This window comes from Macaca mulatta, chromosome 1 (genome assembly GCF_049350105.2).
Source record: "Macaca mulatta isolate MMU2019108-1 chromosome 1, T2T-MMU8v2.0, whole genome shotgun sequence".
NCBI classification, from domain to species: domain Eukaryota; kingdom Metazoa; phylum Chordata; class Mammalia; order Primates; family Cercopithecidae; genus Macaca; species Macaca mulatta.
The window spans coordinates 162,282,931-162,355,019 of record NC_133406.1 but is presented as its reverse complement, the minus strand read 5'-3'; the positions used below and the strand labels follow the sequence as shown (position 1 = coordinate 162,355,019).

Genomic DNA, 72,089 nt, shown 5'->3' with positions numbered 1-72,089 from the left:
TCCTAGGTGTGTCTTCTTGCTTTTTTTTTTTTTTTTTTTTTTTTTTTAACCACTCTTGCTTGTTCTCTTTCTATGCTAGATTTATATCCACCATAGCTTTTACTTACTCATTGTTTCAGTTTCCTTATAACCGTGACTTTCTTATTGCTCTTTTCATCTTTCAAAAAAAGTTTTATTTTAAATTGATATGTAATTATAGATATTTATGGGGTACAATGTGATGTTTTTATGTGTACATTGTTTAATGATCCAATCAGGGTAATTAGCCAATTAATTGGCTCACTACTTCAAACTCATCTTCTTTGTATGCATCTTTTTAGCTTAGTTCTTGGAGTCAGTCTACAGATGAGCTGCACTTGTGTTAAATTCCCTTCTCTGACTGGAGCTGCCTGGATGTGGTGGAACAGGTTCATGTGAAATAAAACAAGGCTGAATTTGTTCCGTCTACAATATGATGCTGGACAGTCTTGCTTAGAAGAACTATTGGACATGACAAGCCCTATGCAGAACAAAGCCCATTTTTATTTTATTTTGTTTTATTTTTTGTAGACAGGGCCTGGCTCTGTCATCCAGGGTGGAGTGCAGTGATGTTATCTTGGCTTACTGCAACCCTCACCTCCTGGGCTCAAGTCATCCTCCCTCCTCTACCTCCTCAGTAGCTGGGACTACAGGCGTGCACCACAGTGCCTGGCTAACTTTTGTAACTTTTGTAGAGATGGAGTTTTGCCATGTTGCCTAGGCTGATCTCAAACTCCTGAGCTCAAGTGATCTGCCTGCCTTGGCCTCCCAAAGTGTTGGGATTATAGGCGTGAACCACCATGCCCAGCCCCTATTTTTATTTTACAGAAACAAAATAATAGATGAATACTTCAGTCTACCTTTGTCACATCTTATGCCCCTCTACCATACTAGAGTGTAAGCTCCTTGAGAGCAGAGACAGTGTCTGATTTATCACTGCATTCTCATTATCTCCTGTAGTGCTTGGCACTTAGTATCTATTCTGTTACCTATGGAATGAATGAATGGATATATTATACCCTCTGCCTCCAAGTTGTCTTATCATTTATGTTTCTCCTGCCATAAACATAATTCAACATAGTCCTTTTGGTTTTTCTCAGACTTTCTTAGCTTTCTTATAATTATATGCCATTTTTGTTTTTCATGTCCTTTTACATTGTGAATTTCACTTAGAAGATGATTATTTTGGGACGGCTCCTTCACCTAAAAGAAGCTAAGGGTAAGGGCATTCAGAGAGAGATTTCTGAGAACCTTTTAGCCCTAATGCATTTATTCAGAGTGCACTGGACTATGTCTTTGCAGAACTTGTCAAATTGTTGTGGTCCTAATGTCCTTTTAAAGGGTTGTTCTTTGCTGATTTGTAGTTTCTAAGCAACATTGTTAGGATTATGGATTTGAACTCTACTTCACAACTGGTAAAAATGATGAGTGGGATAAACTCTAGTCTAAATTTGTTCTTAGTAGACACGAGTAGCCTCTGGTTCTGCACACTCAGGCTTAGCCTAAAACAGAGTTAAAATAACACTTTGACAACGAGAGCTTTGGGCATGGAGGAATGTTATCCATTGAAATGTTTCCTTGATTTTAATAATCTTGACCCAAATGAGCTCATGTTATTTTTATTTTTAAAGAGCTTAGCACACAATCTGGCACAGAATGAATGTTCAATAAATGTTAGCTATTATTATTGTTGTTATTGTTGACAAAGCATTTTTCTCTGCATCTTCTTCTTTAGGTCTTTCTTTCTTATGATTCTTTGATATCCCATTACATACAAATACATCTTACTGAAAAGATCTGTAAACAAATGGTTGACTCATGCTTTTTATTTTGTGCACTGTTATCATTTGGTCTGTTTTCCTACATGAAGGCTGGTGTCACTCACTATTGCTATGGTTTGTGTTGCAGCACTTGCCCTTTACACTATTTGTACCATCTTCATCCCAAACCAGCCCTGTCTCTTGTTTATCTTAATATGGTCAATCAGTTGCTACAGCTTCCTCACACACTCATAGCCAAAGTCTCCCTGTTAGATTAGGGGATTACAAAAAACAACAATCACCACAATAATAACAGCTAATATTTGTTGACTGCTTTCTCTAGGCTAGGCTGTGTAGCACTTAACATCTGTTATGTCATTTAATTAACACAATAAATTGATGTAGTAGAAGTCAGTTTGTAAGTTCCAGTGTTCTGCTAAGGTAATGCTACTTTCATTCCCCAAATTTCGGTCAAGTCTTGTTTAAGTGCTCTAGCCATGTCATAGCTTTGTTACTGGGTATCAGTGCATAGATAAATTAATACTAGGTCTGGGGTTGAAAGAGGGAGCCATCAACTCTCAGTGGCCAGAGGGAACATGACGTGATAATGAACAAGAAACACAAGGGAAAGTGTATTAGTTTTCGTTTTTTTTTTTTTTTTTTTTTTTGAGACGGAGTCTTGCTCTGCCGCCCAGGCTGGAGTGCAGTGGCCAGATCTCAGCTCACTGCAAGCTCCGCCTCCCGCATTTACGCCATTCTCCTGCCTCAGCCTCCTGAGTAGCTGGGACTACAGGTGCACGCCATCTCGCCCGGCTAGTTTTTTGTATTTTTTAGTAGAGACGGGGTTTCACCGTGTTAGCCAGGATGGTCTCCATCTCCTGACCTCGTGATCCGCTGTCTCGGCCTCCCAAAGTGCTGGGATTACAGGCTTGAGCCACCGCGCCCGGCCGAGTTTTCTGTTGCTGTTATAACAAATCACCACAAATTTAGCAGTTTAAAACAACATAAATGTGTTACAGTTCTGTAAGTCAGAGTCTGGTAAGGGTTTATTCTGACTAAAATAAAGATGTCAGCAGGGATGCATTAATTTCTGGAAGCTCTGGAAGGGAATCAATTTCCTTGCCTTCTCCAGCTTTCTGGGGCTGCTGGCATTCCTTGTTTTGTTTTCCCTCCTATCTTCAAAACCAGTAACATTTGAGTGGGTCATTCTCATGCTACCATCACTGTCACTCGTATACTCTTTTATCTCCCATTTCCACTTATAAAAGCTCTTGTGGTTGCATTATAGTCACCCAGGTTAACTAGGATGATCTCCCTATATCATACTCAGCTGATTAGCAACCTTAATTCCAATTACAACCTTAACTCCCCTTTACCATGTAACCTAATGGATTCACAGGTTCCAAAGATTAGGACATTTTTGAGAGGTCACTACTTTGTCTGCCATAAGAAGTTGAATCCTTAGGAACAGAGTTGGGACACTATGGAATAACCACTTCTCTCCCATCCCTGGAGATTCTCCTTATAGTGTCAACATTGGTGACGTTTGCTATTCTTTCTTTTTTTATATTTTAAATTAAAAAAAATTTTTTTTGAGACAGGGTTTTGCTTTGTCATGGCTGGAGTGCAGTGGCACAATCATAGCTCATGGTGGTCTCAAACTCCTGGGCTCAAGCAATCCTCCTACCTCAGCCTTTTAAGTAACTAGTACTACAGGAGCATGCCACCCACCACACCTGGCTAATTTTTACAAACTTTTTTTTGTAGAGATGGGGTCTGGCTATGTTGCTGGTCTGTAACACCTGGCCTCAAGTGATCCTTCCGCCTTGGCCTCCCAAAGTCTTGGGACTACAGGTGTGAGCCATTGTGCCCAGTTAACTATTCTCATATTAAATAATACAGACTTGGGAGACCTGGCAAGATGGCGGAATAGGAAGAGCTCCAGTCGGTAGCTCCCAGCGAGATCAAGGCAGAAGGCAGGTGATATCTGCTTTTCCAACTGAGATACCCAGCTCATCTCAATGGGACTTGTTAGAGAGTGGGTGCAGCCCACAGAGGGCGAGCCAAAGCAGGGTGGGGCATCACCTCACCTGGGAAGTGCAAGGGTTCAGGGAACTCCCTCCTCTAGCCAGGGGAAGCTGTGAGGGACTGTACCATGAGGAATGTTTCACCCCAGCCCAGATACTCGCTTTTCCCACGGTCTTCACAACCCACAGACCAGGAGATTCTCTTGGGTGCCCATGCCACCAGGTACCCGTGTTTCAAGCATAAAACTGGGCGTCCATTTGGGCAGGCACTGAGCTAGCTGCAAGAGATTTTTTTCGTACCCCAGTGGCACCTGGAATGCCAGCAAGACAGAACCGTTCACTGCCCTGGAAAGGGGGCTGAAGTCAGGGAGCCGAGTGGTCTAGCTCAGCAGATCCCACCCCCACAGAGCCCAGCAAGCTAAGATCCACTGGCTTGAAATTCTCGCTGACAGCATAGCAGTCTGAAGTGGACTTGGGATGCTTGAGCTTGGTGGAGGGAGGGGTGTCCACAATTACTAAGGCTTGAGTAGGCAGTTTTCCCTTCACAGTGTAAGCAAAGCAGCCGGGAAGTTCAAACTGAAAGGAGCCCACCACAGCACCACAAAGCTGCTGTAGCCAGACTGCCTCTCTAGATCCCTCCTCTCTGGGCAGGTCATCCCTGAAAGAAAGGCAGTAACTCCAGTCAGGGGCTTATAGATAAAACTCCCATCTCCCTGGGACAGAGCACCTCAGGGAAAAGGCGACTGTGGGCTCAGCTTCAGCAGACTTAAATGTTCCTGTCTGCCAGCTCTGTGCAGTGGATCTCCCAGCACAGCACTTGAGCTCTGCTAAGGGTCAGACTGCCTCCTCACGTGGGTCCCTGACCCCCCATGTCTCCTGACTGGGAGACACCTTCCAGCAGAGTCTCACAGACACATCATACAGGTGAGCTCCAACTGGCATCTGGTGGGTGCCCCTCTGGGATGAAGCTTCCAGAGGAAAAGACAGGCAGCAATCTTTGCTGTTCTGCAGCCTCTGCTGCTGATACTCAGGCAAAAAGGGTCTGGAGTGGACCTCCAGCAAACTCCAGCAGACCTGCAGCAGAGGGGCCTGACTGTTAGAAGAACTAACAAACAGGAAGGAATAGCATTAACATCAATAAAAAAAAGTCCACTCAGAAACCCCATCCGAAGGTCACCAACATCAAACACTAAAGGCAGATAAATCCATGAAGATGGGTTCAGCGCAAAAAGGCTGAAAATTTCAAAAATCGAAAGCCCCTTCTCCTCCAAAGGATCACAACTCCTCTCCAGCAAGGAAACAAAACTGGATGGAGAATGAGTTTGAAGTATTTACAGAAATAGGCTTCAGAAGGTGGGTAATAATAAACTCCTCCGAGCTAAAGAAGCATGTTCTAACCCAAAGTAAGGAAGCTAAGAACCTTGAACAATGGTTAGAAAAATTGCTAACTAGAATAATCAGCTTAGAGAAGAAAATAAATGACCTGATGGAGCTGAAAACTACAGCATGAGAACTTCACGAAGCATACACAAGTATCAATGGCTGAATCAATCAAGTGGAAGAAAGGATATCAGAGACTGAAGATCAACTTAATGAAATAAAGTGTGAAGACAAGAGTAGAGAAAAGAGAATGAAAAGGAACAAACAAAGCATTCAAGAAATATGGGACTATGTGAAAAGTCCAAAACTACGTTTGATTGGTGTACATGAAAGTGATGGGGAGAATGGAACCAAGCTGGAAAACACTCTTCAGGATATTATCCAGGAGAACCTCCCCAACCTAGAAAGATAGGCCAATGTTCAAATTCAGGAAATACAGAGAACACCATAAAGATACTCCTTGAGAAGAGCAAGCCCAAGACACATAATTGTCAGATTCACCAAGGTTGAAATGAAGGAAAAAATGTTAAGGGCAGCCAGAGAGAAAGGTTGGGTTACCCACAAAGGTAAGCCCATCAGACTAACTATGGATCTCTCTGCAGAAACCCTACAAGCTAAAAAAGAGTGGCGGCCAATATTCAACATTCTTAAAGAAAAGAATTTTCAATCCAGAATTTCATATCCAGCAAAACTAAGCTTCATAAGCGAAGGAGAAATAAAATCCTTTACAGACAAGTAAATGCTGAGAGATTTTGTCACCTCCAGGCCTGCCTTCCAAAAGCTCCTGAAGGAAGCACTAAACATGGAAAGGAACAAATGGTTCCAACCACTGCAAAAACATACCAAATGGTAAAGACCATCAACACTATGAAGAAACTAAATCAACTAATGGACAAAGTAACCAGCTAGCGTTATAATGACAGGATCAAATTTACACATAACAATATTAACCTTAAATGTAAATGGGCTAAATGCTCCAATTAAAAGACAGACTGGCAAATTGGATAAAGAGTCAAGACCTATCAGTGTGCTGTTTTCAGGAGACCCATCTCCCATGCAAAAATGCACATAGGCTCAAAGTAAAGGGATGGAGGACGATCTACCAAGCAAATGGAAAGAAAAAAAAAAAAAGCAGGGGTTGCCATCCTAGTCTCTGATAAAACAGACTTTAAACCAACAAAGATCAAAACAGACAAGGCCATTACATAATGGTAAAGGGATCAATTCAACAAGAAGAGTTAACTATCATATATATACACCCAATACAGGAGCACCCAGATTCATAAAGCAAGTTCTTAGAGACCTGCAAAGAGACTTAGACTCCCACACAATAATATTGGGAGACTTTAACAGCCCACTGTCAATATTAGACAGACCAATGAGACAGAAAATTAACAAGGATATTCAGGATTTGAACTCAGCTCTGGACCGAGAGGACTTAATATACATCTACAGAGCTCTCCACCCCAAATAAACAGAATATACATTCTTCTCAGCACCACATTGTACTTATTCTAAAATTGACTACATAATTGGAAGTAAAACACTCCTCAGCAAATGCAAAAGAATGGAAATCATAACAGTCTCTCAGACCACAGTGCAATCAAATTAGAACTCAGGATTAAGAAACTCACTCAAAACCACAAACTACATGGAAACTGAACAACTTGCTCCTGAATGACTGCTGGGTAAAAATGAAATTAAGGCAGAAATAAAGATCTTCTTTGAAACCAATGAGAACAAAGACACAACACACCAGAATCTCTGGGACACAAATAAAGCAGTGTGTAGAGGGAAATTTATAGCATTAAATGCCTAGAAGAGAAAGCAGGAAAGATCTAAAATTGACACCCAAACATCATGATTAAAAGAACAGAGAAGCAAGAGCAAACAAATTCAAAAGCTAGCAGAAGGCAAGAAATAACTAAGATCAGAGCAGAACTGAAGGAGACAGAGATTCAAAAAATGCTTCAAAAAAATCAATTAATCCAGGAGCTGGTTTTTTAAAAAGACCAACAAAATAGATAGACCACTAGCCAGACTAATAAAGAAGAAGAGAGAGAAGAATCAAATAGATGCAATAAAATGTGACAAAGGGGATATCACCACTGATCCCACAGAAATACAAACTACCATCAGAGAATACTATAAACACCTCCACGCAAATAAACTAGTAAATCTAGAAGAAATGAATGAATTCGTGGACACATACACCCTCCCAAGTCTAAACCAGGAAGAAGTTGAATCCTTGAATAGACCAATAACAAGTTCTGAAATGGAGGCAGTAATTAATAGCCTACCAACCAAAAAAAGTCCAGGACAAGATGGATTCACAGCCAAATTCTACCAGAGGTACAAAGAGGAGCTGGTACCATTCCTTCTGAAACTATTCTAAGCAATAGAAAAAGAGGAACTCCTCCTTAACTCATTTTATGAGGCCAGAATCATCCCAATATCAAAACTTGGCAGAGACACAACAAAAAAAGAAAATTTCAGGCCAATGTCCCTGATGAATGTTGATGCGAAAATCTTCAATAAAATACTGGCAAACCAAATCCAGCAGCACATCAAAAAGCTTATCCACCATGATCAAGTTGGCTTCATCCCTGGGACGCAAGGCTGGTTCAACATATGCAAATCAATAAACATAACCCATCACATAAACAGAACTAATGACAAAAACCACATTATTATCTCAATAGATGCAGAAAAAAGCCTTTGATAAAATTCAACAGCCCTTCATGCTAAAAACTCTCAATAAACTAGGTATTGATGAAATGTATCTCAAAATAGTAAGAGCTATTTATGACAAACCCACAGCCAATACCATACTGAATGGGCAAAAACTTGAAGAATTCTCTTTGAAAACTGGCACAGGACAAGGATGCCATCTCTTATCACTCCTATTCAACATAGTATGGGAAGTTCTGGCCAGAGCAATCAGTCAAGAGAAATAAATAAAGGGTACTCAAATAGGAAGAGAGGAAGTCAAATTGTCTCTCTTTGTAGATGACATGATTGTATATTTAGAAAACTTAGCCCCAAATCTCCTTAAGCTGATAAGGAACTTCAGCAAAGTCTCAGGATACAAAATCAATGCGCAAAAATCACAAACATTCCTATATACCAATAATAGACAGAGAGCCAAACCATGAGTGAACTCCCATTCACAATTGCTACAAAGAGAATAGAGTACCTAGGAATACAACATACAAGAGATATGCAGGACCTCTTCAAGACCTACAAACCACATTGCTCAAGGAAATAAGAGAGGAGACAAACAAATGGAAAAACATCCCATTCTTATGGATAGGAAGAATCAATATTGTGAATATGGCCATGCTACCCAAAGTAATTTATAGATTCAATGCTATCCCCATCAAGCTTCCATTGAGTTTCCTCACAGAATTAGAAAAAACTACTTTAAAGTTCATATGGAACCCAAAAACAGCCAGCATAGCCAAGACACTCCTAAGCAAAAAGAACATGCGGCATCATGCTACCTGACTTCAAACTATACTACAAGGCTACAGTAACCAAAACAGCATGGTACTGGTACCAAAACAGCATGGTACTGGTACCAAAACAGATATATAGACCAATGGAAGAGAACAGAGGCCTCATAAATAACACCACACATCTACAACCATCTGATCTTTAACAAACCTGACAAAAACAAGCAATGGGGAAAGGATTCCCTATTTAATAATCGCTGTTGGGAAAACTGGCTAGCCATATGCAGAAAACTGAAACTGGACCCCTTCCTTACACCTTATACAAAAATTAACTCAAGATGGACTGAAGACCTAAACATAAGACCTAAAACCATAAAAACCCTAGAAGAAAATCTAGGCAATTCCATTCAGGACATAGCATGGGGAAAGACTTCATGACTAAAACATCAAAGCAATGGCAACAAAAGCCAAAATTGACAAATTGGATCAATTAAACTAAAGAGCTTCTGCACAGCAAAAGAAAGTATCATCAGAGTGAACAGGCAACCTATAGAATGGGAGAAAATTTTTGCAATCTATCCATCTGTCAAAGGTCTAATATCCAGAATCTACAAAGAACTTAAATAAATTTACAAAAAAAAAAAACCAACTCCATCAAAAAGTGGGCAAAAGTTATGAACAAACACTTCTCAAAAGAAGACATTTATGCAACCAATAAACATATGAAAAAAAAGCTCATCATCACTGGTCATTAGAGGAATGTGAATCAAAACCACAATATGATACCATCTAATGTCTGTTAGAATGGCGATCATCAAAAAGTCAGGAAGCGACAGATGCTGGAGTGGACGTGGAGAAATAGGAACACTTTTACACTGTTGGTGGGAGTGTAAATTAGTTCAACCATTGTGGAAGACAGTGTGGTCATTCCTCAAGGATCTAGAACCAGAAATACCATTTTACCCAGCAATTCCATTACTGGGTATATACCGAAAGGATTATAAATCATTCTACTATAAAGACACATGTACACGTGTGTTTATTGCAGCACGTTCACAATAGCAAAGACTTGGAACCAATGCAAATGTGGCACATATACACCATGGAATATTATGGAACCATAGAAAAAGATGAGTTTCTGTCCTTTGCAGGGACATGGATGAAGCTGGAAACTATCATTCTTAGCAAACTAACACAGGAACAGAAAACCAAACACTGCATGTTCTCACTCATGAGTGGGAGTTGAACAATGAGAACCCATGGACACAGGGAGGGGTACATCACATACTGGGTCTTGTCAGGGTGTCGGGGGCTAGGGGAGGGATAGCATTAGGAGAACTACCTAATGTAGATGACGGGTTGATGGGTGCAGCAAAACACCATGGCACATGTATACCTATGTAACAAACCTGCACATTCTGCACATGCACCCCAGAACTTAAAGTATAATAAAAAAGTACATATAGTTAGCAACTTATCTAAATAATTAAAAATATTAAAAAACAGAATATAGACTTTATTGAGTGTCTATATGCAACATGCCACAGCAGCCATAGCATATGTTTTACTTACATTACCTCTTTTAGCCTCCATCACAATCTTGCAATGTGGCTACTATGACCCTTTTACATATGAAGGTATATAAGCTTTGAGAGGTTAAGGAGTGGCTTCAAGTTCGCTCAGCTATTGTATATTAATTTTCTTTGTTGCATAATGTGTTCCTACAAACGTAGCAGCTGAAAATAACACCCATTTGTTAGCTAAGAGTTCTGTAAATTAGAGGCTTAGTCATGGTAAGGGTGGTTTTTCTGTTCACATTCTTGAAAGTCTGAAATCTAGATGTTGCCCAGGCTGCCATTTCTTTTCTGGAGTCTCTGGAAAAGAATCTGGTCCCAGTATCAGTCTTGTTGGACGAATTAAATTCTTCGTGGTTGTAGCTTGCTGTCAGCTGGGGCAACTTTCAAGTCCTATCTTCTGTATTCCTTGCCACATGGCTTCCTCCATCTTCAAAGCCATTAAGAGAGACTCTCCCTTGTGTTGAATCCCTCTCATGCTTCGAATCTCTTGCCAGGGAAAGCTTCACCTTTTTAACATTTACCTGATTAGGTTGGGCCCACTGAGGATAATTTCTCTTTTTAAAGGTCAAATGTGGTATATAATATACACCAATTAAAGAGAGGCTATCCTATCATATCCCCAAGTCCCTCCTACATTCAAGGGGACAGGACTATACAAGGATGTGAGTCACTAGAGGATCATGTTAGAATTCCACCTACCACAAAGAGGTAAAGTCAGTCTTAAATTCATATATATTGGATTCCAAGGCCCATGCTGTTTCACTAGGATAGCCTGCATGCAAAAACAAACACCTTTATTTTTTCTCAAAATAATAGTGATATAGTCACAAACATGACTATATCATGTTGCTATTTTAAAACCTCTGAGAGATATCTTCTTTTCTTATTAATGTTTATTTAACATTGAATTCCTGGAGGCATTAGTATTAAAATAATAAATAAAACAAAGATGCATACTAGTTACCATTTTAAAATTTAACATGTTTTGGAAGTTATGGTGAATTTAATAAGGCCTGAAACAGAAATTAGGCATGTGTATACTGAATTGGATAATATTATTATATTCAGAGGATATTATTGTGCACCCAGAAATTCCAAGAGAAACAAGGTCGTAAATAATTGGGATTAGAGAGTGAATGTTTAGTATAGTAGCTAGACATATCTATCAATAGGTAAAAAATCCAACAGGAAAAAGCATCCCAACTGTCATAATTTTAGAAGACATAAAACCATCTTGGTGAATAAATAGAACTTGCCTGAAATATATTAAAAACTCTTCTAAGAAAAATAAAAGACAAATAATTAAGAGATATACATTGTTTCTTGACTGGAGTACCAAAAACTTTGAAGATATAAATGACTTCAAATTGAGAATTTATATATTTATTATAATTTAAATCAAATGTCACAACTGAAATTTTTAAGGAACCTTAAAAAAACTAATTTGTGGCAAGATGGCTGACTAGATGCAGCTAGGAGGAACATCTGCCACCAAGGACCAGGACACAGGGAAGACTGGTGCAGTCCAAGCAGATCTTCAGAAGGGTGGCATTGAGAGTGGATGGAGGCAGGACGCAGACACTGGGCTAAAGGGAGACGAAGGTGTAACCCTGCATGGGGTTACTGTAAACCGGGACTCATTCCTGGCCCTGAGTGACTCCTGGGGTAGGGGTGAGGGGGCGGACCAAACGCGATCCACTCTCCCCATGGACCTCTGGAATCCAGGCAGCAGGTGAGCCCCATGACTCACATGGAACACGTGAGCTGGCAAGGAGAGCTGCTTAGAGAGGTGATAGGGGCAGGGCTCCAGCCTGTGTGGAGTCCAGAGGGTTTGGTGTGGGAACATCTGCAGGGTAGTATGGCCAGTGATGCTCATCCCCCAAGGCTTGCTTTGCTCACCTACAAGACTTTAGCCTTAGGGGAACTGTTGGGACTGAACAGAACAGGAGGATCTTGCCTATGAGACAGGGCCAGTCTGACCTGAGTGTGTTTCTGTCTCCTGGCCTCTCCTGGGGCCTGGCTGTGCCTGCTTGCAGTGCATCCTGGGGTGCCTCTCAGGGGCCACCTCATAGCTCCTGTGCTGGTAGACCATGTCCGACTGTCAGAGATCGCCAGCAGAGTGGACTTTCCTCACATGCACCAGCCTGCTTGTACCCTCCCACAACTGCAACTTTCCCTGTGCCATAGCCACCCCGTCATAGCTTTACCAGTGCATGTGTGCATGGGTGGACCTCACCTCCCTTTCTCTGCTGGCGCATGGGTGTGCATGCACCCCACTGTGTCATCGCTGCTGGTATGAATGCACCCACCCGCCTCCACCACTATGCTGCAGGATTGCCATTGCCCTGCCCCATGATGACTCTGCTGCAGGTGCTTACGTGCACACAGACCGCAGCAGTCCCCGCCCTTCAACCCCCACCTGTGCCAACACTGCTACAGCTGCTAATGTCCACACAGAGGTCAGCAGCCCCAAGCCCATCAGTGCCCTGCCCCAGCTGACAAGCATGCACCTTGTTTCATTGCTGTTGCTGCTAGCATGAGACGCTACCATCCAAAAAAGTGCTTTGGAGTGTTGTGACCAGCAGTCCAGGAACACCTCAGCCTCTCCAGCGAAACAGGTTCCCTCCCAGCCTTGAGGGGGCAGAGAACAATGCCAGGGGCCTGATACCAGCTCCCCAAGGTTAGAGCATGCAGCCCAGGAGTGCTGAGCTATGCCCTCAAATATCTACTAGAAATGAAGAAGATAAAAGCAAAAAACCCACAAACCCATCCAAACGATGGCAACTTCAAAGATGGAAGAAACAGCAGCCCACACAGATGATAAAGAACCGGTGCAAGAACTCTGGCAACTCAAAAAGCCAGAGTGTCTTCTTACTCCAAACAACCACATGAGTTCCCCAACAATGGTTCATAACCAGGCTGAAATGGCTGAAATGGCAGAAATAGAATTGAGAATACAGACAGGAATGAAGATCATCAAAATGCAGGAGAAAGTCCAAACCCAATCCAAGAATCCTTAAGAGACACAATAAAATGATACAGGAGATGAAAGATGAAATGGCCGTTTTAAGAGAGAACCAAACTGAGCAGATAGAATTGAAAAACTCACTTCAAGAATTTCAGAATGCAATTGCAACTATTAATAAAATTGACCAAGCTGAGGAAAGAATCTCAGAGCTTAAAGACCTGCTCTCTGAAATAACTCAGACAAGAAAAAAAAAAGTTCATTTTTTTCATTTTTACTTGTTCATTTTTATTTGTTCATTTTATTTGTTCATTTTTATTTGTTCATTCTAAATAAGACTGAAAAAATCTCTGAGAAATTTGGGATTATCCAAATCTATGACTCACTGGTATGCCTGAAAGACAGGGAGAGAAAGCAAGCAACTTGGAAAACATGTTTCAGGATATCATCCATGAAAACTTCCCCAACTTTGCTAGTGAGGCCAACATTCAAATTCAGGAAATGCAGAGGACTCTGGTGAAGTACTATACAAGAAGACCATCCCCAAGAAACATAGCCATCAGATCCTTCAATGTAGAAATGAAAGAAAAATGTTAAAGAGAAAATGTTTAAAATGTTAAGGGAACCCCATCAGGCTAATAGTGGACCCTTCAGTAGAAACCCTGCAGGCCAGAAGAGAACAGGGGCCTATATATGGCATTCTTAAAGAAAAGAATTTCCAACCCAGAATTTTATATCCAGCCAAACTAAGCTTCATAAGTGAAGGAGAAATAAAATCCTTTTCAGACAAGCAAAGGCCAATGGATTTTGTTACCACCAGACCTGCCTTGTATGAGGTTCTGAAGGGAGTGCTAAACACGGAAAGGAAAGACCATTACCGGCCATTACAAAAACACACTTAAATACATAGACCAGTGACACTATAATGCAATCACACAAACAAGTCTGCATAACAACCAGCTAACAACTTGATGACAGAAAGAAATCCAGATATATCAATATTAACTTTGAATGTAAATGGGCTAAATGCCCCAATTAAAAGGCACATAGTAGGTAAGTTTCGTAAAGATGCAAGACCCAAGATCATGGCAGTTGGGAGGCAGGACTAGATTGCAGCTCTGGACGGAGTAGTGGGAGGTGGCCCACACTGTGAATTTTAGCTCCAGATTGACTGCAAGAACAAATAGCTATTCCGAGAGGAGCCACAGACCCTCTGTAGGAAGTGGACTGATCCTGCAGGACCCAGGACAACCCCCAAAACTGTGAGTGCCCAACTGTGGATGTGGGAAAGGGAGACCCTCCTCTCCCGAACACACACCCCCACTGGAACAGTCAGCAGAGTAAACAGACAACCCACAGAGTGGGAGAAAATCTTCACAATCTATACATCAGGAAATACAGTCTTTTCATGTTTTCAAGAAGAGGTGATGAGACTCGTGAGCATCTAGCTGGCCTGCCACTGTGCTTTATTACTACTCAGCCACAACTATTAAAACCCTTTTGGAAAAAATAGGGATCTTAGAGTTTGGATCTTACCGACCTTCTTTATAGGTTAATATTCCTCCTCTTCTACCTTCTCCCAACTTACTCCTCACGTTCCAACAAAAGGAGCTATGTGCTGTTCCTGAACAGTCTTCCAAGTATGTAGGGTTTTGTACTATGCCAATTTAGCTGAACTGTAACTATGAACCTCAGAATTAACTTCTGTATGGTTCTGCATTAGAGTTGGTTCCGAGAGACATTTGTGCAGGATTTAGGAGATGGAAGCAAAGCAGCAGGCATCATGCTCAGCAGGGCAAAGCAGGGCCCAGGGCCGGCTCACCTGGAAGGTGTGGGACAACCGCTGGACCCACAGCTCCTCCAGCTCTTGCCACTCTTTCAACTTCTCTGAGCCCTGGGCCAGGAATAACTGTGTTTTGTGGTGAAGAATACCAGTTTCTTCCACACGGTACCTGCACTGTTAGTTAGAGACAGATGCTGGTTCCGCTTTGTCTTCGTATGTTCCAACTTGTTTTTAAAGGTCTTCTTTGTCTTTGTACCTTAAGGTTTGTCATCTGTCGCCCAGGCTGCAGTGCAGTGGCACGGTCTCGGCTCACTGCAAGCTCCGCCTCCTGGGTTCACGCCATTCTCCTGCCTCAGCCTCCTGAGTAGCTAAGACTGCAGACGCCGGCCACCAAGTCCGGCTAATTTTTTTGTATTTTTAATAGAGACGGGGTTTCACTGTGTTAGCCAGGATGGTCTCAATCTCCTGATCTCGCGATCCACCCGCCTCGGCCTCCCAAAGTGCTGGGATTACAGGCGTGAGCGACCGCGCGCGGCCTGTCCTTTTTATTTTTTTTTTCTTAAATCTTGCACACCTGATGACCCACAGTGACTTTAGACCAACCTCTAGACACAGAGACAACCACCTTCCATTGCTTTTTCCATCAGCTTCCATTTTCGTTTTCTCTGATCAGTGACTTTTCCCTGATCCTCCATTCTTCCCCTTCCAGACTTTTACATTCCTAGCTTCTCCAACAACTGTTAGGTTTAATTTCTACAACAAATCTCTTATTCCATACCCGTCATACAGATTCTGCTTCCCTGATGGAGCCCTATATGAGGGAATGTCTCTGAGTCTTCGCATGTACTGTCTCCTCTATCTGGAATGTCTTTTTTCTTTTCTCTGTTGTGTTGTAATTCATACTTCAAGGTTGAGCACAAATATCACCTCTTCTATTAGTGTGATACTGTTCCTCTTACGGGACACTATTACTTCGTCTTCTGAAGTTCTACAAGGCTCTGAACATACTTATGTTAGAAACTTCTGCTGTCTTATAATATCTTTATTAGTTCGATTTTATTTTTAAAATAACTCTTTAAAAAAATTCTTAAATTTCTATCCTTGAGAAAAAGCATGTTTAAATAGAGAAAATAAAGAAGTAGCATTGTACCCAGGGCTGTAGAATAGCTCTCACACAGCTCTATCAACTTCCTGAGGTTTGCCTATTTTGTTGTTGCAGATGTCCCTGGAATCCTTGAATTTGGAGTTGTCCAGGAGTGGCATTCCTGACCTTTGATCCCCAGCCTTCCAACAGTGGTGTACATCTCTGTTTCTCTATGTTAAACATTTTCTTATCAAAAAATTGAGTTTGATGGAGGACTGACTTGGTAACGGATAGGGGGACATTGTGTATTTCGGTTCATTTAGCAGATATTTTTGAGCTCTACTAACTGCTAGATACTGTGCTAGATCTTGCATAAACCGTGATGAACAAAATAGCAAGGTACTTACTAGCCTCATGGGGCTAGTGTGGAAGTGAGTTAAGCAAACAAATTCATATGGGATATATCTTTGTAAAGAGTGGCCAATGCTTCGAAGGCAAAGGAAAGGGTCCAGCAGGAGAGCATAGCAAGGGAGATGGGCCTGGCATTAGTGGTCAGGGAAGGCCTCTCTAAGGAAATAACACTCTTAGGTTGGGACTGGATGGATGAGGAGACAGCTGAGCAGGGGATGTGCTGGGGGGACTGAGGCAGATGCAGTGAAGGGTTTGACCTGAGAAAAAACGGGCACATTTGAGGAACCAAAATAAGGTCACTGCAGCTGGAATGTTGGAATGAGTGGCCTTTTTTTTTTTTTTTTTTTTTTTTTTTAGTGGCTTGCAATAAATCAAGGTAGTCAGGTGGTTGGGGAGGGAAGTTGGGGAGAAGAAGCAAGTCATAGGTAGCTTGAAGCTAGATTAAGAAGCACAGATTTATATATTAAAAATCCGACTCTTTCTCAAACATAATTTTCCCCCTCATGTAAATTTTGTTTGTATTACTATCTGTCATTTGATCAAGGAAAATAGTTAAATACTTTCTGTAGGTAAGTATTCAAAGATTATCTGAAGTCAAAATGCTTTCTCTGATTAATCTTGTTCAGCTATCTGATTGTAGGAGAACATTTTGTGTTGCACAGTTATTTGCATGCTAGTCACCTTTGGACTGGGTTATTTAATATTCACAGAAACGAATGCAGGACAGCTTGTGTGCTTGAAAAAAGTAGGTGGGAAAAATGTTACAATTTTATAATTAACTCTTGGTTGTGTAGCATTCTCAAATGAACTATAGAAATGATCCCTGAAAGCATAGTCTTTGTGTAGGATTCTCTTTGATTCAATAGTGTTATATGTATTTTAAAAATACACCAGAGATTTTTATTTATGAAGGCCTGTCTGATGTTCCTAATTATTTTGAATTTATGATTCATTAAAAACTTGCACCATCATTCAACCAGAACTTGCACCATCATTCAACCAGAATATTTTGCGTTGCTATGGCTGTCTTAACTGTCATCAAATTCCTTTGGTCAAAGGATTTTTTTCCCCTCATTTTCCAAGGCTTACTTTTTTCTTAGTCTTGCTATCTAGTGTTTTGAAGATATGTTTTTCATTCTTTCAAGTGTATTCTTTAGGTATATGTGGTAGAGCCTAATTTGAGGACCATGTAGTATGGTGAATGGTATAGTGGAAACAGCATTGGCATTGGAGTTAGGCAGACCTGGGTATGAATTTCAACTCCTCTATTTACTTAGCTATATCATATTTGTTTAGTTATATATATTTTGAATCTTAATTTTTTCATCTATAAAATGGAGACAATAATCTCTTTCTCCTAGGGTTGGCAGGATCAAGAGAGACGATGTACGTAAACACAGCACAGTGCCTACCACTTGGCAGGTGCTGGACTGTGTGTGTAGTCTTTGGCAGATCAGATAGCATTTCTTAGAATTATATTTCAAATAGAAGAAATAGATCTGCACTGATTCTTCTGTGTTCTTTTACCTTTTCCTTTATGTCCAAGGACATGTACTTATTTCTCACTTGGGAAAGAGGAAAGGGTTACTGTGTGGAATACAAGACCGGCTGTGGCCAGGAGGCACAGCAGAATGTCACACTACCTTATTTCAGAAGACTTTATGGCTGGCGTGGGCTGCTACGGGAAGCCAAGGCCAGTGTTTAAGCAAAAGTGTTCCCCAATCTTAGGAGAAGAAAGTGTGGTTAGAAGCCGGCTTAAAAAGCAAAATCCAGGGCTATAGCCAAGAAGCCAGGTTATTCATTAAAAAAACATTGATTGGGAAACTTCCATGTGTCAGGCACTATGCTAAGCACTGGGTTTACTAAGTGGGGCACAGGGTGCCGAAGAGTTTATCATGTAGAGAGGAATCCAGTAATTACAACACAGGGTGGTAAGTGCTATCATAGTTATGCGAAGCAGGGAAAGATTAGGTTCTGCGAATTTGAAAGCGAGAAGGCCATTTTATATTGCCAGGAGAGGGCTGAGAGAAAGGGCTCAAGAAAGCCACACCTGGGCCAAGAATAAAATGAAAAGTTGAACAATAAGAAGGTAAATTGTGGGTCACTTGGTGAAGAATGGGTTCTGAGCCACTCTGGTTTCTGATCCTTAAAGGGGGCAAGAAGTAAAGCAAGCAAGGTAATGAGATTGATTCCAATAGCACCTATGGGATGCTCTCTGGAGGGCTCGACATTACTCAAAGAACAGAGAGATGCTGTCTGGGCCATATGAAACAGAAACCTTGACCTTGCTTTCATTGACTTGAAGTAGAGATTATTTAAACAGTGCCAGTGACCTGAAATAGTTCGTATGTAAGTTCTGTTGGATGTAGCTGAAAAGCAGGAAAATATTTACTTACAGGGTAATCAATAAAAGTTGATATTGATTTTACAGGATGGGAGAAACGGCAGTGAACTACTTCTTATTCTGGAAATTACAGTGCACTGGTGTATTGGGGAACATTTTTGAATCTTGGTTAAGTATTCTAAATCCTAACTGGAATCTCTTCATTAAGGATTTTTTCTTTTTATGGTTGTGGGGGACTCAGAGATGGATTAAATTACTTTATTTCTGTTCACCTTGCCTGGCAATGTCTGGCTGCACAGATGCAGTGTGAATGTGTCCTCCAGATGTTGATGTATAAGAGAATACATACCTCCTCTGTGGGAATGGAAGATTAGTCATTAGTTCAGCGCTGGTTATTGCCATTCTATTTATCTTTTCTTTAAAATGCACTCTCAGGAGACCTATCTCTGTGATTGCCTGAGGAAAGATGCAGCTGAGAGAGTAATGGTATTTATCAGAAACTAGAGACATTTGGCATCGTTCTCTGCAGTCAAAGTTTGTCAGGTTGATTTCCTGGTAAAGATTCACTTGAGAATAAACAGGAATACTAACTTGTGTTTACATTATGAATTTCAGAATAACTGCATTCTAAAATGTTCTCAGTATCATAATTCTGGGAAAGTGAGGATTTATATAGAAAATACTTGACCTACATTTTACTACAGTCTATTCCTATAATTCCTATGATTCTCCATTCTTACCTTTTATAGACACAACTATTTAAGTCAGCAAAAATCTGGAAATTATTTGAGAGGTGAAGCACAGGTAGTCACTAGTTGAATTATTAAAATCTATAAATGTAATTTAAAAACCATTAGGGGGCCTAAAAGTCACGATTTCAGCACATCGCTCCTTTCTGATTATTGCATACAGAACTCTGTTATCTGGCTTGTTTTAAGCCACCAAGTTTTGGGGTAATTTGTCATGCAACAATAAATAACTGAAACAGTGGATCAAATAGCACCTGGTTTATGATGGGTAGCTGGGGTCTCGTTCAAGCATTTTATTTCAACTATGCCCAGTAGCAAGCCGGGAGCTATTTCTTAAAAGGTAAAACTGAAGTTATCAGCAGAGGAGAACCCCAGGGGTGTTTGCTGAGATTCCTTTATTAGGAATTGCCAGAGACTCCCTGCCACATCTTTCTTTACCACAGGCACTTGGAGTTCCCCTGGATTTCCTGGTCATGAGGAGTGGGTAGCAGGATGAAGCACATCCAAACTTGGACCTCCTGCAGAGACTTCTCTAGTTCTGGCCCCACTCAAAACTAGCAGCCTTGGGGCTATTTGGTAAATGAGTGACAGCAGCATATCCACATGTGAGATTGGTTGTCTGTAGTACCCAAAACAATGCTGAATTGCTTTCCAGGGCTTATATTTTATTCTCCCACTGGCAGTTTATGAGAACCCCCAGTCTTTCACATCCTTACTCATGCTAGTTATTGTGCTATCTTTTAATGTATGCCAATCTCTTGGGTGTCAAATAAAATCTCATTGTGTTGTTAATGCATTTTGCTGGTTACCAATGAGGTTGAACCTCTTTTTTACATTTTTTATTGGCAGTCTTGTTTCTTGTTGGAAACATCTGTTTATGAATTTTACCCCCCTTTCTATTGGATTATTCATCTTTCTTATAGCTTTTTTGATGTCATTTATATATTTTGGGTAGAATCTGCATTTGCTTACTTTCTCTTGGCTAGAAAAAGTAAACAATGAACTACAGTGAAGAAGATTCCCTTGTCAAGGGATCTGCCATATTTTCCTGGTTGCTACTTCCCTTTTCCATCTACTTATTGCTTCATTGAGGAGATTAGTGAATTTTCCCAGGACTTTGTCACCTCACCTTTTGCCCCATGTATTGCTTGAGAACGGGTTTGGTGGACTGGTGAGGTTGGGAGGGGAGTGTAGCGGGAGGAAACATAGCTTGATTTCTGGAATCTTTCTATTTCTCTTTGTCTAGTCATTGTTTTAAATGTTGCCTTGAAGTTGTGTCCTTTCTTTTGAGTGTGCCTGGTTTTTAACAAGTATTTGGTATTCATTTTGTTAGGTTTGACCGGGCAATGGCCTGTATTCTGGTTTTATTCTTCCATTTGTCCCTGGAAGTCTCTGGGACTACTTTTGAGGCTGCCCTTGATGTTAATTTTAAATGGACGTTCTCAGGGTAACAATGTTGGAGAGAAGAAATTCCTTTTACCTTTTGCTCTGTGTTTCTATAGTATGGCCCTGACAGTGGATGCAAGACTCCACTAGAAGATGTTGGGGTGGAGATGGATTTCACATACCGTAAACTTGACTGTGTAAAAATGAAACTTCTCCTCTCTAACAAAAATTTCTAGCCTGAACTCCTTTTCTATCTGAGGCAGAAATCTTAATCCAACAACTTATCAATAGTGTCAAACACTTCTGACATTTTTTCTTACATATTTCAGGTTTAAACTTAGTTAACTTTAAGATTTTTAACACTTTTGTCTTCAATTTTCTTGCTTCTGGAGTTGATGCTAAGCTTGGCTTGGGGAGGGGTGCAAATGCCATCTCAAATAGGTGGGAGATTTCTGTATCTCCTTTAAAAGCATCTAGGTCTCTGTTGATGTCTTCTGGGAATGTGCTGTCTTGCTGAGCCTTGGGTGTCTCACCCAAGCTACCCATTTCCCATCCAGTGCTTAGCCCCATGGCCCTATCTCTGCATTCTCATTCCTAGCTGTGTTTATTAGTTTTCCATTACTGCATAAGTGACTGCAAACCTAGTGGTTTAAAGTTCCCCCAATATTATTTCACAATTTCTATGGGTTGGAATTCTGGGTACTGTTGAGCTGAGCCCTCTGCTTAATGTCTCACAAGGCTGAAATCAAGGGGTCAGCCAGGCTGTGTTCTCACTCAGAAGCTCTGGGGAAGAATCTGCTTCTACTCTCATTAGGCTATTGGCAGAGTTTATTCCCTTGTGGTTGTATGACTGGACTTTTTGTCTTCTTGCTAGCAACCAATTGGTAACATCTCTCAGCTTTAGGATGGCCTTTAGGGGCTTACCTGTGGCCCTCACAGGCTTCCTCACACACCACCTTTGGCTTGTTCCAGGCCAGCAGAATAATCTCTCTTACCTTCAATTTCAGGGCTCATCTGATTACATCACACCCCCCAAGATAATCTTCCTTTTTGATTAACTCAGTCAACTGATTAGGCACTTTAATTACATCTTCAAATTCCCTTCACCTTTGCCGTGTAAGATAAGCTAATCACACCTGTAAAATCTTGTCACATTCACAAGTTCTACCCACACTCAAAGGCTGATACCAGGGGCTGGGAATCTTGGGCCTATTTCAGAAGTCTGCCAACCCCACTGTTGAACCCTTGAAGTTATAGTTTTTCTGCTAGCTTTTATATCTCCCTTGGTTCTGGGGCATGGGAATTTCAGACATTGTGTTGTGACACTCAGGGACTTGGAGGAAACTCAGGGCTCTTTACACTCCTGTTCTGTAGTCTACCTTTCTTGTCTGTAACTGAGAGACCTGCAGGGCTGAAGGCCTTCTCACTGAGTCCATCTCATATCCTCAGGCTTACAGGGAGAACCACCTCCTTTAAATCCCACAAGTCTCTGGCTGGGGTAGGCAAAGAACAGGACTCATCTTTTGCTTAATCTCCAAACTCTTGCTACCTCCTCTATAATAAAGGTTTTATTGACTCTTCCCATTGGGGGATGGGGAGGGACAGAAGGCATGGCTAGTTAAATAGTCTTTGAAATGTATTGCTTATGCCAAGTCTTCAGGTCTGGAAGTTTAAAAGCTAAAAATTAACTTCTTTTGCCTCAATTTGCATTTCAACTATGGTCTAGCTTTTCTGGGGGCAGCAGAGGCCAGGATTAGTTTAAAGTGGGGGTGGGAGCTACAGGGTAAACAAAGGGATTGCAAGGCTATCTCATGTCTCCCCCTCCCCCGTTGTTTGTGGGTTAATACTTCATAAGCAACCTGCCACAATAGTTTCGAAAACAGTCTAGGTTTTCTAAATAATTTTGAGAACTTGATTAGTTCCATGTTTATGCCTCATCTACTATATTCTTTATCTATGAGCAGTTTTTTCCTTTCTCAGAGCGAGTGGAAACCCCAGAGAAGGGCAAACTGAAACACTTCTAGAAATTAACAAAATGTTAATTAAGTTTTCCCTTGCTGAGGGGAGAGCAAAGCTTGGCAGTGTTTCAGAGATGATAAAGGACTCGTGCTTGTACTAATACTTGAGTAATACTAACAGTATTACTCAAGTGAAATAATTGGAAGTCAATAGAAACTCCAAAGCTTAGTAAATACAGAGAACGGTGTTGGGTTGGAATCAAAATGGGTAAAAGGATATGTCCAAAAAGCAGTTGGTATTTTTCACCAGAATAGTTATGCTAGGGTAATTTTGCACTTAGCTACTAACCAGTACTTCTCTCCATCCCTAAACTCTATACCCAGGCTTGATTGTGACATAAACAACCTGCTAATCTATATCCATGATGGAAGTCATGGAAAAATCTCAAAGGAGCACACTCTAAACTCAGTTGACTTGTTCCTCAAAGCCACATAGGAACATTCTCAGGCTGTTAATTCACCAGGCAGAGCTTCCATGGCATTGCTCTTCTTCCTTTCCCATTTTTCTGCCCTCCTGACTACCTTCTTCATGTTCTTTCATCCTATTTCTAAAAGTATAGGTTTATCCCAGGAAAAGTCTATCACATTTCTACATGAATCATTTTAGAACCCCCATAGCTTTCTGATTTGTAAACTACATTTTTTTTCCCTTCTGAATTTTTCTTTGCTTTACCTGGATAGTATTACTTTACCGTTGAGGAGTAAATTTTTATCTTTGTATCCCCAACATCTGATATGAACATCTGGAAAAAAGTGGTTGCTAAAATATTTGTTTAATATGAACTCATCAATGAAAGACGTATCTACTTACTTGTCTGACTCTCTCCCCACTAAACATAACCACTTTGAATGTAAGGACCTGTTTTATTCATTTTTGGATCCCTAGTGCCTAACATAATGCTTGGCATATCATAGATTCTCAAGCAAAGTTTACTGAGAAAATGAGTAATAATCAGGAGTTTATACATGTATCTCAGTATATTATAAAATAATAATTAACTCTGATGTTATAATTTCAGAATATACTACTGCAGAAGTAGGTAAGGAAAGGTGACTGCATTGGTCTTCAAACAATTGCTGTGAAGTTAGACAGAAAAGGGATGCAATGAGGAATAATTTTAAAGAGATGAGAGTTGAGTGTTCTCTCTCTATGCAGTCTTTACAAAATCAAGCACATTTCTGATCTAAGGCAGAGAACAAATATGTCCTTTACTTTCCTTGAGATGAAATACAAACTTTAAATGCTTCCTTGAAAGTTATGAAATCCTTTCAACCAAATGGCTGCAGGGAGTTGAAATCTGAGCTGACATCTATCTGAGTCAGACAGTTGGAATAATGTTCATGAGTAGTACTACTTGAGCCATTGCTGATTTGGTAACCACTTCAGAGCATATCCTATTTATTCCCAGCATGGACCTAAATCCACTTCAGCCAAAAACGAACCAAGAAATGATGAAGAACAGAGCCTGTTTCTTTCTCAGTGGTGTACTCAGGTTTGAAAATAAGATGAGGTGATTGTTTTTTTCTGTTTCCCTCAAGTTTCTGCAAGGTCTTAACTCCTTCCTTCACCTTTTCCTGTAGTTTCCTATACATTTTAATGATCTGGATATAGCCATTTTCCTGCCATGTTGAACTTTGTAGAATTGGATTTTCTCTGATATTTCTAGATAATTAAAGTGGTAGTCAGTTTAATTCCAAATGTGCTATATTTTTATGCTTATCAATCAAGATGTCCAAATTAATAACAACATATCCAAATTTAAATGGTATCTCAATTTCTTTGGAGTAGTGTTACAGGAAGACTATATGTTTTAGAATCATATATATCTTTTTGAATTCTGTCTTGTTACTACAAGGTATGAAGTCTTGAGTACATTTCTTAATATTTCCCAATTGGAAAGGGTGGAAAATAACTATATTGTAGGAATCACTTGAGATTTAAATAAGTTAAAAGGCCTTAATAAATGATACATGGTTTTCCCCCAAGTAAACACTTCAACTAATATTGAAGTTTAATACTGATTCTCTAATCTTACTTTTAAAGGGCATGGTTAATAACCAATATTAGCAAAAGTAAATGCAGGAAAAGTTAGCAATAAGAAATTAAGATTTTGTGACATTTAAAATTAATATTTTAGTGATATAACTATTATTTGCAAATTACTTTGAGTTGTTGCAGAGAAAGTGACAATCCATGTTTAATACAATATTTTATTTTACTAATGAAGAAAGTGTATTGAACAAGGAGTTGATTGACTTGCTCAAGATCACACTGTTAAAGGCAAGCCTACATAGATTAATGGATTGCTAGTTGAGGGCTAACACAGTGTATCGGGGAGTTTCTCACTTCTGTCCTCCTCTTTCAGTTTGCATAGTCTTCATCCTACTTCAAAATCTCTCTGTTACTCTCTTGGACTACATCAAAAGTATCCTAATTGGCACCTCTGATCCAAGTTGTTCTTCTCTCCAGCTCGTCCTCCTTGGTGTGGTCAGATTAATCACACTGTTACATTTACCTGCTCAGAAACCTCTACTGGTTGCCCAGTGTCTACTAAGTCAATTCCAAACTTATTAGCCTGGCACTCAATATCTTTCACACTATAGCCTCAGGTTCATATATTTAGCTAATCAGTACTTATTGAGTGCCTACTGTGTGCCAGACTCTGGTCTAGGTGCTGGGATATAACAGATATATAGTCTCTGCCCTTACTGAGCTTATATTCTAGTTCAGCAGTTCTCAAAGTGTAATCGGGGAACCCTGAGGGTCTCTGAGACCCTGCTAGGGTGTCTGCCAAGTCAAAACGATTTGTTATGACGCAATTTGTCATTTTTCTCATTAAAAAAAAGGTACGTACATGAAGTTTCCCAGAGGCTACCTGACATGTGATATCACAAACAGACTGAATATAGAAGCAGACATAGGAAACTGGTTGCCTTCTATGAAGCCAGACATTAAGGAGCATCACAAAAATGCAAAGCAATGCCACTTGTCTAATTTTTTTTTGTTTGAAAGGTAGTTTTTTTTTCCCATGAATATATGTGTAATGGTTAATATTAGCTGTCAGTTTGACTGGGTTAAGGAATATCCAAATAGCTGGCAAAGCATTATTTCTGGGCATGTCTGTCAGGGTGTTTCTGGAAGTGATTGGCATTTGAATCAGTGAGCTGAGTAGGGAAGATCTGCCCTCACTAAATGTGTGCAGGTATCATCCAATCCACTGAGGGCTCACATAGATCAAAAGGGCAGAGGAAAGGCAAATTTACCTTCTGGAGCTGGGGCATCCATCTTCTCCTGCCTTTGACATCAGAACTCCAGGTGTCTGGGCCTTGGGAGTTTGGGACTTACACCCTCCACTCCCTTGACTATTGGGCCGTTCGACTTAGAATGAATCACACCACCAGCTTCCCTTGTTTTCTAACTTGCAGATGGCATAAGATGGGACTTGTTGGGCTCCATAATCATGTGAGCCAATTCCCATAATAAATCCCCTCATGCGTGCACACACACACACACACACACACACACACACACACACACACACACAATGGGTTCTGTTTCTCCAGAGAACTCTGACCCATACAATATGGTAAACATGTAATGGGTTTATTTTAAAAATGAATAAATATTTAAATCTTTAAAATTTCCTCAATTTAAATGTCTGATACTGTAAGTATTTATAGATATAACTCACATAAACAAAAGCTCTTTGGGGCTTTTAATAATTTTTGATAATGATCAAAAAGTTTGAGAACTTTTATTTTAGTAACTCTAGAAAAATAAACAGATAATATAAAGTCAATATAATAATATGCTGTCAGCTAGTGGCAAAGGTCATGAAATAAAATGCAGCAGATTGAAGAAATAAGTCCATTGGGTGGTCAGTAACAATCACTATCTACAACCTGTGCTCTTGTTAAACTCAATCATCTAACATTCCCAGAACACAATTCATGCTTTTCCACTTCCATGCCTTTATAATGCTGTTCGTTCTGCCTAGTTTGCCTTTCATCTCCTATTTCAATGCCTCCTCATTTCATCTATCACAATTCTATTCTTCTTTCAGGACTTGTCTCAAATATCACCTGAGGCATGATTCCTTCTCTTATGCTCTTCTAACAGAAGTGATTTGTTTCCCTTTTATTTTTTCCGTCTTCAATGATATTTTGTTCGATCTGTCTTGTGAAACTCATAATTTTCTGCTTCGTGAAAAGTATACTACTCACATCCTTCTCAAGTTTATGATATTTCTTAAAGTTGAGAACTATTTCCTATTTCCTCTGAATATGGTGTCTTTTCTGTATCAATGAACCTTAGGTTCAGCAGTAACAGAAAACCTCCAAAAATAATAGTGGTTTCATCTAAATAGAAGTGTGTTGTTTCTCATATAAAAGTTGGAAGGTAGGCAGGACAGGTTGGTCATGACTCTTGCTCTAAAAGTCCTCAGGGCTGCAGTCTCCTTCCATCTCACTGCTCCTCCATCCTAAGAGTGTGGTTGTCCTTAGCTTCAAGATGGTAGCATCTTTGTTTCAGGAAGAAGAAAGGAGGGAGAGACAAAAGAGTTAATCGTATGGACCAGCTCTCTCCAAAGGAAAGTTCGTGGAAGCTGCTGATATGACATGTCTTTGATATCCTGTTGATAGAACAGTCACATTTGCATACCTAGCTTCAGGGGTGGTTGGGAAATGCAGTCTTTATTTGTTAAACTTAATCATCTAACATTCTCAGCTGTGAACAAAGGGGAGAATAGATATTGGGGGACAACTTTCAGGCTCTGTTATACTCCCCAAAGTGTCTATCATAGGCACTTACCCAGGTAAATGCTTAAAATTAACTTACAGCAAATAAGTAATACTGAGTTTCATTCTTAACAATTATTTGTTGAATAACAAATACACTGGAAATTTTATTCATCATGTAATTGCTTGTTGTATTTATTGAGGTGTTAGAAATGATTAAGGAATTCTAAAATCTCTTTTTCAGACTTAACTACTGCAGGGTTCAATACCTGATCAATTGCTTCTAGCATATCAAAAAGAGAAGGCTTTTCTATTAGACCGCCCAGCTTGCTGTTTTCATCGTTTTCCCTTCTCCTGTTCACTCTTCTCCGTAGTGGTAAAGACATCACTCAACTCTTCCCTGTTAGAAGTGTTCCCAAACTTCCCTGTTTTATGTGATGTCTTTGTTCTTAGCTCCTCTGTAGACCCAGACAAAAATATCCCACAAAAGAAACCCTCAGTGACTTGCTCAAGTTATTAGGTTAGTTTGCATATTTGTTCCACCTAAAAGCAGTTAAAAGAACATTTGTAATTTTAAAGTACTAAAAATATTGGGGCATTGAACTTCTGCCATGTGTTGGCTTTCCAGTTCTTCTCATCGCATGAAAATCTTAGTAAATGATAGAGCCTACCTTTAAGTTTGAATCTGACTCTTTAGTTCCACAAAATGTTTCACCGGAATCTATAGAAGCAACCTCAACACCCCCCCCCCCCCACACTTCCTGTCTCGACATACTGTCTATCTCACATATTGTCTACTTCTGGTTCTCAGAGCTTTGAGGAAGTCATTCCTCCACAAAGAAAACTCTGGAATTTCTACATGATTGAATTTATATTTAAAATAGTCCACCTGGTTATACTAGGTCCATGGCCTATAAATATGGAAACTTACAGTTATAGGATATTGGCAATTACCCCAGAAATTGTCTTTGAAAAAAGTTGAAATAAAAAGGGGAATCTGTCAGAAATGGCATTTGCTCTGTTTGCTACTATTTGATTTTTTGTTTGTACATGCCTTACTCCCTGTGTATTATATACTTCTTGAGCACCACAGCTGTGTCTGATGAATGGTTTTAGTTATAGAGTGAAATAAAGTTGGAAGTAACTGAGATAAATTAAGACAGTGATGATGACACGGGGTTTGTTCTTACCATGCCATGAGATTTTCATAAAAGAAATGAACACTGTAGAGGACTACATTCATTCACTCATTCATTCATTCATTCATTCATTCATCTTGCAAATATTTACTGAGCATCAACCAAGTGTCCAGTACTGTCATAGATACTGGGAGACAGTGGTGAGAAATATTGATCTAGTCTCTGTCTTTATGGTATGTATAGCCTAGAAGATAAAGACAGACAAAAAAGTAATAACTGTAAAGTATGATAAATGCTTGTTAAGGAAGCAGAGATTGCTATGGGAGCAGTCAAGGGAACATTTATAGTCTTTATAGAGTGTTCATATACAAATACCTCATTTGAGCCTTATTAAGCCATGTGCAATGAGTAGTGCAGGGATTATTCTTCTCATTTTACAGATGAGGAATTAGACTCAGAAAGGTTAGCAAGATGCAAAGTCCCCATAGACCCAGACTTGGGCTTTTGACTCCAAACCGAATGCACTCACCAATACTCCAGACAGCAGCTGGAGTGCCAGGGAGTGTGAGGTCTGTGGCTCTGCTGCATCTGCTTCCTGTCTTTATGATGCTCTAGTCCCAAGCTTATATAATAACTCCCATTGGCTCTTGCTCTAAAAGTCCTCAGGGCTAATTAATTAATTCTTGGCATCCAATGAAGCTGCCTGGAAGCCATGAGGGTGTTCTGCCTAGCATGCCTCCAAGCTGTGGGCAGCTTATCCAGTGTTCATGCTAGGAACAGCCTCTGCAATTAGGAGAGGGGCCAAGGGATCTTTCAGGCTGATACAGAACCTACAGAAGCTCAGCCATAAAGTCTTATTAGAAGGGGCCCCCATGCTTCATTCTGCTCAGTGGTCTGTTTTCCTGTCCTGTGAAGTAGAAGTCAGATTCTCCAATAAGAAAACAACATTAAAATGTCCAGAGTTTGTTTTGCTTTATGTTTAGTATCACAAAATTGAGCAGAGGAATAAGCACTGTTGTTGGGCAGAAAAACTTCCCTTCTTGCTTTGTACACCTAACTGCGTGTTATTCCCTAATTATTCTAGGAAAATGCTTTTTCTTTCTTATACATTTTTGAACTTGTTGGAAATTTCCAAGGGACATGAGAGCTTTTTAGGGACTAGGAGGCTCTGGCAAAATAGAAGAGCTGGTGATACTTGTTTCCTTGATTTGTAGTGTAGTGGAAAGACCATGGTACTTTGGACCATGCAGTAAGAACATGGGCTGAGTCATTATCTCAACGCTTTCATTTTTTTGGCTGTATAAACTTCGGAAATATAAGGACTTCCTTGAACCTCAGTTTCTTCAAAGGATGGTTGTGAGGATTAGAGGAAAGACAGGTAATACAGCAGGCATAGCCTGGCCCATTATTGGCCCTCAATAAATGGGAAATATGATGATGATGGTTAAAAATACCCTTTCTTCTGGGGAGTCAATACAAACTGTAGTATCTCTTCAAAGCCTGACTTTTCTGGCAACGCTAGTTCCTCTAGACCTTTACCGTTATCATACATTTCTTGTTTTTTTTTTTTTCCTCCAGGCCAGGGCATTTATGATTATTTAATCTACAAATACTAATTTACAGTCTAGCTGGAGAGATAGGATATAGGTAACAGGACAAAGTATAACAAGTGTCAATGAGTGACATAGACAATTGGTGCTGTAGTATTTCAGATGAATTAAATATGACCATGGGCTGGGATTTTTGATGATTTGAGCAGACACAGTTGATAATTTACACTTGAATGGAGTAGTTGGGAAGGGCTAGAACCGGAATGAAACCTATCTAGGTAGGGATGGTGGACAGAGGGATGAAAGAATAACAGAATTTTAGATGTTAGTTCGCAAAACATGGTGTCTCAGTGGTAATGGAAATAGATCAGAGCCCTAGCAAGGAACTGGCAAAAAGGTCAAGATAAAGCATGAGGACAGTGACCAATGGCGGGGAGTTGGGAATGGTAATATTCAAAAGTTGAGGCAGTCATGCGCAGTAGGTCCTTGTTGTTTAAATTATACTTCCTTTGGCAGGAGACTTGGAGGATTAGCCCAGCCAGTGAAGGTTTTTAGGGTCCAAGTCTATGGTGGTGGTGGTGGGGAAGGGTAAGATACAGTGTAGATTTTTCCAAGACTCAGTGCACCTGTGGATCTTAAGATGGTGTTTTGCAAAGTTCCTGGACCACCTACTTCAAAATCACCTGGGAGACTTGCAATAAATACAGATTGCTAGAAATATCTGGGAATAGACTCTGAGGACATCCATTTTAAATAGGATTTTAGAGAATCTTATATATGTTAAAGTTAAAGAACACTGGATAATTCATATTACATTCCAGACTTCAGAGACATGCTAGAGAGTCCTGAAACAAAAACTCCTAGAAACAAAAAAGCCTAGAAGAAATAGGCTTTTCCTTACTCCATAAAGAATAGTCTGTAGGAAGTCTGGTTATACTGAAGAAAAATTTGGGATAGGGCTTTTGTCCTGGTAATGAGATTGCAAGATTTGTCTGAAAAGAAAATTGGGGTTTCTGAAACAGGAATCAAGGCAAAAAGAATCCCAAGAACAAGAAATGGAGCAGAGAGACGGGGAATTGGGCAAGATATGATAAAGGATTTGCAACAGAGTTGTTTATCTCTCACCCTCCTCAACTAGACTGTGGGCTCCCTAAGAGCAGGGCTCTTCACTTCCTTGTCCTTATTTCTTTTGCACCTGATATAGGGTCTGGTGCAAAGTAGGCTTTCAGATGTTTTTAAATAAGTTAACAAGTAAATGTGAGATTGGCAAGGGTGATTTGATGCTAAACTCTGGAATGTGGGCTGGAGTTACTTAGTCTGGGTGACTCGGTTCATACTGGGTCCTGGGATTTGGATCTGGAGCTGCACTTGTAGATTGGACTTAAGAGAGGGAGGAATCAGACTGCTTCAAGACATTGGCTGAGGCTACAGTTAGGATAGTTTAGGGTGACTTCTGAAAGAAGGTGTGATTTGAATCTGGCTTGAAGCAAGACAGATATTGAATAATTCAATCCAACTCAATGAATATTAGTTGGGCATCTACTCTGCACAATGGCTGGCAACCCAATGGTGAGTAAAATACAGTTCTTGCCTTGTAGGAGACCAAAAGGCAAAGAAATGACTGAAACATAATGTTATATTTGTATGGGGAGGAATGGAATGTGAAAAGGAAAACTATGGAGGAAAATTGAGAGAAGGGATAAAGTTTACCTGGGCCTTAAAAATGGGTCAAGCTTTGTTCTACAGTTAAGGCAGGGAAGGACTCTCAGTGGAGAAAACTGCCAGAATAAGAATAGTAGGCATGAAAGTGAAGGTGACCTGGGAGGTGGCCTCTGTGGTTTGGTGGATGAGAGCACAGGATGAATTATGGTTAGGGGATCTGGACCTCAAACAAAGGTTAATGGGTTAAAAAGGGGGGTTTATTGGGTGTTAATGGGTGTTAACGAGAGGGGATTTATTATACGAACATTTAAATTTGTCAAAGTGTTTGTTTTAAGCAGAAGAATCACACAATTCAGCTTACATTAGGAAGAGAATTTGGGCCAGAGGGTTAAAGAAGTCCTGCAGGAGAGGAAGGCCTGCAGGAAAGGAAGGGCAGAGGGAGGAATCCGGGCCGGGCAGCCAGGCGAGAGCCACACTTCAGCTAAACTAATTCCTGCTGAGATACTAAAGTAAATAATGGCTTAAGACACACTTCCTCTGAGTGAGCTGTTTGCCTTTGAATTGGCCCCTCCTCACCTGGAGGAGGTGTGACTTCCAGTGGATAGATTTGCCAGGCCACTGGGAAGATTTGCCAATTTTTGATTCATTCTTCCCAAGCCCATAACTGGCTCTTACTAGCTGTTCGGCCCTGAATGTGAAATGCAGTTTTGTGACCTGACTGAGAGTTCACAGGTCCTAGAGCCTGGGTTGCTTTATGATTTATTAAAAAAAAAAAAAAAAAAGTTATGGTAAGAACACTTAACATGAGATCTGTCCTTGGAACACTTTTAAAGTGTGTAATACAGGACCGTTAACCACAGGCACAATTTTGTACCGTGGATCTCTAGAGCTTCTTCATGCTGCACAGCTGAAACTTCATGCCTGCTGACTAGCAACTCCCCATTTCCCCTTCTCCCCAACCTCTGATAACCACCATTCTATTCTCTGCTTCTATGAGTTTGACTATTTTAGATACCTCATGTGAGTGGAATCATACCGTATTTATCCTTTAATAGAACTACTTTATGATTCAGCAATCCTACTTCTGAGTGTTTATCCAAAAGAGTTGAAATCAGGATCTCAGAGAGATATTTGCACGCTCATATTTCTTGCAGCACTATTCACAATAGCTAAAATGTGGAAACAAACTAACTGTGCATCAACAAATGAATGGATAAAGAAAATGTGGTATATACAGCCAGCTCTCTGTATCCACAGGTTCAAGTAATCACAGATAAAAAATGTAGTATGAAAAAATCCCCAAACAATAAAAATAATACAAATAAAAAATACAGTATAACAACTATTTACATAGCATTTACCTTGTATTAGCTATTAAAAGTAATCTAGAGGTGATTTAAAGTGTATCAGAAGATGTATATAGGTTATATGCAAATATTATGCCATTTTATATAAGGGTCTTGTACAACCTTGGATTTTGGTATCCTTGAGGTTCCTAGAACCAATCTGGGGTAGATACCAAGTGACAACTGTAAATACAATATTATTCAACCTTGAAAAAGAAGGAAATACTGCCATATATGACAACATAGATGAAGACATATGCTCTGTGATTTTAAAAAATTGACCAACGTGTGGTGGGAATGTAAATTAGTTCAACCATTGCAGGTGACAGTGTGGCGATTCCTCAAGGATCTAGAAGCAGAAATACCATTTGAACCGGTAATCCCATTACTGGGTATATACCCAAAAGAACATAAATCATTTTACTATAAAGGCACGTGCATATGTATATTTATTGCAGCACTATTTACAACCCAAATGCCCATCAATGGAACCAACCCAAATGCTCATCAATGATAGACTGGATAAAGAAAATGTGGTACATATACATCATGGAATACTATGCAGCCATAAAAAGGAATGAGATCATGTCCTTTGCAGTGACGTAGATGAAGCCGGAAGTCATCATCCTCAGCAAACTAACACAGGAAAAGAAAACTAAACACCGCATGTCCTCACTCATAAGTGGGAGTTGAACAATGAGAACACATGGACACAGGGAGGGGAACAACACACACTGGGGCCAGTTGGGGGGTCGGGGGCGAGGGGAGGGAGAGCATTAGGATAAACAGCTAATGCATGCGGGGCTTAAAATCTAAATGATGGGTTGATAGGTGCAGCAAACCACTATGGCACACATATACCTATGTAACAAACCTACACGTTCTGCATTTGTATTCCAGAACTTAAACTAAAATTAAAAAAAAAGATTAAAGAAAATTGACCAACACGAGTGTTTACTCTCTGTACCCTGAAGAGTGCCTCCTCACATCAAAACCATTCCACATGAGGATCCCCTAGAAGATTTCAAGCACACCAGTGCTGAGGGCAGAGTCAACAACTTGTCTTTTCCCCCAGTGGTGTTCAGCCTGGGAACCAGGACTTATAAGCCCAATTATTGTTACTATATGGATTCTTATTATCAAAGTTCTGGATGTCACATTTTCTCAACTGTAAGAAAAGCTGTTGCTTTAAGTGTTAGTAAATGCGTTAGAAAGTTCTGTGAATTTACAATAGCAAAGACATGGACTCCACCTAGGTGCCCAATCAACGGCGGATTGGATAAAGAAAATGTGGTCCATATACACCATGGAATACTATGCAGCCATAGAAAAGGATGAAATCATGTCTTTTGCAGCAACGTGGATGCAACTGGAGGCCATTATCCTAAGTGAGTTAACAGGAACAGAAAACCAAATACTGAGAGAGGGAGGAGGCCAAGGGCTGAAAAATTACCTATCAGGTACTATGTTCGCTATTTGGGTGACAGATTCAATTGAAACACAAATCTCAGCATTATGTAATATATCCAGATAACCTGCAGATCTAACTCCTGAGTCTAAAATAAACATATAAAATAAAATATAAAAAAGAAAGTTATGAATTAAAACAAAATTAAAATGATATTAAAACTGCTCTCTTTTTCCATTCTTTCATTCTTTTCTACCTACCCCCTTCCTTACAAATCCAACAAACATACTCTCTCTGCCAATAAACTATATTTTAGAATAACAATCGATAAATCCTATGGTTTGATTCTGTCCTGGTTGTGAAGTAATGACATACTAGAAGGAGTGTGTCAGCTCAGAAATAAAAACAATTAGGTATTATTCTTTTCAAGGGCACTAACTGGGGTAATTACTTCACTTTTCTATGCCTTAATTGCTGTAACATAAGGGGTTAGACTGGGCTCTGTCTCCACAGTTCTGTCTGAGTCTAAGCATCAGTTTCTCTAAACAATGCAGGAGTGATAGAATACTTTTTTACATGGTGGAAAAACTTGAACACTGCTTTGGAAAGTTGATTAACCTTTAAAATGGGTATTTGTTGATTGCTTTCTTGGTGTCTATTTCTTCATTTCTTTAACAGACTTGGGTTTTTGTCTCTAGGGTCTTGTTCTGCTTTGCTCAGCTACGCATCTGGCATGGACTGGATACCATGGATACCACATCTGGCTCCAGCGGTGGAACCTGCCCAGCTTAAACCAACCAGTATATCCCTTTCTGGCGAATGGTGAGAAACAGCTAGGCAAGGAACCAGATTCTGCCTGCCTTTGTGGGCCACGTGAAGGAGTTTGGGCTTTACTTAAAGCAGAGTGGGCGGCCTCTGCAGGGTTTTAAACAAGGAGCAGCTTGGTCAAATCCGCATTCCATTTGGTCTGGCTCAGGGTCATGAGGCCCCCACTCCAGTTTCATTCCTCTGTGTGTTTGCACTGTTCCCTTAGCTTCCTCTCTAACTGCTGCCTCTTTGCTTTTAAAACACCCTGAAATTGACCGGAGAAAAGAATGAAATGGGCACTGTGTGTTCCTAGTACTTGTTCCAGCACTCCCTTTGTGGCAATTTGTTTTTCCCGGTAAATACAATTCACCCTTTCTTAATTATGATTTGAGTTTTTGGTAGCTCTGACTTGTGAATTGGCACTAATATTCAGCTTTTTCAATCTTAAAAATGGGATCCAGCAGTGGAGGTGTGGGCTTTAATAACCTTGTCTGTGACTGGTTTCCCTGTGGCAAGCAGCTGCCAGTGGGGCTCATACTGTGGCCCTTCTCTGGGGTCTTGTTTTGTGCAGCCGGAGCGCAGTCTCACCCAGCACTTATCCCAGCAGCGAGGAGCTGCAGACTGACTCGCAGATATCTCTGTCCTCACTCCTTCCAAATGGTCTTCATAATGGAAATCAAATTTAGCTCCAAACAGGATCACCTGAAGCCCTTAGTCCCCTCTTGCATTTGTTGGTTGCACCCCAGAGCAAGCTCATTCCTTTGCTTTCTTTCACTCCAAAGGGTTGAACCTTCTTTCTGAGTCTGCCTGTAAACTCCTGGAGGGGCCAGAGCCTCTTCCAGTTGCTTCTTCTACAGAGAGCTCTGGGCACAGTGAGTGCTGGATAACACCAGTAGAATGACTGAAAGGGCAGAGAAATTAAAAAGTTCTGAGTCTGGGTGTTTTTTTTTTTTTTTTGCAACAGGATCTGGCTCTGTCACACAGGCTGGAGTGCAGTGGTGCAATCTCGGCTCACTGCAACCACTACCTTCCAGGCTCAAGCAATCCTCCCACCTCAGCCTCCAGACTACAGGTATATGCCACCACATCTGGCTAATTTTTGTATTTTTTGTAGAGATGGAGTTTCTCCATGTTGTCTAGGCTGGTCTCAAACTTCTGGGCTCAAGCGATTCTCCTGCTTCGGCCTCCCAAGGTGTTGGGATTACAGGTGTGAGTCACTATGCCTGACCAGTTTAGGTGTCTTATGTTTGCTAATGAGGTAGCTGGGGGCCCCTAGGTAGCCTCAGGATGGGGCTGGTCACCCAGAAAGACCAAAGCATGATTAGAGGGTTGGGACTTTCATCCCTACTCTCAACCCTCTGGTATGGTAGAGGGGCTAAAGATTGAATTGTTCACTAATACCCAATGATTTAACTAGTTGTGCCTATGTAATGAAGCCTCCATAAAAGCCCAAAGAACTGGATTTGGGGAGCTTCCTAATAGATGAACTTGTGGGGGTTCCTGGAGGGTGGTGTTTACTTGATCCATACCTTGCCCTGTGCATCTTTTAATAAATGGGTAAATAAAGTGTTTTCCTGAGTTCTGTTAGCCACTCTAGCAAATCAATTGCACCCAAGGAAAGGGTTGTGGGAACCCCGGTTTATACCCAGTCAGTCAGACATGGTGACAACGTACTACTTGCCACTGGCATCTGAAGTGAGGGGCTGTCTTGTGGTACTGAGCCTTCAACCTGTACTATCTGATGCTATCTACAGGTGGACAGTGTCAGAATTGAATTGAATTAGAGGATACTCAGCTGGTGTCTTCTATAGAACTGCTTGCTTGTCATGTGTGGAAAACTCCCACAAATCTGATGTCTGAAGTGCTGTATTGAGTGGATGATAGAGAGTAGGGAAAAGCAATTCCTCCTGCCTTATCTCTTGTAATAGATTTTTCTGCTTTATGTTGATTATTATTCAACCTGGCTCTCTTTTTCCCTCAACTTTGCTTTCCATGTCTCTACAGCACGTTTCACCATCAGACAGTATTGTATATTTTATGTTTTGCTAATTTACTTGTTTATTGTCTGCTTCCCTGCACTGGGGTATAAGCTCCACAAGGGAAGAGAGTCTGTTCTGACTCGCACAGTGAGAGTCTGATTTCCAGCACCGCACAGTGCTTGGTACAGGTGCTCTATGAATATCTATTGAGCGAATCTGTCCCACTTTTGAAGATGGTTTATTCTTTGGATTTTGCCTGCCTTTTCTTGACTCCTCTCTAGGGCTGGAGTTGTCTGGTAGAATATCTGGCTGTTTGGACTCATGTTGTTTTGCTTTGCTCTGTCGTGCTTTGAAGATCACACTATCAAGGTATCCAGGTACTTGGAAAGAAGGCAAAGTGCCATCAGGCCAGCAGCTCGCTAACAATCTTGAAGATTTTATTTAGATGAGAGCTGTTTGGTTTATTTGGAATCCATTGGGGTTACTTTTTATCCAGAAATAATGACTTACCGGGCTTACTGTGTACTCTACTGAATACCTTGCCTATCTTTGCTTGATTCATTCTGAGAATAAATCTATGAGGTTCATATTAGTACCTAAATCTTACAGGTGAGAAAACTGAGGCACAGACTGGTTAAGAAAATTGAAGGTCACACAGGGAGTTAGTGGCCATACTGGGAACTGAATCCAGGTCTTGCTGACTGCAGTGTTCATGTATTTAACCGAGAGGCTGTTTGGACTTGCTATTAGGGGCTTCAACTGTACATTTGTACCAATTCTTTGACTTGTTCTCATTGGTTCCTGAGACCAGAGATTTTCCTGCTTTGCTGACATTCTTCACCTTAGTGCTGGAGCATATTTTAAATAATAAAGGATGGCATACAGGATTTTATGTTCAATATCACTGTAATTGCTTACAATAATTTAAGTGATCAGATAGACACATAATGCATGTTAATGCAGTTAATGTTTGTTTCAAAACAATATATATTTCAAAATGATGCAGAACAGTAGTTCTCAAACATCAGAGTATATCAAGGTAGAGCTTACAAAAATTGAAAATGTTGACTCTTATGCCCAGGGATTCTTTTCTGTCTTATTTTTAAAAAAATATTTATTTAATTTTTAAAAAATTGATAAATAATATTTGTATATATTCATGGGGTATGTAGCAATGTTTTGATACATATAAAGTACAGTGATCACATCAGGGTACTTAGCATACCCATCATCTTAAACATTTATCATTTCTTTGTGTTGGGAGTGTTCAATATCCTTCCTCTAGCTATTTGAGACTATATAACATATTATTGTTAACTATTGTCATCCTAGTGGCATAGAACACTAGAATGTATTTCTTCTTTCTAGCTGAAGTTTTATATCCTTTAACAAATCTCTCTCCATTCCCCCCTTTCCCCTATCCTTCCCAGCCTCTAGTATCCTGTTTTTCTTCTTACTTCTATGATATCTTTTTCTTTGCTTCTACAGATGAGTGAGAACACGTGATGTTTAACTTTCTGTTCCTGGCTCATTTTACTTAACATAATGTCCTCCAGTTCCATCCAAGTTATTGTGAGTGACAGGATTTCATCCTTTTTTATGGCTGAATAGTATTCCATTGTGTATATATACTACATTTTCCTTATCTATTCATCTGTTGTTGGACACCTAGGTTGATTCTATATCTTAGTTATTATGAATAGTGCTGCAATAAACATGGGAGTACAAATGTCTCTGTGATATACTGATTTCCTTTCCTTTGGATAAATTCCCAGTAGAGGGGTTGCTAAATCATACAGTAGTTCTATATGTAGTTTTTTGAGGAACCTCCATACTATTTTCCTAACTAGCTGTATTAGTTTACATTTCCAACAGAGTAGAAGAGTTCCCTTTTGTCTGCATCCTTGCCAGCATTTGTTATTTTTTGACTTTTTCATAATAGCCATCCTAATTAGGGTCCCAGAGATTCTGACCCAGCTGATATAAATGTTTAACAAGACTGCTCAGGTGATTTTGCTGTCAATGGTTCTTGATCATCATTTAAGAAATACTAACAGGTAAACATCAGGAAAAACACAGGATTAAGGAAGTCTTATATGTAGTCCCAGACAGAGGCTAACAGACTTCAGAGCTCTATTTGCATGACAACTTGATAGGTGCCCTGAAAATATGGTAAAGAAAATTTGGAATTGTTGATTGATCCTCAAGATAAGGAGACTAAAATTCTCCAGTAAGGTGTTATGCAAGGCTGTGTGTGTGGGTGTGTGTGTGCATGTGTATGCTTGTGTGTGTTGATGTGAGGTATGTGTGGGGATATAAAATAGTCTCTCTTTATCTTTGGGGATCCATTTCCAAGACTCCCACCAGATGTCTAAAACTAAGGATAGTACTGAGTTCTATATATACTATGTTTCCTTGTATACATACATACCTATGATAAAGTTTAACATGTAAATTAGGTACAGCAAGAGATTAACCACAATAATTGATAATAGAACAATTATAACAACATACTATACTAAAAGTTATGTGAATGTTATCTCTCTCTTTTAAAATCTTATTTTCTGTACAGGCATATTTGGAGATATTATAGGTTTGGTTCTAGACAATTATAATAAAACAAATATCTCAGTAAAGTGAGTCACACTTTTTTTTTTCGTTTCCCAGTGCATACGAAAGTTATGTTTACATGACACTGTAGCTTATTAAGTGTCTAGAAAAATCACATATATATCTTAAAAAATAGCTTATTCTTGGCTGGGTGTAGTAGCTCATGCCTGTGATCCTAGTACTTTGGGAGGCCAAGATGGGCGGATCACCTGAGGTCAGGAGTTCAAGACCAGCCTGGCCAACATGGTGAAACCTTGGCTTTACTAAAAATATAAAAATTAGCCAGGTGTGGTGGTGCACACCTGTAATCCCAGCTACTTGGGAGGCTGAGAGAGAATCACTTGAATCTGGGAGGCAGAGGTTGCAGCGAGCCCAGATCACACCACTGCATTCCAGCCTGGAAAACAAAAGTGAGACTCCACCTCAAAAAAAAAAAAAAAAAAAAATGCTTATTCTTAAAAAGTGCTGACAGACATGAAGTGAGCACATGCTGTTGGAAAATTGGTGCCAATAGACTGCTCAACGCAGCATTGCTGCAAAACTTCAATTTGTAAAAAATGCAATATCTGTGAAGTAAAATAAAGTGAAGTTTGCCTATAGCCATCTATCTTTGGACCACAGGTAACTGAAACCATGGAAGGTGAAACTACAGATAAGAGGGTACTACTGTACAAGAAGTATAATGATACTCACGTATAGGGCGAGATCAAGTTGCCTAACTACCTTGGTGGAACAGTGACATAATCAGTGGGAAGAGACTTGTTGAGCAGGTTATTTAAGCTGCCACTCAAATATTTTCTGACTTTGCCCAGGGGATTGCTTTTCTTGAGTTATTTGGAAGATAATTCTGAAGGAAACTAAAAGAGTAAGCTACCCTTTATGGGAGATTTATTAAAAAACAGAGAGATCGCACTTAAAGGTCTGGTAGAAAGTTACAATGATGGAAAGAGAATCCTCCCTTCTATTTGAGAGAGCCACAGGATCAACTCAGGAGACTGACAGGGCAACACTGAGAGGCTAGAGAAGGCGGCGGTGAAGGCATTCATGTTGTTAGGGTGGCATCACTAGCAAGACAGGGCAGCATCAGCAGGGCTTGGGGGGAGTGGAGGGAATGACTCGGACCACTTCAGTAGGGGGAAGGCTAGGCCTTGGGTTCTCAGTGGTTTCTCTGGGTGGTGGCTTAGAGCGCTGTTAAACCAGGCTCTTAATAATAACTAACACTTAGTAGAGTACCTTACTATGTGCTGAGTCCTTATGTAAATTGTTTGTATTACTACTTGAATGAGAAATTGTTTTTCTCGTTGATCTAGCAAGTGGCAGAGGTGGGAAATGAACCCAGACAGCTAGCTTCGGAGTCAGTGTGCATAAGTGCTGGGCTGTATGTTTTCTTCTATGTACCTTAATGCCAGTTAGTGCTCCCTGTTCTAGATGTGCAGATCATGCAGGTGAGACCCTGGAGAGCTACTTTTCAAGCACATACCATTATTAATTGGTGAGGTAAAAGGCGGGGTTCATTATAAACTTCTACCTGGAAAATGATTCTCAAAGAACATCCCTTGCCCATACCAGACCCATAGAAGCTAGTTGATACATGTTTACTTGAATGAAGAATAAAAAAATCCTGCTTACAATGGTTTGAGAATATTGTCTTTGAGTACCGTACACTAAAAAACTTATTGTAATGACAACAGCCAGAGGCCATTCATCTTCATAAGCTGAACTGCTTAATGTAGGCTGAAAAAAATAGACCTTTTTTTTATTTCACAGTCAGAAAAATGACTTTTTGACAAAAATGAAAAACCCAAAACAATATTTTATTGAAAAAACAAAAAAGTCCAGACCCTGGTATTCTCCTTCTCCCCAGTTCCAGGAGGGTCTGATTTGAAAAGAAGCCCTTTACCCGCCTAACTGGGTTATTTTAATATTATATTGATAGTTTATAATGAACCACCTATACTATGCTTCTGCCCGTGAAGAACTTATGTTCCATTCAGAGGAAAAAATAAGTTTGTTTACTCACTTTTCCCTGTTCTCAGAGCTTTCTAATACTGATTCACTTCTTTTTTTTGCTCAAGAAAATAGGATGCAAGAGTAGAAGCTGATCCTCGAGGCTTGCGAAAGTGGGGTTCTTTCTGAAAGTGAAGCCAGCAGCCAAGAGCCACCCTTCAGAAGATAAAAGGAAGAGCAGCTGCAAGAGCGATGGCCACAGCAACGCATGGGTCCCGTCTGTCCACGTAGTCCTCTCCATCTGCCTGTAACTTGCCAGGTCTTCTACCCACACTGGGGAAATTCCAGCTGCCAACCCTCTTTGGGTTGCACCTCCCCTTTTTGCACACGGCTCTATTGGGAAGGCAGCTGTCATGTGTCTATTTGAAAGACAAGAAACCAGTCTAGTTGCGGAAAAGAGATTTAGATTACATCAGAATAACAATGCAAATCATTTGTGCAGTTCTTAGTACAGAAAACAGATGTAGGAACAAAAATTGGGAGGGTTAAAGAAAGTGGTTTTTTATTCTGTCATCAAAATTGTTTTTTAAAAACATGTCACAAAAAAACACATCTGTAGTAAGATAAATAATTGTGTGCTGGCTTCATAAACAGAATGAATGGTTGAATTCACACAACGTTATTTACTGTTTCAAGGCACACACACGTGGTTTCCAAGTGGTTTCTTGCCACTTTGGCCTTCAACTGGCCTTGATATTTTCCACTGAGGGTTGTCTGATTGTCTCCACCACAGCCCTGAGTCTAAGCAAAAGCCCGTGGGTTGGTTGACTGGTGTTCCTGTCGTCCTTGGGAGTGGACAGACTGGCAGATGTGGGGCTAGTGGGGAAGATTCTCATAAACAGTTTATTTGTTGTAAGAACTCCAATTGGAATGTGGCTTCCAATCATGGGAGGAGGACTGCTTTAGAACAAGTTAGAGAGAGTGTGTGTGTGTGTGTGTGTGTGTCACACACTTGGTGCTTGGTGTTGCTGTTTTGTATCATTTCACCCTTTAGTCTGAAATAGAAACTTATTTATTGAGATTTGTTGATTCATGTTGCTGATGATACATGGTAGTGTCACAAGTATGGGAAGAACTTCTAAGTGTATGGTAATTCAGCCTTTTTCTTTTTTCTTTTTTTTTTTTTTTGTTGCTCTTTCCCTCTACACCTTGATCTTGAAAAGCCCGGCAAGGATTTTACACAGAGACAAGTCTTTAAAGGCTCTCCAGGCCTCAGCGATACCATGTTGTAAATAATCCTCTTCCTGGTGCTAAGCTTTTAATGAAGCAGTGAAGAAAATAAGATGCAAATCCCAATCAGATGAGGCCTTGTTGCATAGTGTATCAGAAAACAGCTGAGAACTCAAACAGCAGCTGCTTTTTCTTTTTCAGGAAACTTTCTATAATAATACCAATAAAACCCAAGACTATTATTCTGAACAGAAACAAGAAATACAGCTGGAGCCATTTCCTATCCACCTGATGAAGGGCACTACCAGGCACTCACTCTGGCTCTGTCCACCGATGCCTGTGCCCACTTTGTGTGACGTAGCTTCCATGGAGACAAGAGCAATGGTAATGGAAGAAGAAAGTCTGGATGTACTCGTGCAGAAAGAGAAAGCTTCATGGAACAATATTAATCTTCTCGTCATCTCTGCGCCCATAAAGTTGTCAGATTGACTTTGGATTTAAAGCCTGAAAATGAGTCCCAAGGAAGTCCATTGACATGAGGCCCAAGGAAGACAGTTTTTGGAAGGGGCAAGACAGGAAGGATGGTTTGGTCACTGTGAGGAAGAGGAGGGTAGAAAAGCCTCAGGACATCAGAATCTTTAGGAAGTGGCTACTGACAATCAAGCAGAGCTTTCTCCCTGTGGGTCTCTATCCATTTAGTGGCTTTTTGTGCTAAGCAGCTCAGTGACTGCCTTCTGCTCCAGATGTGACCTTCAGTCTCTGTTGCTCCTTTCTGCTGGCAATGCTCAGTGTAATTTCAGCCACAAAGGAAAGGAGGTGAAGTGAACATCAGTGGGAGCCTAAAAAGTTAAACAACGGATGTGTTTTCCCAGTGTAGAGAAAAGCTTGCTTCTCCATCCCCAGGACTTTGTGCCCTGCTCACCTGGAAGGTAAGCAGCAAGTGGCTGGGGCACAAGGAGCCTGTGAGTGACTGAGAGCAATGATGAGCTCATCCCCTCCTTTAGGCACCTCACCTTCTGCTTCAACCATTTCAGTGGTTTCTTAGTTTGTTTCCCTGCCTACTATTGCCTCTTCTCATTCAGAGTTCATTCTGATGACAGCCACTAAATTAGTCATCCTCAGGAAGAGCCTGGGTCATGCCTCAAACTCTGCAGAGGCTCCTGAGGGCTCACTGAATGATGCTTAAGCCCCTTGCCTGCCCCTCGAGACGTGGTACAGTCAGGCTCTGCTTCCCTTTCCCCATCTGTGCTGCTTACACTCCGTTGGACCCTTCAGGTGCCTTTCTGCCATGCTCTGGAATTTGGGGGACTGGCTTCTACATGCTTCACTGGGGCTTCCTCACTCTCTGGCTTTTCATTGGGTTTGACCATTGACAGAGGGAAGTGGATGTCTGGATACTTATTCCTTCCCTCTCTTCCTGTCAGTCCTTGATTCTGGCAGTAACCAAGTCTTGTTTCTCTACCCAGGCCACGACTCCTATCAAGCCACTCCTCTTTCACAGTGTTCTGGTAACTCCACTTCTTTTGCTCCTTCAGATCCGTGGCTGGAAATGGCCGCATGCTGTTGCTCATCTCTGTTGGCTTCGGCATCCCAGGGTTGATAGTTTACCTTGCCCATTCCTCTTAAAGAATAGATTTATTCAATAATTTCCCTTTACTTTCTTGGGTGTGTCACCTCTTTCTTGCGGAAATCCTATCTCCATCCTCTCCTCTCTTGTCCAAGCAAAACAGCCACTTGCTATTCCTCAAACATAGTACTTTCTCTTCTCTGTGACTTTTCATTTGCTAGCTTTCTTCATCTAGTCCCAAGGAAACTCAGGTTTGGAGGATCCTAATCAGCGGTCCAGTAATCAGATGCTTCAATTCTCTCTGCATCTCCTGCTAAATGATTGTCTAGTCTTTGTTGAAATATTTGTAAGGCAGGAATTCATTGCCTATTAAGGCATCAGTATTTATTCATTCAGTTCATTCAGTGAACATTGTTGCTGCCTCCTACCATGTGCCAAGTGCTGTGCATGGTGTCTCTTCTCAAGAAGCTCAAAACAGTGAGGAGATGAACGTATGAATAAGCAATTTTGGGACAATGTGATATGGATTACTTTGGTGTTATTCAGAAGTGCTTTGAAAGCACAGACAGCTGAGATGGGATGGAGTGCAGTCTTGCTCTGTTGCCCAGGCTCATCTGATATGAAATGGAGTCTCACTCTGTCCCCTAGGCTGGAGTGCAGTGGCATGATCTCAGCTCACTGCAACCCCATCTCCCAGGTTCAGGAGATTCTCCTGCCTCAGCCTCCCAAGTATCTGGGATTACAGGTGCCCGCCGCCACACCTGGCTATTCCTTGATAGGTTTTTAAGCTCCATGAGGACAGAGTCCTTGTCTTGATTATCATGGAATCCCCTTTATTTAGCATTTTATGAGGTTGAAATCAAGACGTCAGCCTGGCTGAAATTTTCCCTGAAAGAAAGTTTTTTTTTTTTTTTCTGGAGGAAAAATCCAGTTCCAAGCTCATTTTTGTTATCAGCAGAATTCAGTCCTCTGCATTTGTAGTACTGAGGTCCCCATTTTTTTAGTAGTTACTGCCAGCCAGAGAAGACTCTGCCTTTAAAGGGGTCATGCAATTAGGTCAGGACCACCTGGATAATCTCCCTTTCTAAAGTCACTTCTGCCATATAACATAACCTAATCCTGGGAGGCAAATCCATCAAATTCCCAATCTGGGGGATTAGGTGGAGCATGTACACCAGAGGAAGAAGAGGGAAATCTTGGGGAAAATTCTAGAATTCTGGTAGGAAGCAACATAAATTGAAAATAGTATATATGATATGTTGAATCAAAATAGACAAGCTTAATCAATGGTTTCAGAACTCAAGACAGTAATGACCCTTAGGGTCAAGGAGGCAGAGAAACAATAGCATACATGAAAAGGAAGTATTCAGTCAATGGGTACACACTCATTGCCTTCCAGATGCTAAAGAGAACCTAGCCATGCCATGCTGGCCTTATGGTCTACAAAACTATGCATTAATAAGTGGGATTTTTGAAAAAATGTTACTTTAAGTTCTGGGATACATGTGCAGAATGTGCATGTTTGTTAGATAGGTATATATGTGCCATGGTGGTTTGCTGCACTTATCAACCTGTCATCTAGGTTTTAAGCCCCACATGCATTAGGTATTTGTCCTAATGCTCTCCCTCGCCTTTCCCCCATCCCCAACAGGCCCCGGTGTGTGATGTTCCCCTCCCTGTGTCCACGTGTTCTCATTGTTCAACTCCCATAAGTGGAATTTTTTAAAGCTGCTAAATTTGTGGTAATTTTTACTCATCGATAGAAAAGTAATACAAGACCTCAACTCCTGACCAGTCTGTGGGTAGTAATCTTATCAAAAAAGTTGCCTCATTATATAAACATTTTGCAGCTACTTTATTACAGAGGACTCATCAGGAAGTTATGTTGCTCAAAACTAGGCATTTTGTAGATGCTTTCTTAAGATTGATTTATGGCCAAGATGACCTTTAGTCTATACCAGTTTTATCAGATTTCAAGAATAAAATGATTCCATCACAGTAGTGGTTTTTTTTTTTTCCTCTAAGCTTGACTATTAGCTCAAATGATTGTCAAGAGCTCTGCATTTACCTGGAAATATAGAAATGCTGAATTCTAGGTACATGTCAGCCAGTGAGTTTGAAACCTGGCTTTGCTTATTATTATATATATGCCATGGACGAGTTACGCCCTTAAAAACCTTAAGCTTTTCATTTGTAAAATGGGTATAGTAGCACCTTCCTTGCAAACTGTCTGTAAGGCTTGAAGATGGGGTATATAAAGTGCCACTCTACTTCTTCATACCCTCTCCTTCATCTTTCCTTGATCCTTTTTCCCTTTCTCTTTTTAAGATGTGATTTTACAGAAAGGTACTAAAAATAAACAAAGGAAAGAAAATGTTAGGAAAAGCCTTTTAGGTTTTAGCGTTAATTTCTGTTGTGAGTTCACTTGTCTATAAAGTTATACTTGGTACCATGACGAACACTGAGAAGTGTTTCCTGCCCGAAGGGGACAGACATTCTGAAGGAGACGGGATGGCTTCACATAATCTATCTTTTTATTTTTGTGTTGGCTCAGTATTCTCTTTTTCTGATTACAAGGGTGTGGTTCCTTTAGGAAGTGGGATTGCTCTAGTGTATTTTATAAGACCAGTGAAGTAATCTTTCCACTGTGACCTATCCTTGGATGGGGGAATGGGAATGGGAGGAAGAAATGTGGATTTTTTTCAAGGTAGTGGCACATGAGCGACAGCCTTTGCTGCTTGTGATATACAGGATGTTTCTGTAACAGAGCATATAAACACAACATTCATGACTAAGTGTTTTGTAGAATGGAAAAATCAATGACTAGACTAGGAAGGAAACCATCATTATGGACAAATACCATGGCTGGTGTCAGTTGCACAGAAGGACCATAGACCTGATGCAGGCGCTGTTGAAGATGTCCAAGTTACTCAAAAGCCATTAAAACATCAGTTTTAATTTTTCCGATTGTTTCCCAAAACACACAGATGAAAATCCTGTGTGGTTGACTTTGGCTGCTGTTACATGAAATTTTACAAAGCTTAGGAGATCTATTTTTTTTTCCATAAAAACCAGTGGAATTCTAATGTGACACTTGGGAATTGTGTTTGAATTCTGAATGTGTGTTTATGTCTCAATTTCCCACCAACACAGATGTTTACTTCAGAAAGACAGTCACTCTAGACCTTTCCTGGACTCTCACCCAAGTTTTTCACAAGAATAGTGTATCATTATGTAAGAGAGCAGCTGCTGGTATCTTTTACACTTTTTTGGAAAGTTCTTTAATTTTTTCTTCATGAGAGTTTCCACAGGGGTGGAATCATTTTGTTTTAGTGTTAGAATATATTGTCTTTGAAGGGAAACTAGTTAACTCCTATAAGCTGAGGGAAAAGAAAGAGAATGGATGTAGAACTGGTGTAGCCGATGTTGCTAAAATAGATTGCGTCACGGTCAAATGGGAATGAACATTGAAATAATAAAATATCATTCTTATTCCACAATAGAGAGAAGAGGGTTAGCCCCTTGACAATGGAAAGGAATAAGGGAGAAAAAACAGATGAAGGAGAGTATGAAGAAGTAGAGTGGCACTTTATATACCCCATCTCCAAGCGTCACAGACAGCTTGCAAGGTAGGAGTCACTATGCCCATTTTACAAATGAAAAACTTGAGGTTTTGAAGGGGGTCACTTGTCCATGGCATACATATAATAAAAAACAAATCCAGGTTTCAAACTTACTGGTTGACAAGTACCTGGAATTCAGCATTTCTATGTTGCCAGGTTTCCAGTGTCAGATGGAAATAACCATATCTAATCAGCAATAAATAAGACATAATTATACTCCTTACCGTATAAAGTTCTCTAAACACTAAGTAAATTGAATAAACTGAGACTCTAGTAAGCAGTCTTAAAGCATTTGACTCAATATAATTCAGGATCATAGTATAGTTTACAGATATTTTTATCTTTCTAATTTCTTCATTCTCTTTGCATCAAGTTAGAATGAGAGGAAAGGCCTTTATCTAGTGCTCAAATTAAGAGTTTGTTACAGAGAAAGTTGGTAGGCATTTTTGAGAAAGACTTTTGGAAAGATTTTGGAACAGAATTGCGGTTCTGAGAAGAATGAAGACGGTGAGTGAATCCTGTACTGGCAACTGAGGTATCCAGGTTCTCTCATTGGGAATGACTAGGTGGCTGGCATGACTCACAGAGAGCCAGGAAAAGCAGGTTGCTGTGACAGCCTACCCAGGATCTGTAAGAGGCGAAGGGAGCTGCCATCCCCAGCCAAGGGAGGCAGTGAGTGATTGTGCTACCCTGCCCAGGAAATGGGCAAATTTTCCATGGATCTGTGCAACCTGAGGATCAGGAGATACCCTCATGAGCCCACGCCACCAGAAACTTGGGTTCCAAGCACAGAGCTATGCAGACGCTAGATGGCTGATCCACTGGAGACTGCCTAAGACTACTGAGTTCCTGGGAGGGTGGGACAGCCGTTATCACTGTGGCTGCCTGCTGCCTAAGATGACTGAGCTTTTTGAGGGAGGAGTGGCAGCCATCACTGCAGCTCCAGTTTGCCGTTTTCCCCTGCCGGTCCCGGGCAGACTGAACGGTTTGGACCCAGGAAGCATTCCCCACAGCACAGCACAGCAATTGTGGCAGATCATGGTCAGGCTGCCTGTTTAGTCTGAAGCTGGACCCATCTCTCCTCATTGAGTGGGGCCTCCCTGTGGGAATTTCAGTAACTCCAACCTAGGGGTTTACAGACAGAACTCTGATCTGCCTGGGATGGAGTCCCTGTGGGGAAGAGTGCACGTGGTCTCTGTGGATCAGTGAACCTAGTCTTTTCCCCTGCTGGCTCTGAGGAATCTGGGCAGTCCTGATGAGTAAGATTCCCCCCAGTGCAGTGCACCTCGTCCAACAAGGGGCAGCCAGAGTGCTTTGTTAAGAGGGTCGCTGATCCTGTGCCTGCTGGCTGGGTAAGATTTCCCAACAGGGTTTGCCAGACACCTTATACAGGAGTGTTCCTGCTGGCATCACATTGGTCTATGGGACAGAGCTCCCAGAGGAAGGAGCAGGCAGCCATCTTTGCTGTTCTGCAGCCTCCATTGGTGACATATCCAGCTGCAGGAGGGAGCCAGGAAAAATAGGGTATGGAGTGGACCCCCAGAAAACTGCAGCAGCCCTGTGGAAGAGGGGGCTGGCTGTTAAAAGAAAAACAAACAGCAACAACAACGATCGACAAAAAAGTCCCCACAAAAACCCCATCCAAAGGTCGGCAGCCTCAAAGATTGAAGGTAGATAAAATCACGAAGATGATAAAGAATCAATGAGAAAACCGGAAAACTCAAAAAGCCAAAATGCCTCTTCTCCTCCAAAAGATTGAAACACCACTTCCGCAAGGGCACAGAACTGGGCTGAGGCTGAGATGGATGAACTGACGGAAGTAAGTTTCAGAAGGTGGATAGTAATGAACTTTACTGAGCTAAAGGATCATGTTCTAACCCAATGCAAAGAAGCTAAGAACCGTGATAAAACACTATAGTAGCTGTTAATCAGAATAACTAGTTTAGAGAGGAACATAAATGAGCTGAAAAATACAACATGAAAACTTCACAATGCAACCACAAATATCAATAGCCAAATAGACCAAGAGGAAGAAAGAATTTCAGAGCTTGAAGACCATCTTGCTGAAATAAGACAGGCAGACAAGATTAGAGGAAAAAAATGAAAAAGAATGAACAAAACATCTGAGAACTATGGGATAATGTAAAAAGACTGAACCTCTAAGTGGTTGGGGTACCTGAAAGAGATGGGGAAGGTGAAACCAAGTTGGAAAACATACTTCAGGATATCATCCAGGAGAACTTCCACAACCCAGCAATACAGGCCAACATTCAAATTCAGGAAATCCAGAGAACCCCAGTAAGACACTCCCTGAGAAGATCAACCCCAAGATGCATAATCTTCAGATTCTCAAAGGTCAAAATGAAAGAAAAAGTGTTAAGGGCAGTCAGAGAGGAAGGCCAGGTCACCTACAAAGGGAAGCTCATCAGATTAACAGTGGATCTCTCAGCAGAAACCCTATACGCCAGAAGAGAGTGGGGAATTCAATATTCTTAAAGAATTTCCAACCCAGTATTTCCTATCTGGCAAAACTAAGATTCATAAGTGAAGGAGTAATAGAATCCTTTTCAGACAAGCAAATGCTGAGGGAATTCACATCACCAGGCTTGCCTTGCAAGAGCTCCTGAAGGAAGCACTAAATATGGAAAGGAAAAATCATTACCAGCCACTACAAAAACACACTGATGTATACAGACCAATGACACTATGAAGCAACTACATCAATAAGTCTGAAAAATAACCAGCTAGCATCATGATGACAGGATCAAATTCACACATAACAATATCAACCTTAAATGTAAATGGGTTAAATGCCCCAATTAAAAGACACAGAATGGCAAGCTGGATAAAGAGTCAAGACCCATTGATGTGTTATATTCAAGAGACCCATCTCATGTGCAAAGACACACATAGGCTCAAAATAAAGGGAGGGAGGAAAATTTATCAAGCAAATGGAAAACAGAAAAAGGCGGAGGTTGCAATCCAAGTTTATAACAAAGCAGGCTTGAAGCCAACAAAGATCAAAAAAAGACAAAAAAGAGCATTACACAATGGTAAAGCGTTCAATTCAACAAGAAGAGCTAACTGTCCTAAATATATGTGAACCCAATACAGGAGCACCCAGATTCACAAAACAAGTTCTTAGAGACCTCCAAAGAGACTTAGACTCCCACACAACAATAGTGGGAGACTTTAACACCCACTGTCAACATTAGACAGATCTTCAAGACAGAAAATTAATAAAGATATTCAGGACTTGAACTCAGCTCTCCATCAAGTGGACCTGATAGATAGCTACAGGACTCTACAACCCAAAACAACATAATATACATTCTTCTCAGTGCCACATGGCACTTACTCTAAAATCGATCACATAATTTGAAGTAAAACAATCCTCAGCAAATGCAAAAGAACTGAAATCATAACAGTCTCTTACAATCAAATTAGAACTCAAGATTAAGAAACTCATTTTAAACCACACAACTGTATGGAAATTGAGCAACCTGCTCCTGAATGACTTCTGGGTAAGTAATGAAATTAAGGCAGAAATCAAGTTCTTTAAAACCAATGAGAACCAAGGGACAATGTACCAGAATCTCTGGGATGCAGTTAAAGCAATGTTACGAGGGAAATCTATAGCACTAAACTCCCACATCAAAAAGCTAGAAAGATCTCAAGTTGACATTCTAACATGACAACTGAAAGAACTAGAGAACCAAGAGCAAACAAACCCTAAAGCTAGCAGAAGACAAGAAATAACCAAGATAAGAGTGGAACTGAAGGAGACAGAGACATGAAAAACCCTTCAAAAAAAATCAACAAATACATGTTTTTGAAAAAATTAATAAAATACACCACTAACTAGATTAATAAAGAAGAAAAGAGAGAAGAATCAAATAGACACAATAAAAATGATAATGGGATATCACTACTGACTGCACAGAAATACAAACAACCATCAGAGGGTACTATGAACACATGTATGCACATAAACTAGAGAATCTAGAAGAAATGAATAAATTCCTGGACACATACACTCTCTAAGACTGAACCAGGAAGAAGTTGAATCCCTGAATAGGCCAAAAACAAGTTCTAAAATTGAGGCAGTAAAAAATAACTTATCAACCAAAAAAAAAAAAAAAAAAAAAAAGCCTAAAAAGCCTCAAACCAGATGGATTTACAGCTGAATTCTACCAGAGGTACAAAGAAGAGCTGGGACCATTTCCTTTTAATCTATTCCAAACAATTGAGGAGGAGAGACTTCTCTCTAACTCGTTCTATGAGGCCAGCCTCATCCTGACACCAAAACCTGTCAGAGATATAACAGAAAAAGAAAACTTCTGGCCAATATCTCTAATGAACATTGATACAGAAATCCTCAGTAAAATACTGGCAAACTGAATTCAGCAGCACATCAAAAAGCTTATCCACTCTGATCAAGTTGACTCATCCGTGGGTTGCAAACTTCGTTCAACATATGCAAAACAATAAATGTAATTCATCACATAAACAGAACTAACGACAAAAACCACATGATTATCTCAATAGACACAGAAAAAGCCTTTGATAAAATTCAACATACCTTCACGTTAAAAACTCTCAATAAACTAGGTATTGATGGAACATACTTCAAAATAATAAGAGCCATTTATGACAAACACACAGTCAATATCATACTGAATGGGCAAAAGCCGGAAGCATTCCCCTTGAAAACTGGCACAAGGCAAGGATGTCATCTCTTACCACTCCTATTCAACATATTATTGGAAGTTCTGGCCAGGGCAATCAGGCAAGAGAATGAAATAAAGAGTATTCAAGTAGGAAGAGAGGAAATCAGACTGTATCTGTTTGCAGATGACATGATCTTATATTTAGAAAACCCCATCTTCTCAGCCCCAAAGCTTCTTAAGCTGATCAGCAACTTCAGCAAATTCTCAGGATACAAAATTAATCTGCAAAAATCACAAGCATTCCTGTACACCAGCAATAGACAAGCAGAGAGCCAAATCATGAATGAATTCCCTTTCACAGTTGCTACAAAGAGAATAAAATATCTAGGAATACAGCTAATGAGGGAAGTGAAGAACTTCTTCAAGGAGAACTACAAACCGCTGCTCAAGGAAATAACAGAGGACGCAAACAAATGGAAAATCATTCCATGCCTATGGATAGGAAGAATCAATATTATGAAAATGGCCATACTACCCAAAGTAATTTATAGATTCAATGCTATTCCCATTAAACTACCATTAAATTCTTCACAGAATTAGAAAAGCCTACTTTAAAATTCATATAGAACCAAAAATATTCTGTATAGCTAAGACAATCCTAAGTAAACGGATCAAAGCTGGAGGCATCACGCTACCTGACTTCATACTATACTACAAGGCTACAGTAACCAAAACAGCATGGTACTGGTACAAAAACAGGCATATAGATCAATGGAACAGAATAGAGAACTCAGAAATAAGACCACATATCTATAACCATCTGATCTTCGATAAACCTGAAAAAACAAGCAATGGGGAAAGCGTTCCCTATTAAATAAGTGGTACTGGGAGAACTGGCTAACTATATGCAGTAAATTGAAACTGGGTCCCTTCCATATACCTTATACAAAGGTTAACTCAAGATAGAATAAAAACTTAAAGGTAAAACCTCAAACTATAAAAACCCTGGAAGAAAATCTAGGCAATACCATTCAGGACATAGGCATGGGCAAAGATTTCATGATAAAAACGTGAAAAGCAATGACCACAAAAGCAAAAATTGACACACGGGATCTAATTAAACTAAATAGCCTCTGCATAGCAAGAAAACAACAACAACAACAACAACAACAAAAACAAAACACTATCATCAGAGTGAACGGACAACCTACAGAATGGGAGAAAATTTTTGCAATCTGTCCATCTGACAAAGGTCTAACATTCAGAATCTAAAAGGAACTTAAACAAACTTACAAAAACAAACAAACAAACAAACAAACCAAACAACCCCATTAAAAAGTGGGCAAAGGACATGAACAACACTTCTCAAAAGAAGACATTTATGTGCCCAAAAAACATGAAAAAAAGCTAACATCACTGATAGAGAAATGCAAATCAAAACCACAATGAGATACCATCTCATGCTAGTCAGAATGGCAATTATTAAAAAGTCAAGAAAACAGATGCTGGTGAGATTGTGGAGAAATAGGAATGTTTTTACACTGTCAGTGGGAATGTAAATTAGTTCAACCATTGTGGAAGACAGTGTGGTTATTTCTCAAAGACCTAGAACCAGAAATACTGTTTTCTGGTACAGCAATCCCGTTACTGGGTATATAGCCAAAGGAATATAAATCATTCTATTATAAAGATATATGCATGCATATGTTCATTGCAGCACTATTCACAATAGCAAAAACATGGAATCAACTCAAATGCCCAACAATGATAGCCTGGATAAACAAAATGAGGTACACATACACTATGGAGTACTATGCAACAATAAAAAGGAAAGAGATCATGTCCTTTGCAGGGACATGGATGGAGCTGGAGGCCATTATTCTTAGCAAACTAATACAAGAACAGAAAACCAAACACTGCATGTTGTCAGTTGTAATTGAGAACTGAACAATAAGAACACATGGACACAGGGAGGGAAACAACACATACTGGGGCCTGTTGTGGCAGGGGTGTGTGTGGGGAGGGAGAGCATCAGGAAAAATAGGTGATGGGTTCATAGGAGCAGCAAATCACCATGGCACATGTTTACCTATGTAATAAATATGCACATCCTGCACACGTATCCTGGAACTTAAAATAGAAAAAAGAGTTGGAACAACTATCCAAACTAGGTAAGGAGAACAGGAGACCTTCCTGTGCCCTGATTGACCACACCTGCCAGCATGAACATGCATAGAGGGCACACACAGGCCTGCACTTGCCACCACCCCACCCCTGTGCTAACACCACCACCAGTGTGACCACTCCCACAGTCACTTGTCGGGTGGGCCCCCTGCAACCCTGCAAGCTGTGCTGCCTCTGTTATATCTGGGATCACCAACACAAAGGCTGGTACCCACTAGCACCCTGCTGTGGTCAACAAGCATGCACCCCGCTGTGCTGCTATTGCTGCTGCTAGCATGCGCAAATGAGGACAGATCTAATTTCAGGGAGCCAGAGACCAAAGCTAGGGCCCGATACCAGTCCCCCGGAGTTAGAGCATGCAGTCCAGGAGTTAGGAGCTGAGCCTGGGCCCCCTAAAATCTTCCAGAAATGAACCCAGTTTACTGAACCCACCTTATACCATAATCAAACCCTCAAGATCATCAAATAGGATTAAAAAAATAAAAACCATCCAAAGGACAGCAACTTCAAAGACTGAAGGAACATCAGCTCACAAAGATGAGAAAGAATCAGCACAAGAACTCTGACAAAAAAGCCAGAGTGCCTTCTTTCTTCCAAACGACCTCACTAGCTCTCCAACAAGTGTTCTGAACCAGGTTGAGATGGCTGAATGATAGAAATAGAATTCAGAATATAAATAGGAACAAGATCATTGAGATGCAGGAGTATGCTGAAACCTAATCCAAGGAAGCTAAGAATTACAATAAAACAATATAGGAGCTGACAGACAAAATAGCTGGCATTGAAAAGAATGCAACCAACCTGACGACAGGATCAAATCCACAAACATCAATATTAACCTTGAATGTAAATGGGTGAAATGCCCCAATTAAAAGGCATGGAGTGGCAAACTGGATAAAAAACAAGATCCAATGGTATGCTATCTCTGAGAGACACATCTCACATGCAATGACACCCATAGGCTCAAAATAAAGGGGTGGAGAAAAATCTACAAAGCAAATGAAAAACAGACAAAAGCAGGCGTTGCAATCCTAATATCAAACAAAAGAGGTTTTAAGCCAACAAAGATAAAAAAGACAAAGAGGGCATTATATAATGGTAAAGGGTTCAAACAAACAAACAAACAAACAAACAAACAAGAAGACCCAGATTCACGAAACAAGTTCTTAGAGACCATGAAGAGAGTTAGACTCCCACACATTGGTAGCTCTTACTTGGTTGTGGTCTATTATTCTTTAAATTTACTAAAGAATTTAGGTGGCTAATATTTTAAAGAGTTTTTTTTTTTCTACTGTTATATTTTTGTGTGCTATATTTGTTAGGATTTTTTTCTCCATCAGGAATGAGCTAGCTTCATAACTAAATTGATAAAATTTCTCTCATTTTCTGTAACTCTAGAATAGTATAAATAGCAGAGGAATGACTGATTTCTGAAGGCTTAAAAGAACTCACTGTGTTCAGGAAGTTTTAAGAGTCTCTAGCTAGTGATCTGTCTATTTTGTTATTTTTTTCAAAAACCCAGCTTCCGGATTCATTGATATTTTGAATGGTTTTTCGTTTCTCAGTCTCTTTCAGTTCAACTCTGATTTCGATTATTTCTTGTTTTCTGCTAGCTTTGGGGTTGGTTTGCTCTCTTGGCGGTGTGTACGGAGGGCATTCTTTGATTTTTTTTTTTAAATATCAAGTCTCAATTGAAGATCAATCCTCAATATAGGATAAAGTCAATATAGAAAGAATAAAAATATTGGGTTGGAACTACACCAAAATATGTCCCTGAAATAAAATCATCCTTTTTTCCCCTCCCTCCCTCCCTCCCATTTCCTCCCTCCCTCCCTCCCTTCGTTTCTTCCTTCCTCCCTCCCTCCCTCCCTCCCTCCCTTTCTTCCTTTGCTTATTTTTCTTAACAATGGAAAGAAATACACCTCTTCTTCTTTCACCTGTTTTTTCCCTGCCACACCTTTAAAAAAATCCAGAAATGAATATAGCACCATACAGGAAGTCTCTAACTTAAGAACAGTAATTTAAAAATAGGCACACTAGACTCTCATGCTTCCCTTATATGGTAGCGGGTACAGAGTAGTGGTTAAGAGTATGGCTCTTGAAAACTGAACCTCTCTCACCTGTAAAATGGGACTCATCACCATACCTACATCCTGACTGTGAGCATTAACTGACATGAATGTCTATGAAGGTTTTAACACTATATCTTGGACACAGTAAGTATTCGTAATATAATAATAATAACAGCAATTATGGTTATTGTTACTATTGTCATCTAATAAGTATCACTGAACTTAGCTGATTTGTAGCAGCATCTCCTTCTTGAAAATGGTTGTTGGGGATAGGAAGCAGAGATGGTTTCCTTATAATGATCATCTGAGGTTAGATACTATTATATTCACCATTTTACAACATGTGACTGCACTTGGTGCCCCTGGCAGACCTCAAGATGTTGAGTAACATATTTTATGTGTCTCATACATTGATGCTAGGGGACATATTTTATGGATCCTTGTATCTACAGAACTTGCACAATATTAGAATTGGATAGATTCTTTATAATGGCTGATCTATGGGACTCCCTCCCACAAAGTGTCTCATTCCTGTATCCTAGAGATGTTGTTCTCTTCTTTTAGCCTTCCCATGCTTTACTCTATGCCCCATGGCACTTTCTCTGGCTCCTCACCCTCCTCAATACTTTCTCTTCTGCCAAAGGTCTTGCCCCAAGCCAGCAGATCCCCTAGTGAAAGCTTACAACCTGGTGGGCTACAGATCATGTGGGCTATAGAGAGTAATAACTGTTGGAGAGATGTGTTTGTATGACATAAGCTTTAGCTTTGAGTGTGCTTTGCAATGTGCTTTGCACAACCATTTTATCTGCCTTCAAGACCCGTTCTTCCTTCAGGTGTCAGCACTAGATATCCCCCTCCCCTCACGGCTGCCTGTGCCTCCTCAACACCCAGCCCGTGTTTCTGTCACAACACTGACTGCTCTCTGTTGGATTTAATGTTCTCCTTGTCTGTGCCACTCCCTGTGAACTCCTCGAGGGCGAGGACTGTGTTCTCTGTGTTCCACAACTCTGTAACTCCGGTACAAGCATGGTGCGTAACCGGTGTTCCAAAAATACTCCCTCATTAAATCAATGGAAACAAGGTTCTTATGTTGACAGGTCTGCAGTACTGTTTACAGAGTGTTGTAGGAAAAGGATGGATTAAATCAATGTTAGTGGACTGACCTGGGAATCTAAGTTCCAGTTACAACATGTTTCTAGGTGAAAGCATTCTGGGATGCTCATACTTATTTTCAGCTGCAAAATGTTAGTTCTCCAAAATTCTGAAGGATCCATTGCACTCTTCTCAGATTGGCATAATTCCTCTTGGGTTCAGTGGAGAACCATATGCCCATGGGAGAGAATCTGGCTGCCTTTGAATAGAAGATGTTGGAGCAACACTAATAAATTTCAGAGTGAATGCAATTTGCATATGCAATAACCTATTCCCGTAATTGAGGATTTCCTGAGTGACTGAGAGGCTCCAAAGGTAGAATACATCCTCAGTCATTTCCACACAGGATTGAGTTGTTGCCAAGCTCTGACCCTTTAAATGTCTCAAACAACACCCAAAGATTTTGGGAAGAAAACCTATTCAATTTACTAGTATCATTTCACAACGTTTATAGGTCATGATTCTCTAATGTAGGGGGGATATTGAGAATATGTAGTTGACACATTTTTCTCATGAAGAACACCCTTATTTTTCTTTCCCCTTAAGCATGAATTTTTCAGTAATGATGTAGTACTGGTGGGTTCAATTTAATCAAAGTTTTCCAGGAGCTTTCTTGCTAAAGAGTGAATCACCAGGTTTTCTGGTATATTATGGGAGGAACATCTGTGCATTTTCAAGCTTGTGGTATGCAATGAAACATGCTGTAAGTCAATCAAGTGAGTTTTATTTATTTTTTAGTGTCAGGGTCTTGCTCTGTTTCCTAGGCTGGAGTGCAGTGGCATGATCATGGATGGCTCACTGCAGCCTCAGATTACTGGGTTCGAGCTATCCTTCTGCATCAGGCTTCCAAATTCCTAAGACTATAGGTACATGCCACCACACCTGTTAATTAAATTGATTCTTAATTTTTACTATTTTTATTTTTTTTTGTAGAGAGAGTGATATTGCTATGTTGCCCAGGCTGGTCTTAAACTCCTGGCCGCAAGCACTCCTTTTGCCTTGGCCCCTACAAGTGTTGAGATTTTAGATGTGCGCCACTACACCTGGCCAGTGAATGGTTTTCTTTACCAGTCCTTTGCAGTCTCTCTTCAACATTTAGTATCAGCTTCATTTTTTTTTTTTTTTTGCTTTTGCACGTTGAACTTTAATGACATAGGTATTTGACATGTCTCTTGAAATGTAATATGTAGTGACTGCAGCAAAATTATTACATAGAAGGGGTATAGGGTAGGTGATCTGGTTGGAATAAAGGACTAGACCTTTACTTTTAAGTTTCATTTGTATAGTGAGCCTACTGTTTGTACATAGAAGGTGTGTTTCTCCCTCATGGTGACTCTAGTCTTCTAGTATCCTAGGTCAAGATCCTTGGGATTATCCTTGACTCACATTTTTCTCACTCTGTGTCTAATCCTTCAGCTATTTTGTGGGGCCCACCTTCAAATATATCCGTAATCACATCTCTTCTCACTTTCATAGCTAGCACCTTGTTCTAAGCTGCCATCATCTCTTGCTGAGATTGTTGCAGTCACTTCCTTCCTAACTAATCTCCCTATGTACATCCTCCCTCATATTTACACAGCCATTTTATCTGTGTTCAAGACCCATACATACAGTCAGTCTCCAACTTGTCTTTTGAGTTTCATCTCTTGTTCTCATAATTGTTGGAGAACAATTTTTCGTGGACATTTTAAATGGGATTATGTTCTTGATTTGGCTCTCAACTTTAACATTATTGGTATATAGAAATGCTACTGATTTTTTTACATTAATTTTTTTTCACGAAGTTTTACTTAAGTAATTTATCATGCCTGGGAGCCTTTTGGTTGAGTCTTTAAGGTTTTCTAGAAATAGAATCATATTGTCAGTGAAGATAGATAGTTTGACTTCTTTTCATTTATCAGATCTAGGAGCCTTTTGGTGGAGTCTTTAAAGCTTTCTAGATATAGAGTGATACTGTCAGGGAAGAGAGATAATTTGACTTATTTTCCTATTTGGATGCCTTTTTTTTCTTTCTCTGGACTGACTTCTCTGGCTAGGACTTCTAGTACTATGTTGAATAGGAGTGGTGAGAGTGTGCATCCTTGTTTTGTTCTAATTCTTAAGGAGAATGTTTCCAGCTTCTGCCTGTTCAGTTTGATGTTGGCTGTGGGTTTGTCATAGATGGCTCTTATTGTTTTGAAGTATGTTCCTTTGATACCAATTGTTGAGGATTTTTATCATGAAGCGATATTGAATTTTATCAAAAGCTTTTTCTGCATCCATTGAGGTGTTCATGTCGTTTTTGTTTTTAATTATGTTTTGTGGTGAATCTCATTTATTGATATGTGTATGATGAACTAACTTATACAACCCCAGGACAAAAGCCTACTTCATCATGGTGAAGTAACTTTTTGATGTGCTGCTGGGTCCAGTTTGCTGATATTTGGTTGAGGACTTTTGTGTCTATGTTCATCAAGGATATTAGCCTATATTTTTCTGTTTTTATTGTGTCTTTGCAGATTTGGGTATCAGGATGATGCTGGCTTCATAGAACAAATTGAGGAGGAGTCTATCCTCCTCTATATTTTGGAATAGTTTTAGTCGGATTGGTACCAACTGCTCTTGGTATGTCTGGTAGAATTTGCCTGTGAATTCATCTGGCCCAGGGCTTTGTTTGTTTGGCAGACTTTTTTTTTTTTATTATTACTGTTTAAATTTTGGAACTTGTAATTTTTACCACTCTCTCTTGATCTCTTTCATAAGCTTGTCTTCCTCTGTCTGTCCCTTAACTGCCACTTGTCCACTTTTAGTCCTCTGGAGTTCTTGCCACCTATTTATTTTCTTGAGCAATGTTATCTTCTCTGAGGTTTTAAGTGACAACTTATATGCTCATAAACTCCCAAGTATCTATTCTGAGCCTAGTTCTTTCTCTTGCTATTCAGATGCATAGGTCCCATTATCTGCTGAACATCTCCCTCTAGGTGTCCCAGGCCCACCTCAAACTCAACGTGTTCAAAAGGTCGTCATCTTCTTTATTACGTTGGGTTTCTGTTCATGTTCTCTATCACGGGGGATGGCACCATCTAGATACTTTAGTTATAAGTTACCCTTGACTTCTCTCTCTCCTTTGCTCTCCACAGCCAACTAATCGTCAAGTTCTGCTGGCTATACCTTTCAAATAGTTCTGAGTTTTGTCTCTCCCTCTTTTTGTTTATTACTTATAATGGGTCGGGTGATAGTTCTTAAAAGATAAGTCCACACCAAATCCCTGGAACTTGTGCTCCTTATATGGAACAAGGGTCTTTACAGATGCTATTGTTAAGGATCTTGAGATGAGATTATACTGGATTTTCTGTGTAGACCCTAAATCCAATGACAAGAGAAAGGCAGAGGGAGAACTGTGGCACAGAGAAGAGGGGAAGATACAGACACATGGAGGAGAAAGCAATGTGGAGGTGCAGACAGAGGCAGTGGTTGCAGTGATGTGGGCACAAACTAAGGAAACCAAGGAATGATGACAGCTTCCAGAAGGCAAAAGAGGCAAGGAAAGATTCTCCTGTATGGGCTTCAGAGTGAGTGCCCTGCCAACAGCTTGATTTTCATTTCTAGTTTCTAGAAATGTGAGATCGTGAGAGAGTATATGTTCCTTGTTTTGAGCCATGTAGTTTGTGGTAATTTGTTATGGCAGCCACAGGAATTGAATGCACTCCCTTTGCCAGTTCAGAAACTTGTCATCCTTGTCTTGGATTAGTGAGAGAGCTGCCCAGTGGTTTCTCTGTCTCCAGTCTTAGCCCTTTTATGTTACATGTTCTATTCTGCACCCAGAGTAGTTATAGTCAAAACTCAATTTGGCCCTGTCCCTTCCATGTTTAAATCTGTCTAATTCCCTCCACCTATCATATATTCTCTCTTCTCCTGTAGCTTCAGTGCTTGTTTAGCAGGGAAGCCTTGGCCCGCCTTGCCCCCCTCCCTTTTTTTGGTCACTCCATTGGTCCTGCAAATCCTCAAACATGGATCAATCCCACCATATACTTTCTCTACTTCTACCTTTAGGCTATTGGGAAAACTGATATAATTGTGTGGATTTTTTCCCTCTATACATTCGTAGTCCCCAGTCTCAGGCAAGTCTTCAAAATGGTCCAAAAATCTGGCCAGCTGCCTCTCCTAATTGTCCCCAGTGACTCTTCCAAACCTTTATCATTGCCTTCTAAGCTCTTCCACTTTGTTTTGTGCTGCTCCCATCCTTGTCCTTAATGGGAGAAACTTCAAGGTTCTCAGGGATAAAATTCCTCAGATTCCCATCCCCATCCCCACCAAGTTTCATAGCTTTACCTCAGCTGTCTTCCAGTTTCTGAGAAAGACACATCCCCCTCATTCCTTCTGTATTGTTGACTTTTTCTGTCCATGTTCTTGAAGACTCAGTTTATTATTTCTTCTTCTATTATATTTTTAGCTCTTTCTATGGGATCCATTCCCAGTGCTGATAAACATGCTGACATCTTTTTTGTTTTGAACAATACCAAGTACTCAACACTTTTATAATTATGTGACCTGACCTGTTAAAATGAGAACAATTTTGTAGAGATAAACCAAGCTGTCTTAAAAAGTGATACACCGTCAATTGTCTTTGAAAAGAGTTCTGAACTTTTCTTTTTCTTTCTCTTCCATTTTGATCAAGGAGGAAAACGGACACATTAGAAGACCATGTTGAAAGTCTGCCAATGTTACCATCTGCTTGCTGATAATGATTTTTCTTCTTCCCTGCCTGGAGGGAAGGGTAAATATCTCTTAATGACAATCCCCCATCCCTGCCAGACTGATATACTCAACATTGGCCCCTCCTGGCCACATCTGCTGCTATATAAAACATGAGTTTGTAACTTGTCTTTGTCCAGCCTGGTCAGAAAATGTGGACTCTCATCATGGTCATACATGGCATTTAAAATATTTTTCATTTTTATCTTCAATAATTTATAGATGGAAAATCCTAGGGTATTCATACTTTCAATTAAATGTAGAGCTTCCTCTTTATGCATTTGCTATTTTTTTTTCTTTGAAGAAAATGGACTATTCTCCTTTTCATGTCTTGGACTGAATTATTTTCTACCCTTTTCCTTTTCATGCTTCTCAGTTGAATTCCTGCGCAACACGGATTGCTGGCAGTGATGCATTCCAGAGGGTACCACCTAAAGTTTTGAGGCATGTAGCCTTGCCCACAAAGACAGGGACTTGGAGAGGAAAGATGCATAACCAGTGAAAACAAAGGTAGTAGTGCTCAGCTGTAATCTTTTAGAAGTGACAGTATTATATTTATATTAGAATTTTAATTGAAGAAAACCAATGGAAACTATAAATTATAATACAATTCTAATTTTCCTTTCCTCATTTGTTGTTTTTCAGATTCTTGTGTCATGTTATTTCCTGTCACAGATAGAAAGTTTAGAGTTATATACTTATTGTTTCTATCAAAATTTGATTCGATATTTAAAAATACTTTTTTCTATGACTGAGTGTGATAGACAGAATAATGGTCTGCAAAAGAAGTTTATGTCCTAATCCTCAAGCCTGTGAATCTGTTCGTTACCTTACGTGGCAAAGGTACTTTGCAAATGTGATTAAGTTAAGATCTTGATGGGAGATTATATTGGATTACCTGGGTGGGCCCAATGTAATCACAAGGGTTTTTATGAAAGGGAAGCAGATAGTTCAGAGTGAGAGCGAGTCAGAGAAGCAGATGTGATGTTGGAAGCAGAGGTCAGAATGATGCCAATGCTAGAAGGAGCCATGAACCAAGCAGGCTCTAGAAGCTGGAGAAGCAAGGAACAGATTCTCCCTGAAATCCTTCAGGAGGAGCACAGCCCTGCTGATACCTTGACTTTAGCCCTGTAAGACCCATTTTTGGACTTCTCTAGAATTACGAAATAATACATTTGTGATGTTTTAAGCCACTAAGTTTGTGATAATTTGTTAAAACAGCAATAGAAAACTAAAATACTGGAAGTTTTAGTAAAAAACACAATATGATTTTCATTCTTTTAACCTAAAACTTAGTGACAGGTCCTGTCCAGGGAGCATTGTCACTTTAAGAAGCTGTGATAGTCTCATGAAAGCAGCTGCAGTTTTGCTAACCCAAAAGCCTCAAGGACTGACTCATTGTCTTATGGGTTTGACCTTGGGTCCCTCTCTCCCTGCCTTCTTTACTTCCCTCCATGTTCTCTGGCCACCATGCCTGGTCACTGACCTGTACCCAGGCTTATGATCTAGTTTCTCACTATGATTTAGTTAATGAGCCTTAGAATCCTCAGCTTCTCTTCTGTCTGGTTTGAAGTGATGCACATGTCAGTCCTTTTTGGCTTATCCTTCCTGGCCAATGTGATAAGATGCCTGACTTATACATATGGGCCCTCAACTCTTGTTTCGGCAGTGTTCAGATGCATTTGTTCCTGCTTTGGTTTACAGATGTGCCTGGATGTTTGGCTTTGTTTGCCTGTCTATTCATCCATTCTTTAATAGTAACTTTCTGAACAGCTACTCTATGTAAGAACTGGAGTAGAAACTAGGGATGAATAGATGAATAAGATATGGTCTGCATCTTCAATGAGTTCATAGTTCATAGGAGACCAACATAGAGAGGTGATTAGTAAAAGAAAACATAAAAATATGTACAGTCTGCTACTGACCCTAGGAGAGAGAAGATATGCTGGGGTAGTGTGAGCTGGGGGAACTTCCTGAAAGGTGTAGATGGCTGAGTGGGAAGTTAGAAAGAATGAGTTGGAATTATTCAGTGGCAGGGAGGTGTGCATGGGGGATGGTGTGAATGGAGGAGATGGCACAAAGTGATAGGAGTTCAGAAGAGGGAACAAATCAAACAAAAACATAGGAAGTAGGGGAGTGTGAAAAAGAGAGTTGCAGGGAGAAGATGGAGAGGTAGACAGGGGCCAGACCTCAGAGTATGTTGCATGCCCTGGAAGGGTGCTTCAACCCTAGCATTCTGGCTGTTCATCTTGTAGTGCATAAGATTCGTTCATTAAACTCATCAGCCCTGTTCAAAACCTTGGGGATCAGATGTAAACAAGACAAAGCTGCTGACCTCTTGGAACCCAGTGTATCACAGGAGACAGATAACATGAGTAACCACAATGATCACAATGGTAATCACATGGCAATCACAATGAGAGGAGACATTAGGGGTAGCTCACAATCCAGGCTGAAGGTCCAAAAATATTTCCTTGAAGAAGATACAATATCTGCTCGGGAGGCTGAGGCACCCCCCCAAAAAAAAAGAAAAAAGGAAAGGATATAATCTCTGAACTGAGTCTAAATAGATGGGTGGGATTACCCAGGATTTTTTTCTTTTCTTTTTTTGAGATGGAGTCTCCCTCTGTCACCCAGGCTGGAGTGCAGTGCAGTGGTGCAATCTTGGTTCACTGCAACCTCTGCTTCCTGGGTTCAGGTGATTCTCCTGCATCAGCCTCCCTAAGTAGGTGGGATTACAGGTTCATGCCACCACACCCTGCTATTTTTTTTGGTATTTTTAGTAGAGATGAGGTTTCACCATATTGGCCAGGCTGGTCTCCAACTCTTAGCCTCAGGTGATCCAACTGCCCCCACCTCCCAAAGTGCTGGGATTGCAGGCATGAGCCACTACGCCTGGCCAAGGATCTTGTTAAGGGAGATCTATTTAGCTCTCAACCTCAGAGAATCTTATTGCCTAGGTCTCGGGTAGACTTAAAAATCTGCATTTTACATGCCTACCTAGTAGGTAGTTCTCATGCAGTTAGATTCATAGAAGGGTTAAATTTTTTTGCTTCCACAAAATGAGTCTCACATGTTGGACTTCTATGTAACCTGATTCAGGAGGTTCAAACCATGAATAGCTTCACTGAGATGTGGAAATACTCATGATACTTAAGAAAAACAGTATTGCAATAACTTAGTGTTGTTCTACCCACAACTAGATGGCTCTTGAATGATTCAGAGGGAAACTTTGGATGGGATATATTAGAAGCAGTTTGGGAAGTTCCCTTTGAAAGGTTGAATGATATGAGAACATGCTTCCACAGATGAATGAAGAATGGGTGAAACTTTCTTTCTTTAATTTCTCTACCAGCTCCCATCAACTTCCTGCCTCTGACCCCTAATGCTTTCCAAGAAAATGGGCTCAGCTACTTAATCCTTAGGCAGGGTTGAGCTGAGGATACCCACTGTTCCTGTTTAGAATTAGCTTCTCCGAAAAACTTCCCAGATTCTAAATCATTGCCAACGTACTTACATCTTTTTATTCTAAGATGCAGGGTAGTGTAAGAGAAATGGCATAAAATTTGAAGTCAGGCTTATCAGTGAGTATTTACCTACTTCATAAATATTTGAAGTATTGAATTTCTAGGTACTCAGCAAACAAACAAATAAACAAACAAACAAAATCCTGGTCCTGCTCCGTACAAGTTCACAATCTAGTAAGGGAAACAGGTAATATTTATAACAGTGTAGTAATTGAAATGAGAGAACTGACAAGCTACTGTGCACAAGAGATGAGACATTTGGTTAAGCCTGAAGTGAGAGCTTACAAAGAAATAAGCCCTCATTTAGGAGGCTGGGAAGAAATTAGCTGGGAGAAGAAGGTGAGGTTAAGGCACATTTTATTTCCCTCTCTTGTAGCCTTTCTTACCACAACATCTCATAACGGTCTATACACAGTAGATTTGTGGTTTCAGAGAATCATCATTTACATATCTTCATTAACTTCTTTCTTGAGTGGAATGAAAAGATCACATAGTACTGGATTGGATGACCCAAATCAGCAGTTTACTCAAGGTTTCTCAGTGCATAATCTTCAAAGCAAAATACATTTATTTATAAGAGCCTTGTCCTTTGAGGCAATACCCTGTCACTGTATCAGCTTTGTTTGAAGGCTCATCAGTGCACAGTTGGCTTTGGAATGCAATATGGGCAGGATGCATAATCATAGGTGTGGTGGTCTATTTAGGACCAGTCTGACTGTTAGAGAATGGTAGATGGCCTTGCTCAGTTCCTAGACAATCACAATCTCTTCCCGTCTCCCCCCACCACATTCTTTTTCTTTTGACAGTTATTTAATACCTGTCAAACATATTTACTAAACACTCTGAGAACCTGAAAAAAATCAAGACTCTTTAAGAAGAAAGAATGCATGAACTTGGACAAAAATGATTAATGTGGGAATGTTCAGAGATTTTCCCCACAGCTTCTCTGCCTAATAAATAGAATCCTCAGTTTACGTGAAGCAATTTTTCTCTCTCTCCAAATATTTCTTTTTGCAGAAGAGAAGCAAATTTGATGTACCTGGTAAAGTTCTCAGAGAGAAAAGAAAGGGCTCTTGTTCTGATGGAAGAAGAAGGCAGTGGAGGAGTGATGGATGAGTATTTCTCTTTGAGGGTTTTGAGGAGAGAGATGCTGAAATACCTCTAGGACAAGAGCAAAATGAGCAGGAGAACAAAAGATTTTAGGAAGTGCTTTTATGCGTTTTCTGTTGGAATTCCTTTGAGTAATATGAGTAAAGCATGGGATTTGTTAATGAGTTTTTATTTATTTTGGCTATTGCACGGTGCTTCTTGGATATGATAGGGCTTTTAGACTAATTACACTATGGGTACATATGCATCCTCATGTGATTCTATAAATACAGCATGTCCTAGCCTACCTGTGGGTTCCAGGTTAAGAATGTCTCTTTTGGGGTCTAGATTACTGAAATAATCTCCAAAGTAATCTTCCCATCACCACTTTTCCTCTTCTCTATTTTTTCGGCCATACTATTCTAAAAATACATATTGGATTATGTCATTTTCTTGCAGAAATCCTCTTAATGGCTTTATTTGCATAAGCGTTATGGGTTCCATTGTGTCCCTACCAAATCCTTATGTTGAAGTCCTGACCCCCAGTACCTCAGAATGTGACTGCACTTGGAAACACATTCTTAAAAGTGGTAAATAAAATAAAATGAAGTCATTAGTGTGGACTCTAATCCAATATGACTGGTGTCCTCATAAGGACAGTTAGGACACAGATGGGTACAGAGGGAAGACCATGTAAAGACACAGGAAAGCACTGCAAAGAAAATAATCAACAAAATACAAAAGTAGCTTCCCCTCTCCCCCCGATTCCCAATGGGAAAAAAAATCATTTGCAAACCATTTATCTGACGGGTGGTTAATATTCAAAAATTATAAAGAACACATACAACTCAATAGTATAAAAACAAATAACCCAATTAAACAGACACTTAGGTTGTTTCCATCTCTTATTCCTACAGTAGCTTGTCAGTTTTCTCATGTCGATTATCACATTGTTAAAAAAATTATCTGTTTCCCCTACTAGATTGTGAGTTTCTAAGGAACAGGACCAGGATTAGGGGTTTGATTGTTAGTTTCCAATTTGAGAACATCTTTAGAATTTTGCTCCTGATGGGCACAAGCTAACTGTCATTACTATTATGGGCTATTAGTGTTACATGATTCTTGCATTCTGTTGCTAGAGGATAAAATTCTTTTAAATTCCTGATATTTGTCTGGTTTTAGAGGTATCTGATTAGACCAATAATCAGCCCATATCTCCTTGTATTATAATATACTGTTTTTTTGTCTTTCCCATTTGATTGGGATATCTTTGAGGGTAAGAATTATATCTTCTGCGTTTTCAATTAATTTTTAATTGCAACTAGAAATGCTTTTATTGCAGTTGAGAGTCTGTTGCTGGGTAGCAGTGTTATGCAATGGATATGGGTTGACCTAGTTAGAGATTCTGGGCTCTGGCTGAGAGCAGCCTTTCCCCTGGTTTATGTGTCCAGGCAAATTAGCCCTGACCTAGTCCCTTATCACACACTGCATTTATTGTCATTGTAACCGCTGTCTCCCCGACTGATTCTTAATCCACTGTGGGTGTTGAATACATGCTTTATGAGTGAATAAATGAGGCTGTGTGTGAATACCTAAAATATCTCTTGTGCTGGTTTTCAAATTTTCTGCTGCTGTAGTCTCTCCTTTGAAACCTAAGCATTATCTAAGAAGACCCAAATGAAAATCCCTTATGTGGGAGAGACGTCACTGTCTTTCATTAGCAGGTCAGCAGAGGGTAGGTCTTGTGAAGAATGATGCAACTTAGAACAGGTACAATTTGTTATGAGAGGTGAGGATGGGGGACTAGAAAGGCCCAAACTGGGGATCTTTCCTCAGGATGCCAGGCTGGAGTGGGCTGCTGGTAGAGTTGTTGACCAGGGAAAAATATGAGAATCCTGAGTACTGAGTTTAGGGTATTACTAAAAGAGAGAGAGGTGAAGAGGAGAGGAGGGGTTGCTAAAGACTAATCAAGCTTTCAGGTTTCACATAGGGAACCCTATTCATCCTGCCCATAGCAAAGCTTCTGTCTGTAATGAGATCATGAGTGCAGTGAAAACTTACTGAATTCAGGTCACTTGGTGGTCTATGGGAGTCCCAACTGCCTAATTTACTCTCTATTTTAGGAACTTGTGTAAAGAAGGAACAAGATAATTCTGGAAACAAAGAAACAAAAAACTGGAAAATACCCCTATATCTAATTGTCAGTTTACTGGATACTCATAAACCAAAAGCTTATTTGCTTTACTGTGTATGGAGCAGAATTGACAAATAATGCTAATACGTCACACACAGCGCTTCATAGTTTATAAAGCACATGCATGTACATTATTTCAGTCTTCCGGTAAAGCAGGTGGGTAAGTTGTTATCTCCCATTTACAGATAGGAACACTGAGGCTTAGAGAAGTTATTTGACTTGCAGATGCTTATGTGACTGGTAAATGGTGGAGGTTAAGACCAGAACTCAGGCTCCCCTGGCTTGAGATCTGTGTGGTCTTCTGTGCCAACTTTTATTTTGAAACATTTCCCAGGAGAGTGGCTCAGGCTGAGTTGCCCAGGGCCTTCTATTGCCTGGCCATACTGACCCAAACATTTCCAGAGTTATTTACTGCATTCACTTATGACTTTGTCATTATTAGTCATTTAAATAAAGATTGCAAAGGTTTGTCCTGGTAAGAAGTAAGTAAATTACCATTTCATTTTTATTTTTCAAATATGGTGATTATGAGAGTTTTCCTGGCCATAGCCAAGGTTATGATTTCTATACAATGTCTTAGTTTGGGGACAGAAACAGATTATAGCTCTGGGAGGCATTTATGCTGCTTATAGAAATTTCAAGTCCTATTGTTATCTTGACCATGTCTTGCCTCTTGGATCTTTGTATTCTGGAAAAGAGAAGTATATGGCACCTGTGGAAGTATATGGCACCCTTAGGTTGAAACTTGACTATTGTCAGCAAGTACTCAAGGGTGCTCTACAAATCAGGTGGGTGGCTCTCAGCATGGCCTCAGCATGGAATCAGTTCTGCTTACTTCAAATAATTAATATTATTACTACTAATTAATAATAATGGGTATTACTTATTGAACCCCATCTCTGTACCAGGCATAGTGCTACACACTGTATATACACTATCTCCAATTCTGAAAACCATCATATAAAGTAGACATTGTGATCTCCATTTTATTGGTAATGGCCTCAGAGAGGCTAAGTAACTTATGCAAATGCTAAAATTAAGTCAGTCAAAACCTGGTCAGTTTCATTCTTGTATTTGAAATGTTAGTAATGTATGATTCTATAAAAGGTTTTAAAAATATACAGAATTTTATTAATTCTTCTTGTGCACTATGATTGATAACTTAAAGACCATTCCCAGTGAAAGTGCCTAATTATGGGGACTTTATGAGCATGTGATTCTTTCCCAGGCCTTCTACTTTGGGGGTAGTAGGCACATGTGGTGGCCAGAGCTGGGATTATTTCTTTGGCAGAGGCTAAGTTTGGTGGGGACAAGCAGAACTACCCTGTGCAGCCCAGACCTTAGAAGAATCCCTTTGAGCACCCCATTTTGGTTGGCTGAACTTTTCATTTCCTTTATCACTTCTGGGTCAATGAGCTGAAAGTGTTCTTGCGTGTGCTAACAGGTAGACTTAGATCCAAAGGATTTATTTGCCTTGGAGCATGCCCTTCAGGAAGGCATATCTGCTCTTTAGATGAGAGTCTTAGAGTAGTTTGCAATAACTGCTAGTCTGCTTTCCTGTATGAGTAATTTATCTCAGGAAGTGGCTTAAGTCTTCAGAAATCTGGTGCAATGTACATCAACACATTTGGGCTTAGGAAAAGTTGTGTTGGCAAGGCAGCTATGGTGGAGTAGACTTAACATGGAATTAGAAGGCTAGGCTTGGGCCCTAGCTTTACCAGGAGACCAGGTTTATGACTTTCACCTAACCTGTATGCAAGGCCACTTACCTTATTAGTGCCTTGATATCCTTAATTTGAACTTGCATATGTAACCAAAGTTTTGGCTCCTAAAATGATGGACCACAAACCCTCTAACATTCTGGAATGACTCTTAAAGAACTTCTAAATGAAGTATCTTGATTTC

General features: G+C 40.2%; 2 long non-coding RNA genes across 2 annotated transcripts; one reads left to right on the top strand and one right to left on the bottom strand.

Annotated features, from left to right (window-relative positions):
* The first annotated feature begins 24,256 nt into the window (after positions 1-24,256).
* On the top strand, positions 24,257-63,889 carry LOC106999326 (uncharacterized). Its single transcript, XR_013400869.1, has 7 exons — positions 24,257-24,468; positions 35,498-35,621; positions 36,571-36,678; positions 42,271-42,461; positions 43,366-44,301; positions 63,298-63,396; positions 63,751-63,889. It is a non-coding gene; the product is annotated as an uncharacterized LOC106999326 (long non-coding RNA).
* On the bottom strand, positions 26,697-42,489 carry LOC144332773 (uncharacterized). The gene is made up of 2 exons (XR_013400872.1): positions 42,216-42,489; positions 26,697-27,477 (listed from the first exon to the last, which is right to left on the bottom strand). It is a non-coding gene; the product is annotated as an uncharacterized LOC144332773 (long non-coding RNA).
* Positions 63,890-72,089: the final 8,200 nt, after the last annotated feature.